The 72,089-nt window shown below is 50.4% G+C and overlaps 1 protein-coding gene across 1 annotated transcript; it reads left to right on the top strand.

The window, feature by feature from the left end:
• The first annotated feature begins 24,703 nt into the window (after positions 1-24,703).
• LOC131293130 (zinc finger protein 853) lies at positions 24,704-70,786 on the top strand. Its single transcript, XM_058321207.1, has 5 exons — positions 24,704-24,794; positions 24,951-25,022; positions 31,080-31,111; positions 68,750-68,986; positions 69,080-70,786. Exons 1-5 carry the CDS (start codon positions 24,704-24,706, stop codon positions 70,784-70,786), a joined length of 2,139 nt encoding a protein of 712 aa, XP_058177190.1.
• The last annotated feature ends 1,303 nt before the right edge of the window (positions 70,787-72,089 follow it).

Genomic DNA, 72,089 nt, shown 5'->3' with positions numbered 1-72,089 from the left:
GGCGGCGATAAACCACCGGTGAACGTTTGTTGCGCACAATTTGGCGGACCACAAAACCGAATCGAGCCTCGAAACCGGGGCCCGCGATCGATGCCGCAATTACGAGCGAAACGATTTTCGATGGGTTTGATTTTTAACTGCTCGTAAAACATCAATCCGGTTGCGATGGTTTTGGTTATGTTCTTGGTCGGTCTGCCTGTTACACTTTACACATTCACACGATGGACACGATCAGTTCCGCGGTGGGGTCGCCGGGTGAAGGATGCGATAAGCGTCAAGTAATGGATCGTGTTTTGCGTCTGAGAGTCGGAGTGGGCAGTGGTTGGCGAAGCAGTTCTACGTCTATCTACTATGACACAAAATGGACGCATCTGCTGACGCAGAAAGTGGCATAATCGGAGTCTTGAAAGGAAGCCGTTGGCGCCACGACGAAGTTGGTGGAGCTGGCAAAATCTCATGAAAAATTGTCATAATTTTTAACTCTTTAGCAAACGCCCTTATCGTACAGCATAAGAACTCGAGGAAGAGGGAGGAGTAGCTAAATTCTGGGTCGCCTTCAAATGTGAACGATAATCATAAGTATCTACAAACAATTGCAAACAACAACTGACACTTCATACAGAGGTTGTGTTTTGTTACTCCAAACTACCACATAATTAGTTAATCAAATACTTTCGCAAAAATGATTTGCCTGAGTGCGAACATTTGCGAGACGTCTGCGTTACGGTCCTGCCATTCCTAATGTGTGCAAATAAGCTCCCACCTCCATTCAGCCCCGAGCAGTGTTGGGCAATTATCATCGGCCTCCAGGAGTGGGAGCCTCATTTCAATTAGGATCCCTGACACCTTCCGTCGACGCCATTTTGGTAGTTCCTTCGGACGTGGTTCGCTGACGGTTGCATCTGAGTCTGAGGGCTGCCAAAATCTGCCTGAGAGGTAAACATCCCTCAACACCTGCCAAATTTTTGTTCGACCTCCCGAAGGTACCGTAGTATAATCATATGCTCGAGCGAACTCCGAGTTGCGTTTGCGTGTACAGCGACCACTAAGATGCCGACGACCAAGACGACGACGATGATGACGACGACGACTCCTCCTCCTCATTGGCATGAGCGCGCTGGGTTAGAAATATGCGTTTCTTTTTCCTCCCAAAGTTCCCTTTTTGGCACCCACCCCAAATATGCTCGGCTCCACGCCACGCCGGGGGGTTGTTTGGCTGCCGTCCGCACGGGGAGGCCCGCTGGTTTGTGCTTTTTTTTGTTGTTGTTCAGTTGGTACGTAGTTTTTTTGGCACAAATTATCATGCCTAGCATGATGTGATGCGATGCGGTGCTCTTCGCGTGCAGTCCAAAAACACGCCTACAGTTTCGCTCCTTCACGGTTGGAAGCGTTCCCTGATGGATCTCCCTCTGCTCCTTCCCGTCGACATCTCGGGCGTGAGGGGAGGGAGCATCTTGCTAATATCAGGACCCCCTGCACGTTCTGGTGGCGCGTAAATACCAAATGGGAGAAGACCAAGTGAAACAACCTACATGCCACCACATTACGAGACGATCTAAATCCCGCTCGGCAACAGCGTGGGGGAACTCTCGCGGCACTGTTTAGGCGAAGGGGCAGCGGTGGTACGAATAGACATTCTTCATGATCACCTGCTCCACTTTGGATCAGTGGGAAGTATTCGTGGGATCGTTCGCGTGGGGCGTTCGGTGGGTGGTATCGCGCTGGAGCTAAAACAAATATTTAATTCACACGAGTACGAGCCACGCCGAAGTGAGGTTGGGGGTTGGAGGACCAACCGGTCCAAGGCGGTACACCGTTCCATTGACGATCACCTGATCGATGTCTGATACTCGGATCATCAGACGCTCCTAAAAAAATTCCAACTCGACTTTTGCCTTCCACCGGGAGAGACTATCGCCGGAATTCCTGGTCTCCGGGGAGGATTCCTGCCCTGGAATGGGGAACGGATAGCGGTGGGCCAGTTCTCGGGGTCTGCGGAATGTTACCACCTGCCAAACGCCAACGCTGGTTGTGCCCTTCGATCACTCATATCACAACATGTCTCATTTTTCCGATTATGTGTCCGCATTGCCTTTTCTCCGGTCGGTTTTCTTCCCCTCCATCTGCTCCCTAATCTAATCGGATAGACGGAAGACTACCTGTCCATAGTCAATCAACGGCAGCTAAAACCCCCCCGAAGCCAGTGGACTCGAAAACGCGACCTGTCGTCATGCCTCCGGTCAGACGTGTGTCGGGCATCGCTTCTCGTCCTTCTCGTGGACCACAAATTAGCGCGTACCCTCAGCTGCCGGGAGGGGTTTCGCTGAAGTCGAGCCTCGCATTTCGTGTGTAACACTTTCCCCGAACTCCCGTGCCAGCCTCTGGCGGGGTTCAGGATGGGGTGACAGGAGATCACGGTAGCAGGTTGCATGCCGTGACGGGTATCACGCGTGGATCGGGGCTGCCGTGATCGGTAAGATCCAGTGAAGTCCGCGGCGAGCCACAAAAAATATCCATACCTCCAGGTCGCCTAAGAGGACTATTAAAATGATAAATTTGACAGATCGAGGTCTCCTAGGGCTCATGGAGTAAAACAAAAAACAAAGTAAAGTATAGAGCATGGGAAAAGAGATGTACGGGAATGCCGGAGCACAGGTGGGTTGCGGTCCGTATAGTAACCAGATGAGGCACTCCATCCATGGGGATATAAGGGGTATAATTTTTGCAATTTCTTTGAGTCGTGAAACATTCCTGTCAAAACGAGCTAATATGGGCGCATTATTTGGAGCTACAGTTTGACCGTCGTACGAATGGAGGTATTCAAGTAGAACCCATTTCTGCTTGCTAAACAAAATACCGAACGTAACCCTGAAAATATACGTTCGTTTAAGCCCAAATGTGTTCTTCAACCTCACCGCCTCAAGACAAAATATCAAAGTCTCCGATCTGGTCCATAGAAATAGACCCCCAATCCAGTAGCTGCTGGACATTTTCTTTTGTGCACCGTGCGGTAATAAGGTGCAACTAATCTATCTATGTCAGCTAGTCACGAAACGGCGTCCAGATCGGGTTGCGGTATGTGAGAGCCCGGCATTAGTCCCCCGAAAAAAAGGAAAAGATTTTGGGGCTACAACTCTTTGCAAGATCTGGTAGCGTGAGGCTGAGGTTACCCATGCTGCCATATGCTTACACAAGTGGGCACTATCCCTTTTCATCCGAGGCTTCAAAGCGCACGTGAGACAAGGTTACTTCCACAGACGCGAAGCTTCGAGGGTTTCCCCCAAATGAGTTAGGGACCCGTCCCGATCGTTGATCGTTTCACTCGATCTCATTAAGCGTCGGCAGGCAAGTTGCCTGGGACGGCGGTGAGGGAGTGGACACTGGTTCCACCGGCAAACGATTGATCATTTTGGCGAGTTCTTTCCAGCGCGGCTACCAGGCCGCCCGAAGAGGTTAAGTGCTTTTGTTTGATTAATAACGATAATGACATACACCGGCTTTCACGCCGGGACGGCAAGCTTAACCTCTGGTCGGCAAGTCGGTGAAACACTTGTTGGGGGCTGTAAAAGATCACGCCGGTACACATGTGAATAGCTTTAATACCACATTCATCCGCAGTGTTCTACTGTTCGCACGTCAACGTCATTAGCGTGCCGCTTGGAAGCAATGCTTGGAGTTCCTTCGGGGGCTGGTACCTGCCCTGCCGTCTGAAACCGATGTAGAACTCGGGTTCAGTGAGGTTTCGAATGGCCTTCATCCGAACCTGGTCATAACTCGATATCGATTCCAAGCGCTAGATTATCCACCTACTTCGTTAATGGCGTTGGAGGTTACTGTTGTTACCTCCAAGTAGGGGGGGGGACTAATTAGACCAACCTGCCAGAGGTCCTTCGCACCGCAGGTTTCCGAAAAGGATACAAATTGTCTTTCCGCTAAACCGTGAGTAAAAAATGACTTTCCGAAAACACACATTACTAACATCCGAATCCGCGGGTGGTGAACTTCAAGAACTGCGTCGCCAACAGCTAATCCTCAAGTAACCCCCCCCCCCCAAATAAGAAGAACTCCTTTCAACTCCAACGCTACATCTGGGGCGGACTTTGAGCTAGCAGCAACGACAGCCACGGGGAGCCAGCGAACACCAGATTGTGGGCAGATAAGCGCCCGACTCTTCCGTAGCCTCCCGAGCGGAGTTCGATATCGGTACGATATTTTCGGTTGGCAGGGACTTTATTTTTATTTATGTTTTCCATCTCAACTACCTCCTGCCCCGAGACCGGGCCGATGGAAGCTTCCAAGACCGCCGGAGGAAGCAGCAAAAGGTATAAAAACGCACATGCTGAAGAGCGCCAGAAATTGGAGGAGTTCCCATGGACACGGGCTTCCAATCTTGCGGGCGGGATTCGTATCGCTCCGGATCGCAGTCAGGAATGAAGAAGTTATGTTTTTGTAGCTTATCCGAAACTATAAAATATATACGAGCAGGCACATACACACACACACACACGCGCGCGCGCGCGAGGCGATGATGCGGAATGAGAACGGAAGAGCGCGGAGTTGGAGTTGTCTTTTCGGCGATCGACCACACCGGGGGGGATTTCTCGTTGGGCCGGAAAATAACTCCACCCCGGCTTGGTTCCATTTCCTCCGCTCTGTGCACATACACACGGGCGCACACGTTACAGCAGGTCCCATTCTGTCGTTTTATTTGTTGTCCATGCTTCATTTTTCGGCATTCGTTGCCTTCTTGGCTTTCTCGGAGGGGGCGCTGAAGTTAAAATTTAATTTCTTGATTATTTGCTCCGTTTCCTTGGTTTGGTCCGTGTGTGTGTGTGTTTGTGTTATGGTTGGAGTGTTTCTCGAGATCAGAAAATCTACCCCAACGAGATGCAGCGGCGCACCGGTCGGTAGGAGGAACGTTTTATGAGACATTCTTCACCCCCGAATACTGGAAGTCCCAGGACAGCCACGCGGGCAGGTTGGAAGATCCGAGGGAACAGAAGCATGGGAGGGCATCGAAAAGTTGCTCCCAATGAAGCGATGCTTATCTTGATCGCTACAAAAGCGGGTATAAAATACGATCGGGCCGTTCGATCGGGCGGATTCGATTGGATATTTTGTTAGCCGAATTTTAATGTCATTTCCTGTCCGCCCGGGGTTCACCGGTGAGGCTCCCGCGAGCCGGTGGTGCTTCCAAGCGCCCGGTTTCCCAGAGTATATTAGCGCCATCGTTTCGATCAACGCCGATGAGACCCGGTTTAGTGGGACCGGTATCAATCTTTGGCGACATTGATGGGAGGCAAACCCCGCACGAGAGAGGTATTCGCACACAGCCTCCAGCCTGCCGTTTAATGGGGTCCGTTTGGGTCGTGGCGACGGTGATGTCTTAATTCAATTAATTGACAAAAGTGTCGAAATGCGCCCTGGCTTTGCTGGCGCCCTCCCCTCCGATCGGAGTTGTATAAGCCCGTCCAATTCTTTTGCTTTCGTTCGCTTCGAGCTGCTATCAAATGCCCTCTCGCAAGTGCTGGGAAACTGGCGATGCGATCTTTATGTGCCGTTCGAGCCAATCGACGTGTCAATTATTGCGTACATTTGGCGATTAGCAGCGACGGCGTTCGACGGCGATCGGCCAGATTGACACTTTCTTTCGGCCGGGCCGTTTACGACGTCGGTCCGCACGATTAAGAGCCCCCCGATCTCACGCGCCCGGCCGGCGGATTACGCGCCGATGAAGGTATCGAATGCAAAGTGCGTGGGAAAAGTGCACTCCGATCGCAGTTTCAACCGGCGAAGGAACGGAGAATTGGGCAACGGAGTTATCTGGAAGGATTGAAGAATGGCGAAAGATACCTTAAGAAACACTCGGATAAAGCAACGGCGAGCTAATTTAACCGCGTGTGTCCCGTGGGTCGCATCTCCACTGGGCCACTTTCTTCGCGCCGCGCCGCGACTTAAAAGTTCATCGTTAAACAATTAAATACATGCGCATTGCCGCTGCGGGAAAACCTTCAGATGAGGGGGGTTTACTCCTTCCACCGGTATTTTAATACCTCTTACCAGTTCGCCGCATGAACTATGGTGACTATTCCCACCGAACTCCACGCGAGGACCCAACCCCGCACGGGTATTTGTGTGTTTTCGGCTGTTGTTTTGGGGTCGACCAAAAGAATTGGACACTCGTGGTTGCAAAAACCCAAAAACAAAGCAAAACCCAAAACCTCCCCAAAATCTCCCAAAAATGCCATGTAAAATAAAACAACCTCCGGTCTTGCAAAACACCAACAAACTCCCCACCAGGGGAGATAATACAAAACAAAACCAAAAAAAACAAACCTGACGAATAAAAAGACCTTCCCATTCGGGGTGGGTTGCTGGTGGGTATCTCCTCCGAAGGTGCTGCGTCGAAGGAAAAGATCCCGCCAGGGTCCGCAGAGTAGTTCCCACGTCGCGTCGGTGCGCAATCGGCAATCTTGCAAAAGAGCTTTCTTTCGCGGTCGCGCACTAATTTTACACGATCCTTATCCGCGCATGCGCAAAAAGGTGGAGAGGTCGGTCCATCCATCCATCCATCCATCCGTTCGTACCGACCGAATTGTTGAAGATCGACGCGCGAGGAAGACTTTTCAGATCCTCCAAAGTCGTCGTCACTTACCAAACCAAAATACAAAACACACCGAAAACCGACGCAAGGGGGAACGAAAAGGAGTCAGCGAATGGTTCCTGGACCCCACCGTCCGGGTCGAGTTTTTAACGGTGCCGTGCTTCAAGAGTAAGTGCTTTCGAAAGCGCAAGAAAAAAACAGGGTTAACAAAAACTTGCGAAATAAAAATCTCACCCCATCCCGATCGGCGCGTTGCGTTTGAAATCCCTCCGGAGAAAGATCCGGCCGGAAAACAAGGAAGGAAAACACCACCAGAGGAGTCATCCCGCGAGCGCATGCATTTGATATGATGGGCTCTTGAAAGGTTCTCTCACGAGAAAAGGAGGTCCTCCGAGCAGGCGATATCTCGCCGCCGAACGGTGCATTGCATGGCACACTGCGAACAACGAGGACGACGCAACAAGTGCAACATAACACGTCGTTCGCTTGTCGTTCACACCACCTCCTACGTCACCACCATTCGCTTTCCGTCGATTGTTCGCCGGTTTTGAGGCCAATTTTGGAATTGGCCCTGCCAATCGCTGGCTGACTGGACATTTTTTCGTTGCGTTCGAGGTGCAGGGCGTAGGAGCAAGGTACAGCGGACGGTGATGGCCTTTTTTATATGCTCTTCACCTTTATCAGTCTCCTTATGCTGGCTGGATCAGCCGACGGTAAAGGCGAAGTTCCACGCACGCAAAACCAATGCTGTGTGGGGTAAGAGCCGACCCTTACGAAACGGTACCGTTTGATGGTGCTGATTTCGTGTGAGGCAGGAGCAAAGTGTGCAAATACAAACCCCTCAGTTGTGCAAGTGATGAGGAATCGATGAGGTTTCAAAGTTCGACAGCTTCTACGCATCCATGCCGGCCTTCGGCACTTGACCTCTGGGTGAAGCAAACCACGATCCGGCTCCTTTGCTCTCTCTCTCTTTCTTTGTAAAAGGATGGCGGCGCTTTGCCGCAGCTCGGAGGGCTCGATATAAAGGCACTTGATTGAAGTTTCTCCCAGTTCCTTCGATCCGTTCCTCCGAACAGCCGCTTTTTGAGCTTTTGTGTGGGTCCCTCGCTGATGAAGATAACGCCAGTCGAAACACCCGCAATGACCCACCCAACATCGTCGGGTGCGCGGAGAAGGGAGAAGAGTGTCCTCGACACCATCATCATCATCATCTCTGGCGAGAGTACGCTGCGTTCAAGACAAGCTAAACCGTCGGGTGTCAAGTGCGGTGCCGAAATTGTGGGTGAAAGCTTGACGGCAATGAGAAGTGTGGTGCATTAAACTTACATTCATCACCCTGCGTCGTCATCGGAAGGCATTCCCAAAAGGAAACCCGAAAACAAACCCCACCCTAAAGAAGGGAACTTGGGGTACTAAAACCACACCAAATCAAACGGAGCCATCGACGAGCTGTCGGTTCGTGGAAGGGAAAACCCCCTCCGCGTCGGTGCAACAGTTTGGCGTTTGGGTTGTTTATAGGCTCATCAAAACGGAAGATGTCCAGAAGTGGTGGCGAAGGCCCAAAATTCCTCGATTCTCGTTCTCGGCAAACGAAGGACTCGGCTTTGGGAGTTCTCGAGCAGCGAAAAAGGCCCCGGAAGCGAGATAACCGACCCGGGTCCAGTTTTATGCTCACTTTTTTGACCCCCGGGTACAAGAACGATAAACTTACAGACAGACCGCCATTAAATTGTGCTTTGGGCTTAGTTTTTGGAGTTCCAAATAGTTTAATACGCATCCCAAGAGTTCAGGGATCATATGACGGTGTGGAGTATAGATCGAAGATGTCTAAACCTTTTTGTGCTCAGTTTTATTTTCTTCTTTTATTGCCCTAAAGCTAATTATTATTATTCTCTTATTTCTTTCAGGTACGTGTCCAACTCGAAGTTCGTCTCTTAAGATATCAATCCAATCCAACGAATGGAGGATGCAAGTCTTCAACTAAACTATCCAATAAGAACAAATTACCCTCACATCAAACAGCGCAGTTCAAACGCCACCATACCATGGACTTGATGATGAGCCTCTAGCATCTCGAATGACTAATTCAATTCACTCCCCTCCACGCCGCGGGTGATCTGCGCGCGGAAATATCATCGACCATCGGCCTTATCGGTTAATTGATATTAATATGATCGCTTCGCCGGGCAGCAAATCTCAGCCTCAGCTCGGTCTAGCTGTGCACGACAGCTTTCAGATTTCAATTGACATATTCTACCGTACCTAAGGGCTTCCACCGGAGGGTGTGCCGCGCTCCGCGACTTTTTGATGTCTTCAATGGTGATGGGAGAACTAACCGCTGCACGGAAGCACCACCATCAATTGAGTTCTCCATTGCTATCAATTAACCTTCCTTCTTGGGCGATTCTTCTTAATGCATCCGCGCTGGGCCTCCTCCACCGAGAGTGCGGGTGGGTAACTTCGTCAGGCCTGCCAGGCAATTCGTCGACCAACATCAATTCCGAGTTGGTCGTTTAGTTAACGCCGCATCCGACGGGTTGGGGGTGTGTGTACGTGTGCCCATGTTTGTGCGCCGGATCACATGTCTCCCTTTCCCACCGAACTCAGTTTCCCAGCTGTGTCTCCAACGATCCTCCACGGTCTACCACATGTGTGCTGGCGACAAACCCTACCCTCATGCTCTGCTCCACTACGCAGTCGCCCCTAGCGAAGCGTGTGATTTGAAAATAAGCATAAACCTTATGACATAAACGGTCATAATGTGGCGCACGGTGTTGAACGGGGGAGGAGTGTGATTATGGACGACTTTTGTGCGACATCTGCGATTGACGCGAAGTGTACGGCGTTGGTAACACCCGCAACAATCAAGTCTCAAGTGAAACTTTCATGCCCGGAGTTCCCGCTCGACGCAAGATTGGCATTTATATCACATCTGCCATGAGAAGTTGATGCTCGTTGACCACACGCTCAATTAGTTCGTCGTAAAACATGACGTTTATGTTTTGATTTACTTCCAGCTCTCACCACCGATTCGGGGTGGTTGTTCATTGGATTAGGCATTACTTGCTTCGACCATTTTCGCGCAAAGTCAGTTCTATGTTTGAGCAAAGCACCGAATAATCCACATCAAACCCGGTCCACTAGGGAGGTAGGATTCTCCGAGCTCCAGCTCCTTCCAACGCTCGTAACTCGATCGTCGCGAGCAAAACGACCACGACGACCGATGACGTTGGCCAGCAGCTCGCAGCAAAGAGTTCCCACGTCGCGCACACAACCGTCGCGGAATGGCGATGATTTGAGGCGCACGGACGTACATAAATATTTATACACTACAGCGCTCGGGTCGCAAACATTTTTACTACAAACGGACAAACGCACAACTTAACGAATTGATGTGGACTCGCAGGGGTGGGGATGCTGAGTTGTAGGTGGCAAGAGCAAATAGGACAGGACAGGAAACGAATGGACGGAGGGAAACAAAACTTGATTCTTGATCTCCGATCGAAATCAGAAGACACCGTCTGTATGGGGGATGGAATGTGGAGAGCAACGCGCTGTGTCTCTTCCCCGTAGCCGGTGAACTCAAGATCCAGAGATGCCACTCTCACTATCTTGCGCGGGAATTCCGCACCGAAATGCTTTCTCACCCGCACAACTTCAACATAAGGATTCCTTCCCGAACAGCTACCAGGTAGCAACGAAACGTGGAGAGGAATTTGTGGAGTGTGGAGTGGTTTTTCGGACGGCGGACTTGGTTCTGTTTGGATAGTAGGAGTATATGCTATATCGTTCCATCGACGGTTCACGTCCACGGCATATCCAAACTACCCTTCGCGGAAACCACAAACATCGGTTGATCGGTGCGCTAAATACTTTTCCGCCGAAAGCAACGGCAACGGAAGAAGAAAACAGCGATCCACTGGAACCGGACCGCTCCGAACGCTCTTCCTCGGGAGATGCTCAGCCCTTTCGAGGAATCACAAAACCACAAACCCGGACCTCGCCATGCCCCCGCTTTTACGTTCCAATGCCCTCGGCCGGGTTCGGTGCCTGTAGAATGGAGCCTCGAACCACCCTCGCTCGCTCGGTGTCGGTGGCTCACCTTCACTGAATTCGGTTCTATACCCCTGAGCTGAAGAGCATAGGTTCTTCGGTCCGTCTGTCTGTCTATGTTCTCTTCCTCTTTGGCCGTTGTCATTCCCATCGGGACGGTTGAGATTTTCTGCCCGTCGTCACACGACGCAAGTTTTTATTCCCGCGTTTCGGGTTAGGTTTCCGACGGTTCGGCCGCTCGCCGAGACAACGAGATGCCTTTAGTACTTCAGCTTCCAAGACGACGCGGTGGGCTTTTCTGCGGGGCTCGATCGTTCGTTATCCCTCGAAGCATTCCATGGCCACATACCTGCTGCTCCACGGCCTGCCTAGCTACACCCGCCGGAGCTTCTCTAGCAGACAGGCGAGTTGGTTTGTTTTGTTATTATGCCACCCGCATAAGAAGCCCTACAGTTCTTCCCGTAACCGAGAGAGGCGACGGGTGGAAGCCAAGAACCACGAGAAGTCTCATATTACCCCGTTTAGCTCACGGTTCGGCGTTTCCCCTTTCGTTCACTTGGGGGCGTCTGAATCCCACCCGCGCACCCCGCCTTCCCTCGCCGGGCCTACGTACCGGCATTGTCCGGAACCCGCCGAATGTGTCCGCCGGTATGAGATGGTCATTGCCGGACCGGTCGGGCGGGAGTGGAATTTTATACACTTGAACATCCCCCAACAACATCAACAATAACAACGATAATAACATCAACAGCAGCATAACAATCATCATCATCAACTTCGCGTCTTACGGCGTCCGTCGTCGTTGTCGAGACGTTGTCGTCGTCTTCGTCGTCAGCATCAGCAGCAGCAGCATCCAAAGTGGTCCGAAAGCTTCAATGGCAACCTTCCCGCACTGAGAGCCCCCAGCATAGGCAGTTACACGCCGACGCCACCACCACCATCACCATGCGACGTCTTCCTTCCCTCCCTCCTCATCCTCGAACGAGGCTCCGCGGAACGATTCATTTGAAACGAATTCAAATGAATATTAATTCTGATTTTCCCAAATTGGAGGAGGATTTCATTAGGTCCGATTCTTTCGGATCGCTTTCGGGTCGGTTTAGTTCGTGTGTTTTTTTTTTTTGTGTACGCTGTCTGCCCTCTTCACATCGGCAGCTCCTTTCGGTCTGCTTTTGTTTCTTGTTAGTTCGTTGTTTTGCTTCTCGTATCTTCTTAGCCTGTTAGTGAACCGTTTAAGAGCTGAATGTGGCGATCCAACTCAAGCCGACCGTTTCGTCCCATGGGAAAGGGATCTAGTTTAAATCTCAGTTCTACGCTGTGATATTCCGTTTTATTCTGCGACCCTTTTTCTGAGGAAGAATTGTAAGCGATTTTCGGACTTTATATTTTCCCCGATCCTTTCATTGGAACAATTCGGAAGAAATATGTAAACCGCTGTTTAAACTTGCCTGGAATTCCCGGTGGCGGGAACGGGAAAAAGTAGCCCGGTTTCGACAAAATATCCAGCGGGAACGATCTTATTCGTCCGATCTGTCAAAGTGAAGCTTTGTTTACGTTTTAGTTTGTTTACGTGATCTAAATTGGCGGCAGGTAAAAGTGGAATTGTGAGTCATTATCAAATATAAAGTTTATGAATGGTGTTGTTGAGTTCCTCCTCCAAAATTTTGCGTCGAAGACTACTCGCATTTTGGTTTCTCTCCAACAACATCGGCCGCATCCATATACGTTGCCCATACCGACGTTGTTGTAGCAAGCGAATGAAACTTTTCATGAAACGTTTCAATTAAGCAAATGCGTCCGTTCCCGCCGGGTCGTAGTTTCGCGTTTTTTAAACATAGCGGGAACGAAATCCGTTTTTTTCATATGGAGTTTCCCGTCGTCCAGCGGGATTCCCGCTGGACGGCGGGAATATTCGTGCGAATACCGGTGTGTCTAGCCGTCGCTTAAGAATAGACGATAAACATTTGCTGAATGTGTAAATCTACAAGCTCGAGAAATTGTCTGCACCCGTCCCGTGTGTCCACTCTTCACTAGGACACATTTTGAAAACAACCGGTGTTGTTGCCGACTGCAAAGCGTGAGCATCAACCTCTTGCTCTCGTTGGTGACGTGTGTTCATTTACCTCATTTCCTCGTCTATGGCGGTCGCTGTGGCTTTTATCGGAATGCTACCTCTGATGCTGCTGCTGTTGCTGCTGCTGGTGATGATCCTCGGGCTGTAATTTATGTAAATGATATCTTTACCCCTCGATAACCCGCATCGTCCGACACGACCGAATCGAACAGTAGTCTTTGTCGCCGGGTGGAGATCCGCACCGGATACGCCGGGCCATCCCCGCCATCGTCTGTGGTTGCTCCTCTAATCTCAACGAAGACATGGAAGAGAAGCAGAAGGAGTGAAAGAGAAGTGTGCTGCAGCGACGTCTTGAGCTACACCAAGCCATGCTCCTAGGGCTATCACGATCCGATCCGATCCGTTGCCCAACGAACACGTGTGGCCCTCGAAGACCAGGTGTTGTCCAACCGATTGGGATCGACTCCGCACGTAACTCCGAAGGAGTCGGGACAGCTTTTGTGCAGGTGCTGATTGGTTAATTAATCCCAACACCTTGGACGTACTTCCTCGCAGAGTATGGGGCTTGGATGTATGATTACTCAAATCATGAGTTTCGCATTGCTTAAGCGCTCTACTATGGCGCTTTCCTTTGCACTAATGAAGGCGTCAACTCGTATGGGTTTGGTTCACGAACGCACTTCAAGGCCACCCGTTCCCGTTAGTCCCGTGGAATATTAAAATCTCTCCCTTGTGGCTTTCAGGTGCGGTTCTAGGCCCGGTGGTAAGATTTAAATTCGGCCACAATTTATGCAACCCGCGATCGTTAACCACGTTTAGGTGGCCACTACTAGGAAGTTATCGGCAGCAGAAACACCGACGGTACATGCCACAGTTCCGTTTGCCAGCGAAGGTGCGTCCACCAGGTCCGATATACATCTTGGTTGTTGGCCATCGCGTGACGAACGCATCGAACTCGCGCTTCCACGAGGGCGTGTGATTTGGCGTGCGTTCAGATCGTTAAACGCGTTCGGTGAAGGGCAAAAGGATGATTCCATGCCCGGCACCGAGGGACCGTGGCCGGTTTTTGGCGGCAGAGGACTGTCATATGAAGTGTTTTACGATATGTGGGAGAGTGCGATATTTGTTTGCGAGGACAACTCAAACTCGGAATGTTTGTATGAATCTTTGCAACATAAATAAACATCTATCAAACACACACTCATACACACCCCTGGCCATAGGCAGGCATGCTCCCCACTGATGTACCCAAATCATAAATCATTAAACCAAACGCACCAGAATCGATCGAACAAGAATCAATTCCAGCTTGCAGTAATTTAATATCTTACCCAATTCGTGTTTCATTTTGCTTCCATCGGAATACTTTTGAACACCACAAACCGGAACGCGTATCGTCAACCACCATCGCCATCGCCATCATCATCATAATCATCTCTTATTTTATGACCCAATCGAAACAGATGGACATCAGATGGCAGTGGTCGATACTGGAAATTTTACAAATTACTTCCACCACCCGCAGAACGGTTCAAACCGTCCGTTGGAGGCGACACAAGATTCTCCTCCTCCACTCTGTGGCCGGATGGTCGAGGACGGCAGAAACAATTAAAAAACAAACCCCCCCACCCCTCCGACCACACTTCCGTACCGATAGAAAACGGTTGAGGAAGAGGAAAAAACCAACAAATCAAATTTGGATTGCAAACCAGCCAAGCGGCGGAAGTTTTCAAGCCATAAGATGCAAACGCGATCGTAGTGATTTTGTAGGTGGATTGGATGGCTAATTTTCGGGCTAATTCTTCCACCCCTTACCAGCACCACCACCCGCACACGGTCCAGTTCAGTTCAGTCACGGTGTGAGACGCCGGACCTGAAGACGGTCTCTCATTCGCGCCAAGGTTTCGCCACGAACTAATGATTTGATTGCGATCGAGAATAGTTTAGTAGGAGGCTATGGACGGGCTGGGAATGACGGAGATCAATTTGTTTGTGGAGTTGGTTTTCGTGCCGTTTTGTTTCACTGCTAGCTGCCAAGGACAAGTGCTGTTTGAAGGCTTCAAAGTGGACAGGAGCACCAACGGCAGCATACACATGTGTCAGTCGATTTCAATCTGTTGTTACGCATGACGTTGCTCGACGACGAAGTTCGATCAGTGGTGGCGGTTTTGCGCTACATCGTTTTGATTAATTTCATCTGCATGTTTTAACCGAATGGCGGTTTGAACTGACTCTTCCTTTGCCACAACCAAACAAACAAACGCTTCCGAAAGATTGATGATCAGCGGGGATAATAAATTCATAACTTCTCAACATTGTTCTACATACCGACCGGTGCAATTAATTACAATCAATACAACGATCGTTAAGGACGATGACGGTCCGGAATCGGACGGTTGATGATTCATCGCGATAAGATCGGACAAAATCGATTGCCGAAAAATCGATTTTTCAAAACCTTTTAAGAGGCGTTACCGCATGGCTGGGAAATCGAAGAAAAGAGAGAGAGAAAGACATTTTGTTTTACAACATTATCAGTAGCATGAAAATGGAAAAAAGCGCAAGCTGTTTTCTTACCTCTCCGGTTGGGTTACATTTGCGAGATGTATTTGGTTTTGTTTTGTTTTTTTAAATCGTCTCATAACGTCTCGATTGTTGGCGATTGTTTAACCAGTCGTAAAGGGCGTTCTCGTACCACGTTGGGTGGAGGTGGAGGCGACGGCTACCTGTGCTAACAATAAGGTCGGTACCTTGGAGTGGCTGGCAGGCCATCGCTTTTGCCGAAGAAAAAGCCAGCCAGTCAGCCGACATTCAAGCATACACTCAATTAATTAGGAGACGGCGAAACCGCGCGATACTTTCGAAGACGACGACGACGGAAGGGTTTCGCAAGTGAACGGAAAAGGGTCCCGGGCGGTGGCGGTGAGGCACACATGGAGGAAGCGAACACAAAAATGGATCGTTTTGAGGTTGGGCAAACGGCGAGGATCAACTCTCGTTTCTTGCGGCCCGACGCCGCCGAGGTGAACAAAAACACACCGGCACAGAAACCGGCCACCGTCAGGTTGATGCCGACAATGATGTCGATGCGGAAAAAGATAGGAAAAGAGCGAGGGGTGGAAGTGCACACACACATACACGCACACATCGTGCGACGCGCGGGGTCGAGAATATATAAAATTAATTGTTTTCGGTTTAATTATTTTGGGATCGTTCTCTTCGCGCTGCCTTCCGGGGACCCCAAAGGAAAAGCACTAGCATACCTTGCTGCTTCGTTTGCTTCTTGTTCTCGGGCACGGAGCATCAACCGAACACGGTTGCCGACAAACGATGGGCCCGCGCAAAACAGATCCCAACCCATTTGCCATTCGCCATTTGTTCGCCCTCGTTCCGGCGAGTTCTTTGCAAAAAAGTAATGAAAGTAGCGTAGAGGAGGGAGGAAAGCGAGAGAGGGGGGGGGAGGGTTGGTTGCAGAAAAGCACGCGGTTGCAGGTGCGGGAGGACAGGACCTCGCGAATGAAGAAGTCGTCGTCGCATCGCGTCGTTTTGCCATCAAAATGATGCCGCATTCGGTTCAAAGGAGGCAAAGCAAGATGCAGAATGTGTCGAAGAAGGGCCGGGATAGACGCAGGGCTACGAAAGATGGGGGAGGCGATGAGATTTCACGTAAATCGGCAAAGAATGTGGCCGTCGATTTTCGGGCTACCCTTCCCCCTCCCTGCAAGAACGGAGATATCATTAAAGCGGACAGCAACATATGGTGGTGGATGTCGAATCGATTTGCTGGCCGACGAAGGAAAACGTTTTGACAGACGAAGGGGAGGGGAAGGGGGGGGGGGAATTGGGCTGGAAGGTTGTGGGTGTGACGATGACGATGTTGATGTTGATGCGGTGTTGTTGCGACCTCTTCGTGAGAGTCACATTTTCCCCCCACCGGTCGAAACATTTACCCCTCCTTGGATTCGGTGTTTCCTTCGGGGTTTTCCTTTTCTACTCCCGCGGACGGTTCCCGAACGGTGTTTGTTTGTCCAAATACCGCAAATGTCCAGCCGAAATGGAATGGGAGATTGCATCGCTGGGTGTTGAAAGACCATCGCCAACCCTTTTGCTCCTGCCTTCCCGGCTGGAGAGGGCGAATGTTTTTCTTTTAAATAGTTGCCCAAGCGTCTCATTCTCAGACAGTTCTTTATTTTTCAACACTCCTCGCACAAAACATGTGGTGGAGGAATTCTTGAGGGCGTTTTTTTCATTATCATCATCTTCCGCCGAAGCCACGGGGAAGAGGGTGGGAGCGAGGGAATCCACCCGAAAGGCAACAAATCAAAACGGAAGATAAAATCGAGATGTTTAATGATGCGCATGCGAATCGTTGGGGAAATGGGCTGGAAGCGAAAGGGGTGGTGAGAAGCGAATAATTGGTGCATATATTTTCCAAACGTTCACCAGTACGACGGTTTTCCGTTAATCCTGATGCGCATCTGTGGGGGTTTAAAAGATAGGCTGCCCCAAACGGAGGCATTTAAAGATCTTGTTCAAAACAAACGAAGACGAACGAAACTAAGTTAAAGTTGATCCTCACAACGACCATAATTTACGTACAGAAAAATCTGCACACCACGACGTTAAGTGACGACTTTCAAAAAATCAGGAACAGTGTCAAGTGCCATTGCAAAATATTCGGCACTTCGTATTTTAGGCTCGGCTGCAGAAATCGTTCGGTTTCGCTTTATCCGATAATCCCTAAGTGGTCGAGATCGACGACACAAATCCCTTTCCACGCTCGATCGGCACACGTGCTTACGAATCAAACCCGGAAAGTAAACGGTCGATCATCATCATCATCATCATCATCTTCCACCCCTGGAGTGATGATCATCTTTACCGCATCTTTACCTTCACGAGCGGCTTACCGAATTTTTCCTTGAAGACGCCGCCATCCCGAAAGCCCCCACGATGCCGAAAAAGTGGGTAAAACTTTCAAATCAATTTTCGCTTACCCAACGGCGGGAAAACGTTTATCATCGCGTAAATCGCCACTTCGCGATCGCCCTCTCTCTCCCTCTGCCCCGTACCTCCTCCGGGCGGCTGTCGGCAATTAATCAGTGCAGCCAAATCTTGTGTTGCAGTAGGAGCCCTCTGGTCGAAGTTCAACCTCCCCGGTCTCCTCCTTCCTCGTGGGTGCGATCGGTACCGATTGTGGAGGCGCTGGATTTGTTGAACCGTCTTCGGCAGGGAGTGACCCCAGCGTGAAATTTCTCCACCCGGCATATGGGTGGTTGCGCAACCGAAGCAAATGGACCTCGGCCAAAGAATAATGAAAATAAATAAAACAAATTAACGCACACCAAACGGGCGGCCCGAAAGGGTGGATAATCAAAGCAAGATGCTGCGCGGCAGATTTCGCCACCGGATGGGTGGGAGGAGGGGGGGGGGGAGTGTTTGCGCATTTGATCGATCGATCGTCGGGAGCTGCACACGAACTTCGCCGCGAAATGTTAATTGGTTTCGAATTTCCCGTCCACACACTCTCTCGAGGGGTGAGACTTTTGTTTTGTTTGGAGGATGTCATTCACTCCAAAAAAGTTCAAAGGAGAAGACAAAATCTTCATACACCTGATGGAAGGATAAACAAGCTGCAATCCGCGGAGAAAACCCACATCTCTCCTGTTTTGCTCGCTGTCACCGAATTGTGGCATGCATTTCCAAAGTGTCCGTCTGCAGTGATCGATTTCGGGAGGACGAAATTAATTGGCGACTTGGTGGAAGGCTTCAAACATAAATAGTTTCCCAGCCGGCGAAGGATACGACCGTTTTAATGCTTTAACGAAGCAAATTTTTAACTTCTGACAGTCATCTAAATAATTGATACCCGTGCATTAACTGTCCTGGCCGCAAGGAGAACGGAACTTTACTACCAAAACGGTCCCCGATGCACGCTGCGGGAGCATTCAATTTTTACGAGCCCCGCTTAATTATCCTTCGGTCCCATCATTTTCGAGCGGGATCTCTGCTCGGGCCGAAGAATTCACCGATCGTTAGCGCGAAAGGACGGACGGACGCACACCGATAATGCACCGCCCGAAGAAAAAGTCCACTCCCAGAAGCGTGGAGCGTCTTCTGGATGGCTTCCAATTAATTAAGCAACAATTTTCGGAAGCGTTCGTTCGCCTTCGTTTTCTTTACGAAACCACACAATGGGAAGCTGTCATACCCGGGGGGGGCGGGAGACAAGAAAGTCCGCTGCATTGATCCGAGCGGAGGACATATAACAACGGGATAGTGCACCGGGGGTTGCTTTTCCCTCAATTTCATTCATCGACGGGGAATCGGGGTTCGTGATCGCGTGAGAAAAAGCCACAACCAGCAGCGGGGAACCTTTGGGAGAGAGTCAGATTCAACTTGACAGGAAATTTGGTCGCTTGTAGGAAGAGAGTCGTCGACGTGGTGTAGATTCCTGCTGAGGAAACTTTACTTCCCATTAAGCTCACCCATCCTGCCGAAGGGGTTTTAAATTCCCTGCGAACGACTGGCTGCTGTTAATTAAACGGAAATGAAGTTATAGTCGCCTTCTTTTTTCCACACCCTGTTTTCCTTCTTCCCGCCTTCCTTCTTCGTCGACAGCTTATCAAACGAGGGAGCAAACGACATCGGAAATCAATAAAACTTAGCATACAGACTCGAAAACAGCCCCACAAGAGACTCGGGAGGTTGGTACGAGACGAATAATAATGCATAGCCGCCGACCGGCGTTGTCGTTGTCGGAGGAGGAAATGTCCACCCGCCAAGACGGCTACAACGTCGTCCACGTCGTGGAAGACGACGCACAAGACCCGCGAGCCTCGGACCGAACCGCCGCTGGAGCCTAATTAATTCACGACGCTAATTTTAACCTTACCTTCGGTCCCGCGATCGCGATCTCGATCACGGTCAAAACCCTTTCGTCTGCACACGACGTCGACGTCGGTGAGGGTGCTCTGCTGAACTTGTTTTTTCCGCGTCCACCGGTTCAGATTTGATTTTCGTTCGTTCCCATCGATCGATCGAAGCAAGAGGACGCACGCGCGCGCGCGCGCTCGCACACCTAATCGTGAATCGGCGGGCGAAGGTGAAGAAAACGGTACGATCCTCCCGGTCGGGTGCGCCGGGGCGGATGCTGAATGAATTCGAACCGCAAAGGGCCATGTCGGGGCTGCCCTTCGATTATTAATGAGGCGAACGGACACAACCCGGTCCCGAAGCATCGGCAGGTGCGACCGGGCTCATAAATATGTTTCAATTGAATTATTTACAATCGCTTGCGTTCGGAAAACGAGCAACCTGAAAACACATCTCCCCTCGGACTGGGTATTCGACGTGTTTTAGGTTTTTTAAATTTATGAACCATTTTGTTAACATTGAGGTTATTTTGTGAGTTATTTTATTGCCTTGGTTTATGACAGATCATTTTTGTGATGTTCCATTTAACGCAGACTTAAAATTAATTAATATTGAGAAACATTTATCGATTGATTTCAATTCTCCTACTTCGTTTGTAAACTGCTTTTGTCTCAAGGATCTCTCGTTGTGCCTTGCAAAACCGTTTCATCATCCTTTTTCGAGCGAGGCATTAATGGAAAGACTTCTTCTTGCGGCTCTATAAAACGACATCCAAAACCGTCGCTAAACGCGTCTTGGTGACAGATCAGCGGCAAGAAGTAATAAAAGAGCTAAAAAGATCTCGATCTCCCCTCCTCCCCTCTCCTCTCCGCTTGATCTTGCCACACGACAGAGACCATCGAAGCATCATCCCTCCGCGCCAGTACTTAGTCTCGCCCCGTAGCATTTCCGCGAAATTCAAACCGAATGTGTCATTATCTGTCAACTTCCTTTCCGTCGACTCCTCCCACAGTCGCTGTTCCTTCGCGCGCGTCGCAACGGGAAACGAGAAATAAAAGAACGCAGGAGGGAAAAAAAACCGGTCAACCACATTGTGCGTGTGTGCGGAAAAGCGGTTTCCATGCGTTCGAGAGGAGGGCGCGCGCACCGCGTCTTTTTCGTCGAGCGTCGAAGCGCGGGAGGAGGAACACTCAACAATGTTGTGCCTCCGTCGAAGGGTCCGAAGGGTCCTCCGGCAATCAGCAGAAGCGGCATCCACCTCCCACCCGCCCCGTACCTCTTCGCGACCACCCCCTTACTCAACACGACAGCCAGTTGGGCCAACTGATCATCCTCTCTGACAGGTCCGCGGGGTCCGCGATATCTTTAACATCCGTTGCCGCGAGCGATATCGGAGTCCGGGGAGGGGCGGGAAGGAACCCGTCAATGGTCTTAAACCTGGTTCACCTCGCTCCAACCTCCTTCAACTCCACCACCAGCAAACCGAGATCGAATCGGATCAACCTTTGGGGGTGGAAAGGGGGAAGATTGAGTGGAGGACAAGGTGTACCTCCCGGCATGGCGAACTTTCATCACTCGAATGGCCGATTCCACGCCGATCCATCCATCCGTGGCGATCGAATCCCGAAGGCCCGAGCTTTCCTGCGTTTCCTTTTGGGCGGGTAATGAAAATGTGACTAATTGATTTGTACGTTCGTGTGAATGCTCCTCCGTCGCGGTCTTCATCATTTTCACGCAACTCTGCGGAGCCATCGTGGGTGTGTGTGTGTGTGCGTGAGTGGTTGTGCGTAGTGATTGCGATCGCGACGTCGACGACGACGACGATCGAAGCCCTTCCCAATCGAATACGATACGCGCCTTGGCGTTGGGTAAGATGGATCCGAACGTTTAACGACAATCAAGAAAACGTTTGCGCGCCCGGCTTTGGCTTTGATCTGGCGGGTTTTGGGATGATAAAACTCCTGGCCCACGGAGTTCGTAGTTCGTGGAAGCTATTTTCTAGGGTGGCCCGACGTGATTCAATAAAATTGATGGGCTTGTTGTAGAATGTCGAAGGTAATGGTTTCCCGGTCCAAACAAAACAGGTAAACTTTATACCATTTTTAACCTTCAGTTCCGAAACTCATCCGTAAGCAAGGGAATGCAGATATAAATGTCTACCTTGTTAACACTGTAATGAAGTCTAATCGATCGATATTTCCTGTCTAATAAAAAGCCATCCTCCTATATTGATTGAGTTGTTGAACCGATTAGCATAAACTAGTTTGCAACAAGCACGTCATAATTCAATTGGAAAGTTTCGCATTACTGATTCCGATTCGATAATTTTCAACCATTCCCCTTCCATTTGATTCATCGCGATGCCATTAAATTGCACATAATATTTCTTGCCCACATATGCGCGCTCGAGACAAACATCATCGGGCACGCTTTGTCCGTGTGTCATCGCATCAATCTCGGTCCGCTGCTCGGAAGAAGGTGATTCATGGTCGCGGCCCAGCGGGAGAGCGACCATTCTTCGGATGGTGCGCATTCGCGCCGTCCACCAGAGTACTGTGACTCATCTTCACGCTGGCATGTGTTCACCTGACTACGGATCTAAGATCTTGAGGCCATTTTTAATGCTTAGCGGAAAGTAATTGGAAAACCGTCCAACGATGGGTCAGGTTGTTTAAAACGGTACTGGCGTTGGGTATAAAGACCTTGTAAATAGGCGATAGGTTTAGCGAAAATTGATAAATCGATCGATCCGAACTTGGATCGCGTTGGAAACATCCACCACTCTTTGTTTGCTGATGCTCGATGTTTGTTGTCCTTTTGGTTCCATCAATTTAAACCTCATCAGGTTCATGCTCTCTATAGGCGAAGGTTTCTGCCGTCTATAGGTGGACACACATCTCACACCATCGGTAAAGTTACGAAACGTTGGCGACCTTACAATAGGCGACCCGAGGGACACACGCGATCACAAGGGACTGATACCGGAGTCTACCTTTTCGGTGAGACCACAGTTCAGTTCGGTCGTTGTAGAGCATCGGAGAGGGATGGAAGGATGTAGTTCTAGTGTATCTCCGAGGTGTCGCAAGATCTAGATGTGAGCGTTCGAACTCTGTTTGTGGTGGCAGTCTGTCTTAAAGGGTGCTTGATGGAGCAAAAAACCCATTGCAACTCCATTTCTCACATGCAAGATTCAGCTACACGCCCTTTGTAGATGATCCGCGAGTTTCGCCAAAGTTCTGGCAAGTACCATACCTTCAACATGCCCTCCAGATGTGACCCTCGGAGCAGCAGAACTAAGTCTGAGTTGGTTGGTCGAGCCCTCGAGCATAAGAAACTCATGAAAAACAAATTCCAATAGCCGCGCATACATTGATGCATAGAGTACCTAACCTTCCGAAACGCGAGCATATGAGCCTGAGCCACCGCGCAAAAGCCGCGAGGGGGACAAAAGTGGAACCTGCACATACAAGGGAAGTAGGATCGCTCCTAAAAAGCAACGTTGTGTTGGGTCTTGCCTTCGGAAAACAAGAACCGATCTGCAATGCAGCGCAGAACAGCGGACGTGAGACCGCGGGCTCACCGTGGTGACGGTTTCGCAACCTTCCAGACGAAGACGTCGATTGTCGTCGTGCTCGGTTCTTCGTAGGCGACAGTTACCTTTTTTTTTTGTTTTATTCTCCACCCTACGACGCTTGGTTCACTCTTTTATGGGCCTCCAGTACCTCCAACTCCACCCGCCGGAGGAATTCATGCACGAAACGCAACGAATCCGCCACATGTGTTCGGTGTCTGCGCGAGAACTTCTTGTGCTGTTGGCGAAGGTGGCGTTGGAGGAGGATGCAATCTCCACCTGCAGGGTTGCCTTCTTTGCGTCCGTTAGTAGGAATGCACTTGCCACTTGGAAGCTGGAACGCGATCCGCTTACGGAAGGCACCGCACGCACAGAAGCCTGCTTGCCTCAAGGGAGGACCACCGCTCACTCCCTACCATGTCCTCTTCTATCTCTTACGGTCAGTAGCAACGAATCGAGGCAGTAGCCATCGATGGTATCAATTGCTGATCGCTTGCGGCGATGGCTTGCAGCAGCAGCACCGCACGACCGGAGTGTGCACCAGCATCATCACCAACATCATCATCATCATCATCATCATCCACGTAGCCACGATTGTGGGTGAAGAAGAGGCCTCTGTTTCCCAACCCTACAACACCCATCCTTCGAGGCAGACAAACAGGTTTATTAGCTTGCCGAGAGTCGCCGTTGTCGCGCCGGACGCTAAAAAGAGGCTTGTTGCAAGTGGTTCAAGCTCTCGCGCACAAGAAGATCGTGCCCGATTTGCTAGCTTTTCTTTCACCTCGCTCCCTCCCGGGAGGCCCTGCTCCGTTCGCCTCAAGACATTGGTCTCGAACGGTTAGCGATTAGTTGGCAGGTTGGAAATTAATATGAAATGGTGTGTAGACGTGCGCAATGCCATCGCGTCCTCGCGTCTTTCCCCTTTCGGTCTGGCTCTTCTTCTGGCCCCGGGGTGGAGTGCAGCATCCAGCATGATGCTCCAGCCCTTTGCCCCACGCCACTTCTTCTGCCGTTAAAAAGATGCAGGTGGCGCACGCACATCCGCTTCGCGTCTTCGCAACTCCAGACGGTAGAAAAAAGGGTGAATGAAAATCCTGCTTGTAGGGGACGGTCGGTGGGGTAGGGTGGAGAGTCGGCTAAGGGGCAGATCGAGTGCATTTACGATTGCGTGCGTCGCTTCGAGTGCGGAGTGGCGAACCGTGCACCACATCCTGCGAGCCTGCAGTCGTCTTGGTCGTAATGACGGGAAAGGTATTCGCGGTGGTGATGGTGGTGGTGGTGTTGTGGGAGTGTCACCCAACCCTAACCGAGATGGAGCTCACCATCTTTATGGCTTTATACCGCGAACCGGCGAAGGAATTGGTGTAGATGTTTATAACCAAATCGGTATGGTAATTGTCGAGCCATTTGCCGACCGACGTCGACGAGCCACGATGACATTCGAACGATTAGTCGACTCTTGAGACTTACAAGTCTGTGTGTCTAGAGGCTCGGCGGTGGCAGAATGTAGCCATCGATGTATGCAATGCCGAAACCGCATGCTCGTGATCAGGTGTGCCCCATGATTCTGGCTTACCACGGATCGTTACCCGATAATGAACCGCTCGAAACACAAAGTATCTGCGATCGAACGTTGGTAAACGGACAGGATGTTCCACGAGCCACCGCTCGATTGCCGCTCGTTAGTTTTATGCAGCTCTAGGAGTTAAGGAGAATGTAATTATATTAACAGCCTCAACTAATCTTCTGTATTTCTCTCTGCTCCCTTCCAGGTATGTTCCAGTTCCAGCATTGGGACAAGTGTCTGCGGGAAAGCCAATCTTACCATTGCGATGAGTACTCGCGTAAGTTATACTACTTTATTCCTAGAACACGCCAGGACTTCGCTTAATCGGGGCCAATAAAACCGCCTCGGGGAAGGCTAATTTTCCAACCACGAGCCCACGAATCGATTCCACGCTCGCGGACTCAATGATTCCCGGTGTCAAAAGACTCATAACTTGGGCGGCTTTACGGCTAACCCCTAGAGGAGCAAACACTTCCTCCAGAAATAAGAAAAAGACAGCCTAAGTCCCGGATAGATCGCTGAGATCGCAATGTAAACTACTCCCCCGTAATAAAACGGCTCCGGAATGACTACATTAAACGCGTCACTTGAGGCTAATGTCCCCAAGGGAGGGAGGAGAGAGGGGGGACAAAAAGTGCAGCATTAGTGTCTACCAGGTGCAGGTGGGAAGGTAGAAGGAGACGTAGGGGATCATTTCTTCTTTCCTACCCTCGAACTCGAGAGCGCCGCCTTTACGAGCCCAAGGGTGTCTAAGTAAAATCGTGAATAAAACGAGTAAATTGAATTGAATGACATTATTAGCCGCGATGTTGCGCCGGAGATGGCCACGAGGGCCAGGAATTCAGCGGTGGGTTTCTCCTGTGTGTCCGCCGTGGCAAAGAGTGTGCGAAAGAGCGAGGACGACGACGTCGACGACGCTGGCTTTGGTTTACACTTTTCTCCAGAGTGCATTTGGCGTTTGTCGGTTTGTCTGATGCCCTGAACCAGTTTTCTCATCTCATCGCACTACTTTATCGCAAATCCCTTCATTCCCGCTTCGTCTCCCCGTTCTTCCGCCCTTACTGTGGATGGCGGGATCGAGGAAAGGGGGGGTTGAAAAGCGAGCGCTAATTTAACGGATGTTGACAGTTGAAATCAGATTAATTTATTGATGCCCCCTCTCTGAGGCCCTCGGGGGGTGTGTGTGTGTGTGCGCGCGCAATCGGCCTTTTCGTTCGGCTGTCGTCGCCTGGTGGCTGGTGACGGATTTTTTCACCCTCCGCTACCCCTCCGTTTCCACCCGGTTCGCGCAACCCGGGAAGCGAAGAGAAGGGAGCGCTTTCGAAGGGCGCCTCGTCCACCGCAAGCCACGTAATCGAAATGATACGCTTGAAAACGGCGCAGTTTTGCATTTTCGGACGCCTTCGGAAGGAGGGGCGGGAAGAAGTGTGTACCCTCCATCAGGTGCAGGTTGTTGTCGGGTTGTGAAAAATGGTTACCTTCCAGCCCTCGGCCTGGCATCCTGTGCTTATCCGGTTTTTGGTCAGCGCGAAACAAATCTCTGCCCTTTGTCGAACGACGGCTTACTGGCCGCAGGTACCGCAGGATAAGGACCGATTGGCTCAGGGGGGGAAGAAAAAGCGCCGTGTGAAATAGTCCAATAAATAAAAGTGAGCTTAATCCATACAAATGTCGGTCCGGGGCTCCGGTTTTGTGGAACCCATTTCGCCGCACTTGCTCGAAATAATTGGAAGCGAATTGTGATAAAATTGAATTGAATGTTATTTTAGCATATTTATCACACTCGACACTGCCATAGTCAAATGGCGCCCCCGAAACGAAACGCTTTTATGTACCGGCGCCAAAAACGCCGTCGACGCAGTGCGTAGAAATCGTTTTCCACAGAACGGCTTGCTCCCTTCGTTTTTTGGCTTGGCGTTTGGCAAAAATCTCGCCGGTCCGTTAACCGGTCGATTACCGATGACAGGCACGTCCCGGTAGTTGTCTGCATTGATCTCGGCGTTCGTTACATCACGCTCGGGCCGGATATCCTTCAGAGTGTCCTCCACGCCGAGTGGAAATGGTCACAGACCCGCATCGAACGACGTTACGAATGGGTTGACGTTCAGTGTCGACGGGGAGGAAATCCCACGCATCTTCTTTCGGGGGTTCTGTTAACACTAGATCCGCTGCGAAGGCGATGTATTCTGGGCGCGTATCTGTATCTATCTGGAAGGCGAACGCTTGGATGGGGCAAGGAACTCCAAGACGCTCGGTTGTCAGTGTGGAGTAATTGTTTTTACTACTTCTTCTCCGTGAACGGCGTCGAAGTTTCTGATCTTTGTCTCTCCCTCTATCTATCTCTGCAGCGTCTCACAAATCGTCAGCAATCGGCGGGCCTTAGATGAATCCTTTTCGAGGTCGAGGTCCTCCCTCGATTTCCCTTCCACTAACACCCGGAGACATGCCGAACTAAAGGGGGGGGGAAAAGGCGAACAGCGAATAAAACCATCGAACGATTTTCGAAAATTCGCATCACGAAACAGACCAACATTCTCTGTTTGCAGATGTGTTTGCTGGCTTGCCTTCAACCGAGAATCCTTTTATTGTTTCATAGTTTCTCCCACTCCCCAACACCCCTCGTTTGTCCCCTTGTGGGGTGGATGGTGGGCGTTTGGCTGATGCTTAATTTGAATTTATTATCCAACCAATAGTCATCATCGTCACCGGCAGCGATGCGGCATGACTCGTGGCAACCGGCAACGCTATAACCCTATCGCCTCGTGCCTCCCAACTCCCTTATCCATGGAGACACCAACACGGCAGTCCCCCCGAATGTTCCGTTGGAAGGGACCGCTTTTTTCTTTACATATTTTTTCGATTTCTTTCCCGCAAGTCTGGTTGAATCCGTAGCTCATTTCATAGTTGTCACATGGTTTGCTCGGTTGAATATGGAAATGGGGTGGGGTAGGAGGGCGTTGTGCGGCAAAGGATTACATCGAGGAGCGTGTGAGAAAAAGAAAGGTCACCGTCGTCATCGACACCGGCATACAGTTCGTGTTCAAGTGGAAAACATCGGGGCGGATGCTGGTCATCGCATCGATGGGGGAAACGCGGGTTGTGGGTGGTTCAATCCGTTGCCATTCCATTCATCGATACCGCAGTGTCATCGCACAGGCTCCCCCCGTCCAGTCCCCCTCGACTTTGCCAAACCCTTGCCCCACGCAACCCCATCGACCCCAACTTTTTTTTTTCTTCCATATTTCTTCGCCAACATCTTGACGTTCCATCGAGAGCACGTGTTTTTCGGGGTGGCCGCGTTGCGTACGGCGCGTGTGGAGCTCGGGCGGCGGCGATGGCGACGACGTGTGATGAAAACCGAAACGAATTGTTATTCGGCGCAGAAACAGCATCGCCATGAACCGTCGGACGGGGTCGGGGTTGTCGAAGGAAGAGAGAGAGAGACAGGGATACAACAATTGACAGATGCTTAGTATCACTTTATGGTTGCGTGCGTATCTTTCTAAGGGTGTGTGTGTGTGTGTCTATGCTAGCGATTATATGAGCGAACATAAATCAGACGGAAAAAGGGGGCTGATGAGATAAACGAGCTTGGGTGAGGAATGTGAATTTATCAAATTAAATTCTTTAACTTTTCCTGCGAAGCAAGATTGGTTTATGAGTGCTTAAAACAATTATCCACGAGGAAGAATTTAAAACCATTTGCATACGCTGATTAATGTATTTTTTAATTTATTTAAAACAAGAAGCGTGTGATATATTTTTCCCACATCGGCGCGCTACCGCTGAACTCAATCCACTCATGCCAGACAGGTTGGCTTATTTTTTGCGATGACGTCGAACGCTCAAGCCTCAAGCGCACAACGGAGGCTTCGTCGAAGTAAAAAGCTTCCCATCCCCATCCGGTGACGCATTCGCAGTCTCGGACCATCACCCACTACAAACCGCAAGCTTCATCTTATCTTTCAAGCTCGCTTCCTGCTCCGTTGCTTCCACTCACAAAGACACACACGCGCGCAAGAAACACTAGCAGGAAACCCTTTTTGTAGGCTACCACGAGGTCGTTCTGCGCGCCTAAGATTAACCGTTTCGATGTCGTAAAACTGTTTTCAGCTTTCTTTCCCACAGACACCGGCACCGGGGGCTTCGCCTGAAGAAGCAGCCCGATGGTTGATGGGGCCCGATGGTGGCCTGTGGTTTATGGGGCTGGGAATGAAAAATAGGATCTGCTTTTCGGGGGTGCCTGGTTCGTCCGCCTTCGTCCCTCGGTTTGTGGGATTTATGGAGAACCTTTCGCAAGCCATTCCTTCCACAAGCCGGACGGAGCGGGGTGGTGGCGCTGTTGGTTGGTTTTAGTTTTACTCAGTTGTGTGTGTGTTTTGTTTTTTTACTGCAATAATCCTCTTCACTCTCGCGGGGATGCGGATGGGAAAAACTAAATTCCCGACCGGCTGGAGGCGAATATCTTATCGCTAAGTGGAACTTTCGTTTTACGAAAACGAAACACGTTCGCCGAAGAAAACAACACATTTTCGAAAGGGACCAAATTGAATCGGAGCCAGAATAGGGGAAGAAAGGCTAACCGCACGGTCACAAAATCGCGTCACCACCGCGTGGATAGCGGACGATAGTGCGTGCGAGCTAATGAAATTAGTCAAAAACGTTTTGGGTGGTATTTTTGACGTTGACCGCCAGCAGGGTGTCCGGTGGCGAAACCGTTGGTTCCAGGACGTGTGGATGATATTTTTAGGAACAAAAACAAATTTAAACGCGACGTAGTTTCGTACGAAAATATAACACTTTACAGTGGCGGAAGACCCGCCACGGAACGGGCTGCAATTAAGCCACCATAAAGCCGTGCAATTATGATACTAAAACTAACCATCAACACCTTCCCCGAGAGCCACAAATTATAGTTGTGTGGCTCCGAAGCGGGCCTTCCCGAGTAGCGGAAAAGAAGTAAAATAAACTAGCCAATCCGCGTGACGGAACCGAGCAGCCGCACCACCTTCGCAAGCCCGATGGAAATCATCGCGAAAATTATTCTTCCATTGTAGCGGGCCACAACATCTCGTGCTGCCTTCACTTGCGCCGGGCCCGGGCTTAATGTTCCATACGCCACACACTTGTCTCGGACGGTGTGTTGAATGTTCACTGAAGACTTTTGCTCGTCTCTTCCGAGGTCTCGTTTTTCTTCCTTTACTGAAACCACTGTTTTTTGCGCCACTTTTTGCTGAGTTTTGGCAAAGCCTCTTGCCCGTCGCCGTCGTCGTCGATCAAAGAACCAGCAAACGACCGCGAACGACCCATTCACTCATCATATGGTTGAGTTCTTCCTTACGTCGAACTCCTAGAGACTCCCTCGTGGGGTTAGGTTTTTGTTTCCTTTTTTTTTTGTTGTTTGCGTTGGCCGGAGTGCGGTTTTCGGTTCATTAATTCCATCCAGTCTCCTCTCGTTGAATTCCCTTCTGCCACGTAGCTTCTTGAGGAGGGGGCTCGGTGGGGGTGGGGGGTGGAAGTCTTACAAATTCGCCTCTATTATAAACACGTCCACCGACACGACAACGACGTCTCGTAGTGGGAGTAGTGGGAAAAATATTCAATCGTTGAAAGGAGAGGCGAAACACAAAAACCTACCGCTGAACGAGCATCGTTCGCATAAAAAGCATAACTTGACGATGCTCCCTGTATGCGCGAACGAAGAGGGTAGGAGTAAGGGCACCCTCTACAAACATTAAGAACCCGAACCAGAAGCCCAAAAAACGATCGCCCGCGTGAGGGGGAAAGCAAAACAAACCACTTAACGAGTCACCAGAGACGCAACTAGCGATTGGCGAAATAAGCCTAATAATAATGCAAAAACGGCAGCAAAAAATGTACAACCGTCTTTCGCATCTCCGGCAGCCAGCATCCTTCTTGAAAACCCCGGCAGCACAGTTCTTGTGCCAACGATTTTGGCCCCCTTAACGTGTACGGCACGTAAGTACCAGAACTCGAGCACCCGTGCAAGCCCAGTGTGGAAAAACAAGCCCAGCAAAACCTAAAACATACGGCACAACAGATGGTAGATTTATGTTGCGATACACTTGCTCTTGCCGTCGCCGCGGTGTGTGTATGTGTGTATGTGGTGTTTTATTTTATATTTTTAATCCATCCACGAGTTGAGGGCAAGTGAGTAAGGGACCAAAAAAAGGTTTAAGCATAAAATTATGGTTTGCGTAAATAATTTCGTCTGAAGAGCAGCATCCCAAACGACGACCCAAACTGTCCGGCGTGCGTTACACTGTGTTTGTAATTCTAATACTGTTCTCTCAAGCTCTTATATATATTTTAGGTATCGTCTTTGTAAGTGTTATTGCGCTGAAGGTACGTTACCAACAGCCGATTAAGCATTACTTCCTGCGGACTTTAATCCATTGCGATCGCCCTAGACCTTCGCTAATCCCCAGCTTTGGCTCAGATTGTTCTATCGCGCGCTGTACGAGGCGTTTCACACCGATTATGGATGATAGAACGACGAACCTCAGCACCGCGAGATCATAATCGATCCGATGATTTGGTGTGGAGTGTAAAACAAATAAAACCTCGCTAAAAACCCGAACGCGAGCAAGCCGCTGGGTCTCGAGCCCATATCGAGCGACAAAACCGCATCCATAAAATGGCCAGATACCCACCCGGGTGACCACAGATCATGTCCGGCCCCCTCCCCGAGCTCGTTGTGGTGTCGTATGAAAATGGCAATAAAACGTGGGTCAGTTTTTCACTCCAACGAGTGGGGGTAGGTAGGACCTGTTTTGCCCGGTACCGAGGAGAGGGTGGGCTCCCTTTTTCGCACCCACCCCCTCCATTTCCTTAAGGAAAAAAATAACATACATTTTTTTATCCCATTCACGCTCGATTCGTCAGCCGTTTTTTGATCGCCGCGCAGCTAATCAAACATTCGTACGACCTTGTCAACCCTGCGGAGCACGATCGCGCGGGCAGCTGCAAGCTATGGCGAAGGGTTGCAAAGGGAACGAGGGGATGAGGGTTGGGAGGGAGGGAGGGATAGATGGAAACAGATCGACAGGTGAAACAAAACTGTCGTGCTCGAAACGCCGAGGGTCGTTCCTTGAGTGAATTGATCGAACACATCCAAAAACGTACACACACACACACACGGTGGCGGGAGGGAAAAGGACGGTCGGTTCCGTTTCTGTTTCGTGTCGCTAACTGTCGCGTGTATGTTGGTGGCCAACCTGCGGTTTCGAGGTTTCCGAGCCTAGGATTGTTGTTGAGCGCAAGCGGCGGCGGCCAAACAACCCGATCCGATCGAGCGCGCCGCCGAAAGAATGACAAAAGGGGACCTTAATTGGACAGGTGTGTGTGTAGGGGGGATGAACGGGGAACGGGGACCGCCCAGTGGTAAAATCATTCGCGTATGCGCACGCGCCCGTATGCGCGCTAATGAGTGGCCTTTTATTGGCCCACGGCGCGATAGAATTCCGGCAGAAAAAAAATGGTTGGAAAAAGGGGGGTGGGTAGGATTGTGGGGTTGTTTCAACGGAGTGATCTACGGCCACGGGGGTGGTCTGGGTTGCGCCCGCGGGGGGTTTGGTGAGTCGCTTGTATTTTTCGCTTTATTTGACCAGATTGCATGCTGCCGCTCGCTTGGTTGCGCCAAATTTATAACTATTATCATATTATTGTTGCACGATTCCTCCCGCAAGGCGACCTCCCGAAGACAAACCATCACAACGGCATGGTGCATTGCATTGTGTGTGTGCGTGCGAAAACATAATCGAACGACGCCGAGGCTCGAGGCGAAGAGGCACGCTGAGCTTCCCTTGTACCGTTTTTTCTCGTCTCGACGATTTTCGTGTTGTTTTATTTTGCACCCCACCCCCGCCGCTCTTTTCCTTCCACGAGCGGAAAAAATGCCGAAAAACCTGAAAACTAGACGCACGCCATTTTTGACCCCAATTTGTGTCGCTCGCGCGTCAAAGCGCCGCAGCGCAACCTGTTCAACCCCTCGGGAAGCCTTTTCCTAGCGCTCGCAATCGGAGAGGGATGCCCGCCGGAGAGGAAAGAAACCCAAAAATGCTATACTCCTTCGCTATACGAAATTCGTAGATACACACATCAATCTATTGTTGACACCCGCGGACAAACACCGGAGAGCGAGAGGGAACCATGAGGGTTGCGTTTGGGGCGGCGGAAAACAACGAAAAGGAAAGCGCCTCAGCCGCGGGCCGACTTGATGTTCCTTTTTTCACACCGGGCTCGGCTCGAGGGGATTGAAGCGTGTTCTTTTTTTTGTTATTTGGTATCTTTCCTTTTATTATTATTTTGAAGGATTAATAAATTCAATACACCTTCACTCGCGGCGGCTTCGTCCGGGTTGATCGACGTGCCTATGGCCGGTGGCAGTTTTTTTTTTGTGCGTATGCCGTTGTGTGATGCTGGTGGGTCAGTCTTGCCTTCCGCCCCTCCCCGAGCCCTCTTTCGTGATGTCCATCGACGAACGGTCAATCTCTTTCTTAGAGAAACCAAAACAACAGGTGTTTGATTAATCGAAGATAAAAAGGAACGCCAGTGGAACAACAACAAGCCGAGCCGACTTCGAAGCGACGTTCATCAGAGTGGGCCTCCTCCTGCTTCTTCCTCTTCCGCTGCTCTTTCTACCCTGCTCTATTGCTTTCCGCCTCTCTTTCACCTAACGAACGCCACAGCAACAGGTTGCGGGTGGATGTCTTGTTTCGCGGTCATTCTCCCAGCCCGACCGCGACCGAAAAACCTGCTGCCGGACCCGGGAGCGAAACCAGTTCGGAGGGAGAGAAAGGCGCAGATGAAGATGATGGTTAGTTTATGCCCTGGCCGCTGCCACCGCCACCGCCACCGCAACCGTTGTCGCCATCCTCATCATCATCATCATCGTCTTCGCATTGTCCTCGTCGTCGTCCGATGCCGTTTTCCTTTTGCTCTTCGATTCGTAAACGCTTTGTTTACAAACCGGGATACAGTTGTACCGACGAATTGTCCATGCTTTTACTACACACACACACACACTCATGCACAGCATCATCTTCTTTTTGTTCGAACGGTCCACTTGTGATGCTGCCCGAACCAGCATCGGTGCCATCATAAAAGCTTACATAAACCCAACCGCACCGAAACCCGGGGGGAGGTTCGTCGCTTGATCACGGATGGGTGAAGTCTTTCGATTTTGATTTCAACTCCCGCATCGTCGTGGAGAAGCTTCATCGCCTGCGCACCGGTATGTTTGCGTCCACGCCGGTGCAATAAAGCGCTCTAACAATTTCATTAGCCTACATCGATTTGCCATTTTTCGAAATGAAGATTTCTAATTTAACATTTTACAATTTAGTGTGGCAGCACATAAATGGTAGCGCTGTACGAAGTGTCACGGCTTTCCGGTAAATTTCCAACTTTTTTGCAGCTTTCAAACCCCGTTGAAACTTCTGTCGAAAGCAGCTAGTATTATATAAAAATGGGGGACGAAGGGTTGGAAATATCGAATTTCACACCTTCCTATTGTCGAGCCGAGATTGCTCCTTTTATGCTCGTTTGCGTCGCTCGTGCTTGTCGCAAAAGCGTTAGAGGACCCACACCAAACAAAAAAAAACGCATAATAAGACAATTCGAAATTAACTAGTCCGAAAACGGAGAACCTGTTAGCTTGTTTGCCATAAAAGGCCCTACACATTCGCTCCGTTCGCTTCTCCGCAGGATCGGTTTTAGGTTCGGCCTAAGGCAGGCAAAAACAACACTTCAGTGCAGAAGAGTTGCTGCGCTCTTTCGTGTGTGCGTGCGCAAGGAATGAAAACGGGGGAGGACTTGACAAAACACAACCGTGGTAACCGCCTGGAGCCCAAGCAGGCGAGTAATATTATTAATATATCATTATTATTGGGTCGAGCCAGCGCTTCGTCAATCGGTTTTTTCGTTTTATTTTGCTTTTGGCACAAAGAAATCTATCGCAGCGGTTTCCAAATGGGGGGCGGAAAACACTCGAGTTGGGGGTGTAAAAACTCGACGCCGCAACTCGCGAGGAATCGCCGAAGGGGAGGTAAGGCTTTCGAAGGCTCACAGTGGCACAACCCAACAAGGCCTTCTTGGCTGGACTAGCGGCCAAGAGAACGCGGGAGGTTCGATGCCATAGATGGATTGTTGATTTTTTTTCCTACTCCACACCTCTCCTTGGCCTCTCCACATCCAATGCCTCTTCCTATCGGACGGATTTGACTTGAGATCGCACAGTTCATGGTCCTGCGTTTCAACTGTTTAGCTTTTTATTCCCTACTCCACCGGGGGTGCTTATTGGTGTGCTTAGTTCATTCCTCCTACACTCTCGTCACCAATCCTCAACAACCAACCCCCTCAGCCATCCCTTGCGTCCTCACGGACCATCATCAACACCCGCACACCAGCCACAGGCCGCCGGGCCTTATCCCGATGGCATCTTCCCCCCCCCCCCCCCCCACCCAAGTGGATAATGCTCATCTTCTTCTTTTGCTTTACCGTCCCACTTTTCCACCATGCCGCACCCCCGCCCCACCTCCTAGGCACCGGGAAGCCCCGCGTAGACAGGTTCGCTTCGTATCATCGCTCAGCTTGGCTCATCACATTCTTCATTCTTCGTACATAATGGTACGGGTTTAATTTTTTTGTCAGTGTGTCCTCCTATAGCCGGTGGATGGTAGTGTTTTCTTCTTTCCTGTTTCATTTTTCTTGCGTTTTTCTTCGCGTTCTCCTCCACAGTTTTCAAATATATTTTCCCCTTTTATTTTATTACACCCTCGCATAGGCAACGCCGCACACCCGGTTTTCTTTCATCCTTTCGTCTTAACCTTCGGCACAAAACGAAACTAGCCGCGGAAAGATCTTTCAGGCTCATAAGAAGAGTTGGAATGCCGAGGCTTCAAATCGTTCTTTTATTGGTGATCATTCGATGTTTTTTCGTTATTGACTTTTTTGTTTTTAAGGTTTCTTTGGCTCCATGAAGTTTATGAACTTTCAAGGATTGAATGCGGCAAGGACTTTTTAGGTTAAGGTTGAACTGTTCGAAGCTTCAAACAAAATGAAAAAAAATGTGTGATCGAATTTAAATGCGGTTTTACTTTTTCTCATCTCTTTTTTTCGAAACAAGCATCATGCCCATGAACATAAACTTCTCAAAACCAACACTGTAAAAGAATGAAGTATTACGTAGTTGTTTTTAAACACATTTCGAGAGTGTTTTTTCTCTGCTGCACTTGTTGCTGAGCAAACGTGCTGTTTATTCAAACTATTGTTTTTCTTTTCTGTTTCTCCTCCTCCGATTGACGCAATAGCAACATCAGAAGCGGGAAGATGCTGTTGAGTATACGTATCGTGAACAGGTGAATGGAAGTAAAAGTAAGAGCAAACAGAAAACCACAAAAACAGGGCTCCTTCGGGAAGGCGTTCCTAGTAGGAGATTTGATATAATAAAAATCATAAACTAGCAAACGAAAATAAGGAACATTGTTTTAAACTCCTTCGATAAAACGTACCATATTCGTGTCTTCTGAAGGTAAAAATGGTTCGTGAATTGTACCTGTTTCACAACTATGTACAGACAAAACAAACTAAACCAAAGAAGCAATGCGAGTTCTTATGCTCTACTCCTGTTTTTGCCTGGTTTCTGTTCGTTTTTTGTTTACGGAGATGATCATGACGGTGAGCTAAGAAACGGTGTTCTTCGGCGCTAGGACAGCTCCGTTCTCTGAGCTTGAACCTCAATCTAGCATCCATTCTTTCACGTGTTCTCACCCTTCTTTCTTCGGTTTAGCGCACCGTGTGGAGGATACTTTCGTTGTTTATTGTTGTTTTATCGTTTTGTTTCCACTTCAGTTTGCTTGCTTTCCGTTTTGAAACGGAGACAGCAGCATCGCTGACCAACAGTTTTGGTTGTACCTGCCCCATGTAACCCTTTCGGAAAAATGATGACGCGTTTTCTTCCTCTCCCTCTCCCTCACTCGTATCGCATATCGCATGTCGCCCCCGCGGTCAACTCAGAAGGTTCGTCGTCTATCCTGAGTCTCCCATTCCCAGAGACAAACAAATGCTCGATGATGGATGAAGAATGGAACGGGACACAAGTGTATGTATGAATATGGGGAGGGGGGTTGGGTGGTCGATTGCCTAGGTAGCATCTGGTTTTCAAGCGCATCTGTCCGCTGGGCAGCAAGAAAAAGCATTATAAAAGATGAGAAGCCACAGCACGGGAAGGCCCCCGAAGGTGGATTAGCATATTTATTGCGTTTTAATAAAAATTTATGTTTCAGATAATCATTGGGACAGATTCCTGCAGTCGCGATCGCCCCAACCAATTCCCTCTGTGTCGCCCCCGCTGACTCACTCCATCCGGTTCTCGAGAGCAGCTCGTACGCATGCCACATCCCGGGACCCTTCTTAACGGACCTAGGTTTTGCGGTCGAGTACATGGTCCTTTCTTTTATTAATTACATGGGCATTTAATTTATGTGCCGTCCGGGTCAAACGACTGTGAATGTTTTTCTTCCGGCCTGGTTTATCCGATTCTCCCCGCCTTGGTGAGGGTGGCCCTTCAACCCTTGCAACCCTCCCGGTCAATGGACAAGGGAAGAAATTCATCATAGTCTTCCTCTGCGCAGCGAAGGTCAGCCTCTAGTGTGTTGGCACATTGGCAATATGGTTGAGAGCCAGCATCCACCCACCACCGGGCCACGGTTGTGCAATAAACTGGTGTCCGTCCGACGCGGGCCAAAGACCTGCTTCACGATACCTGCCGTTTAAAGACCTTACGTTATCGGGCTTCCCCGCTGCGATAGGAAAAATGTGACGTTTGTCACCGGTTTTGACAAACGTAGCATGATCGCACAAGGTGCACAAACACACACACCGACACACACACACAAACACAAGCAGGCACATAAAGTAGTAGGAGAGTTTATCCTCAACGAATTCCAACAACACATTCGCCTCGGGCCATGGATAATCGGAATCGTTTCGGTGGGAGATGGAAAAGAAGAGAAAAAAACATTAAAAGCCCAGCACGGGAATCCCAGTTTTCCATTCACAAATTTCGACCCCGCGGAGGGAATCAGAGTTCGCGAGGACTTTGTGTACCGCATTGCAAAAGGTTGCGCGGAAAGAAAGAAAGAAGAAAACGACGGGAGATGGAAAGAAACGGAGATGAAAACCTGCACAAAAAAAAGCAGCAGAAACAACCTCCGAAGCCTCGGGAAGGTTTCGCCAACGGGTTTCGCTTTGCGCGCCGAAATTTGATTAGTTAAACTTGTCAAAACTGTAATACTCTACCTTTCAATCATTTGATCGATAACTTTCCAGCACTAATTTCGCTCCCTTCACCTCCCGTTCGCCTCACCCGTGGGCCTTTTTCCTCACCTTCGTCTGCTTTGTGTGGGCTAATTTTTCCTTCCACTTTCTCGCCCGCAAGAGTGGGTGATCTGCTTTGGTGCTTCTGAATCATTTTTCGAACGCGCTCGGTGTTGGTGCGGCAAAGGAAATAGTTCAACCGTTGGTCGCGACGCTTGTTTGGAGTTTATGTTGCTTTATTTTTTGCTCACTCACCTTTTCTTGTTCATGTTTCTCTGTGTGGAAGATGGCAACCCGGTCTGTGGTTGAATGTGTTGTGGTTGTTGTTGTCTTTTTTTTTCTTTTTTTCCTTTTTTTTGTTAGGAAAATTATTTCCCAGCCCACCCAAACGACCTCCGCCCCTCCCGTCCGTCCCGCGTGCAACGTCCCGTCCTAGGGAAATGATCGTTTTCGGGGATCTCGACAGGGCTGTCGGGGTGGAGTGGGTTATGGTGGCGTAAGTAAATTAATTTTTCATCAGCTACGCTCATCTCGACTCGCCCATTCGTTGCTGCCGGTGGTGCTACGATTGATTGTGGTGGCCTCGAACAATCGCTCGGTTTATATTTGTTGCGGTCCAATGTTGCTGATGATCGTTGGCTGCTTCTTTGCTTTCCTTTCAAGCAGAAGGGTACGTCCTTCGGGGGTGGCTTGGGGTTTGCGCGTGTGGAGTGAAGTTCATACATGGACCATAAGTAGATCTGCTACTTCGCTCCCCCTAGCCTCCTCCTCCGTTCCATACCGTAGCGAAACATAATACTCTTCGACCGTGCACCGTAAAATAGATCACTAATCGGCCTCCAGCATCCTTTCGCCCGGCAAGATGGCATCAGATTGTTGTGGACCGGCCAGTTTTGGAGATCGGCTACACATATGGAATTGAATTATTATTACTTCTGTTTTCTGTTTTTGGAGGCATTCGGGAAAAGCTTCTTGTAAAGCTTTCCGCCGAATCAAATAAAAACCTTTAAAAATGATCATCGTCTGCACAAGCCAACACACTTCCACACAAAACGATACACTCACCACGCCACACGGAAATTCCCTTCGTTACGAAATCGAGAGTGAAGGGGGTGGATGTTTTCGGAAGCCCAACCGAAACGGCCCAAAATGGAGAAAAATGGAGCAAAAATCAATCAAAAAATCAATTCACCACCTCCGGTACGGCGATTGGCGTGCTCTGCGCAGACCGTTTTGGCTGCCCGCCCACCTTCGCGATTTCCACCTTCGCCACATGATTCACCGGGTTCGATTTAAACGATTTTTTATTAACCTCTACCCATTGCTATTCCGTAATCGGGCCGAAGTTTAACTCCCAGTCGGTTTCTTTGGATTTTGTTTCTATTTATTTGGGGCTAGGTGTTTGATTCAAAATCAATCTGAAATTGCAATCAAAAGCAAACAACAGTTTGCCAGCCGATTACCGAGACCTAACCATTTCAATTTGGCTGGGAAATTTACTGGTGCCCCTTTCGATCGGTTTGCAAAAATCGACAAGATAAAGGTCGTTAGCTACCTATTTTTTCCCCGTTCAGGAAGCTTTAGAGCACTCGTTCAAGCGCTTGATGGCTCTTCAATGCTGCTTCTGCTAACACCCGGAAATCTAATGCTCTTCTCGGCGAAGAAAAAAAAAACCACCCCTTGGGCTGTCCACCAACCACTTTCCGTGGTTCTCGGGGGAGTACGTGCGTCTCGGGCCATGTACGGTGGTATATTCTTTCGACCTTCTTTCGCGCGTTTTACACTCGGTCGAGCCTCTCGATCTGAAGGTACGAAAGAAGGGGAAAAAAAAGATCTAACATCGTCGACAAATTGTAATGACGGTGGCGCAGAAGCTGCGGGCTTCAGAACACCCCACCAACCCCTTGTACGTCGCAAACGTGACGATCGCCCGGAGTGGCGCGCGAACGGTCAGGCGAGCGAGAAAAATGACCAGATACAAATCATCGTTCGCCTCGCGTTTATTGCCGGTTTCGATATTTCCGCATGTGGTCAGATTTTCGCGCCATGTGTGCGTGTGTGTGTGTGCCTAGTTGTGCGTGGTTTTTCTCGCCACCACTGTCCGGCCGGGGCCCGGGTTCTTATTATTAGCGAATTAGAAATGAATTTGCTGCGAATGAACGTTTTCGCTGGCGTCAGCAGTGCCATTGAAATTAACTGCCTCGTCTCTTCGAGCTGGGGGGCCGTTGGTGGCATGATTCTTGCTACCATTTTTTTCTAACTCTTCTTTTTCCATTCTTCACCGGACCAAACCCCACCGCCCGTTCTAGGGTAGGTTGTGTCCTTCGCACAGAAGCGAATCGCTCCCACAACATGCAAGTCAACGACGGCCATCGATTGGAAACAACAAAGTTTCCGATTGGATTTATGGCCAATTATCGGGTTTGGGAAGCAGCTGTTCACTCAAATTGAACTGCACGCAAAGCAAAAGGGATTTATGGAGCGTTCGATTAACACGCCGTAGCCCTTAGACGATGTTGTGGGAAAAATCACAAACACACAAAATAAAAACAAAACTTAAATATTTGAAAACGAATCTTTTGCAGAAGATTCTCCGTTTGTCGGACGAGCGGACCTCGGGTCTGCTTTCGAAACGTCCTATTAATCATCCTAAAAGCTCACCCAGATAAAACGAAAAAACCATCCACACCCCGAGCTGCTTTTCTCACGGATGAACTAAAAGTTTATATCCTGCGGCAATTAATCTTCGGGCCGAAAAATGTGGGTCAGGAAGCCATTGAAGCTGTCAGCGGCTATAGCTTCATTTTTCATTTAGGTAGCAAGAATCGTTTGACTACGTTTTTGTCTCTTCTCCACTGTGACATTTAAGCATCGTGTTGACAACATTTAAAAATATAAGTTTGTCGAGCTGCAAGCTTCCGCCCTCTGGAGGAAAAGCTCGTTTTTCTACCGCCGTCGGAGCCAAAGTGCTTCCTCCCCCCAGTCACTAATTTCCAATGAGTCATTAAATCGGGGCCACAGTTCGGGAAATGGTGCAAAATTGGAGCAAAATGGTCTTTCCGGCCCTTCTCGGTGCCCGCCCACACACCCTCTCGATTTTGGGCGGTGAATAACTCATACCCCGATTGCCCCACGACGGCTAGGAAGGGCTCCGTTTCAGTCGCGTCGGTTAAATTTTAACCTATCTCGGGTGGTTTAGTTTTTCGCCTGTTTTCGCTTCTCCCCAGTTAAATTTTCATTTCGTTTCCTTCCACGTGCTTTCCTATTTTGGCTGCCAACGAACAGCCCCAAAAGACGCTCTTCCCAGCTGAAGGAAATGGAGAAAAAATAACCTCAAGCCGGCGAGTGAAGCCCGCAGGTGATGAATCTCAATATAGCGTGAAATTTTTAATACTTCCCTTACGCGCCGGGCGCACGAGAGCAATAAGCTGTACGGTGGAGTGGCCATAATTTGCCGCTGCCTGCCGGCCTCACGCTGCATCAAATCGGCTGCCCGAAAAGGCGGCGACGATGGACACCGCGAACAGAAAACACATCACCGGGGAGCACAAAACAAAAAAGTAAAAGAAAATACACCTATCCACCCACGAAACAACAAAGCGAAAACGAAACGAACAAGAGCAACTAGCCCATAAGAAGACGCTAGTAGTGAAGAATTAGGAATGGGTGGAAAAAGTAAAGCGTTTTCTGTGTGCCCACGGGGTGGCGTTAGTTTTTTTGCTCTCCGAAAATTTCCGTTTCGTTGGACGGAAAACGAAATAATCGATTTTGGTGAGATGGGTGGCGAGGGGAGGGGAGGGTTTTGGGCGATGGCATGGCAGGTAGGAAGGCCCCCGAAATGGAGCCTCATCGTCGTCGATGATGACGACAGCGACAAGCGAGAGACGATGGCCACGATGCCGCTAATAGAGGAAATCATTAAAATTAGATAAATAATTCAAGAAAACAAAACAACAAAAAATCGCGCTCGGAACCGGCGAACCGTGCGGTGTTGGTGGGCAAGGGGGGGAAGAAATATGTAGCAACAAACCACATCACACAGAAAAGAACGCGAGTGAAGGCGGAATGGGGAGGAACTGTGGCGAGTTAACAATTAAGAAGAAAACGCCGCGACGCGTCCGGTGGAGGAGGAATCTTTGTCGACAGAAATGTTGTGGTATTTTATAATCCTTCGCATCCTCACACGAGCGCGCTCTCAGGAATCGAGGTTCCCTGTCCACCCACTGCCAACGCACCGCTCGTTCCACCCGCGTGGCAATCGGGCAGCATAAAACGGAAGCGATCGAACGAACGGGCGAGGGGTTTGGTCGGGAACTCATAGGCGGCGGTGGCGGAGGTCATAAAACTGTCCCATACAGGAAGCAGCACACACGACGGCCACAAACGGCGTGCCAAGTCGTACGCCGCGAAACAAAACTCTCGAGAGAAAAACGAAAAAGATAAAAAAGGTAGTAGTAATGTTTCCCCATGTGAAGCCGACGCGTCGCGTCCATCAAACCGCGAAGGGAGGCTTGGGACCGTGAGGAGAGGGACATATTCCATACATTCACACATGCCACACACACACACACCACATATGGGGCGAATTTCATGGCCCTAATTTAACAAGTAGTTATATAAATATATTTTTTAATTACATTTAATATCGCATGCTCAGGTGCAGTAAACACTGGATCGGCCTGGCTACCGGAGCGCCATTACCGGACTCGTCGCCTCGGCGGGGAGAGGGGTTTGCGGGTGCTGGCGACGCTATATGGCCTCGTTTTTTTTTCTTTTTTGAGGTTCGCGTAAAGCCTCCTCACCTCCCAGGTGCTTGGACGCTCTCGGGGGAGGCCAGAGTTTCCGTTTGTTTGCCCGCCTTTGTGGGAGTGGAGCTTTGCGTGATCTCGTTCTAAAGAACGTCGATGTAGAATGGGTTGTTACTTTTGTATTTTTTATTTTTTTCGTGTATGCATTTTACTTTCCTTCGATTCGGTTGATTTGTGTAGGACGAGTGTGCGTGAATACACGCACACACATCTGCACGATGGCTGACGGCTAAGAGCCCGAAACAGGAGAAGGACGGCATTCCGGTTCGGGAAAACTATGCCTGCTATTTCCTGTTCCAATGGCCAACGGCATTATGATGCATTCCTTCCTGCGCTCGCTCGTTGTGCAAGTGAGAAAGTCGTCCAGGAGGCTGATAAAGTTTCGTCTCTCGATGGCTGACAAAAGAAAACAGTTGAATCTTACGAAAAGAAAAAGGATCTTCTACAAAAAAATACATTGATCAACTCAATTTATCAGAAACTAAACCTCTTTAACTAAAATTGTGAGAAAAAAAGTTAAACCTTTCTAGCAAAGCAAATATATGGTTTCTTTAAAACTTTATTTTCAAAGCGAACTCAAAACACTATCATAAAATGTCGTGACAAACTCATTAGCCTTCAAATGCATCGGATGAAGTCGTACGGTACCTAAATGAAAGCTATTTCCTCATAATCTCCCGCGCAATAAATTCCCTGGAGGATTTGAAGTAAAACAAAATCGTCCCCTTCAAAGTTGCCACCAGCGTTTCAGACGAATGCTGATTACAATATCTTTAAAGCGCACTCAAAGATGCCGGCGATGCATCGGACCTTTCCATCCCTCGGTGCCGTTAGTTTTCCGGAGACAAAGTAGAATTCCACTGCTTTTATCGGACAAAAAGCTTTTTTTTCAGCACCGTTTCCCAAGCCAGGCTCCGCCACCTTCGAGTAACAGGTCAGCTGTCCGCCACCTCGCTCCTCCAGCACACGTTGACGTTAATAGTTTCAAGTATTAGATTTAATTGCACTTGACACCTGGTGTGACAGATGTGATTGCGTCGGTCCGGTTCGTGCGCCGACCCCCGGAAAGATTTCCGGATGCCCAAGACGTCCCCAACCATGGGCACCGACACGCACTCGGAAGGTGTTCCGCCCTTATGGTAATAAAGAGAACTCTGGAGAAGACTCACCGGCTCCAATCAAGCGCAACAGACTCGTGGGATCTAATGAGATGTGATGGAGCTGAAGGGGAGGAGGTGGTTATTCAAAGACACACACACACGTGCACACACCTGTCACCCTAAAAGATTGGCAAACGTGTCGTGCTCGGAAAATCCCCCCCCCCTCCAAGGTGTGGTGGACGGGTTGGGAGGCCTCTCGACAAACCGGCAAAGAGTTCGAGTCAATGATTTATGGTCGAGGGATGGCAATAAATTTCAAATTTTTTCGTCCCATCCGCCCCAATCGTCGCTGTCGTCCTCTTCAGTGGTTCTGTGACGTCGGTGAGCGTCGATCGCGGTGGACACTAAGTAGCCGACCGCCTTCCACGACCGGCCCAGTGCCGGGAGAAGGGGTAGATTTTTCCCACCGGACCAAAAGCGGGAGGGCACATCCTCGAGAGTTAATCGTTCGGGCGGGGGACGCACATTAAATCTATGTCACACGGCACGCCAACAAGCAACCACGACACGGTGAGAACGCTCGGGGGATGCTGTCGGGTTTTCGGGCCTTTCGGGGGTTTGTCGGAATTGGGTGGTGAAAGTTTCCCGCCGTCGGACTTTTTATCCGTTTGTTTCTTGGTTTGGTTGATTCGTTTTTTTTTAGTTTGGTTGAGTTGCGAACCACTTCTTGGAGGAGGTTCGCTTGGGCGCGAGCTTTTCTGTCGCAGACGGAAAGGAAACTATCATTCGATGAGATTGGCCACTTCCCGGAACCATTTGACACGTTATATGGTGGGACTGCCTATTTTTTTTCCCTCTCCCCACACGGCCGTTATCGAGTGGAGGAAGAAAAAAAAAGCACAGGGAGTTGAGGTCGCTTGACCCCGCTCATTATCGCCATCCGCCGAGCCGGTACAAAGCGTTGGCCGACACTCGGGACGAACGCTCCGGGTTGGTATGGTAAACGGCACTTTTCGTGAAAAATCTTTCACCATCAGCCGGGCGCGTCTGTGTTTATCGCTCAATACTGGCGTCTTCCGCCCGGCGGGTCACAATTCAATCGCGCCCCAATCGCGAGACTGTACCCCCCCCCCACCTTTTCCCTCTCTTCCATGCTCTTCTACGCCTCGGTTTAATAATATCGCGATGACTTAAGGTACCGAAGGAAGGAAAGCAACTCCCGAAAAAAAAACACACACACACCGATTTGTGGTTGAAAAAACAATTTCCGCTTCCTGATCAGCTGCTGCTGCTGCAATCGCACGATCACATGATCATCATCAGCGTCAGCCAAAAACGGTTCGGTTAATGCAGGTTACGTTCGACCCGTACGTCCAAAATCAACACCGGCCATCTTGAGATCCATCTCGACGCCCGCCCTCGGGCTCACTAATCGCAGGTGGTGCCGAGACCGGTCCGATCATCACCCAAATATTGGCACCATGGCGTGCGTGCAGGACTCACGGGGAGTGCGCGCCGTTGTTGGGGTTTTTGGGTTGGGTTGCGTTGGAGCTGACCCCTCCGGAGGCGGATGTTGCGGTTACGCGGTTACGCAAGGTTTCCCTGCTGCGTGCGATTGTTTTTCGTTCGGGACGGTCCAATCTAACCTTCTTTTTTCAGCTTCATCCATCGTCATCGCCTCCCGTTGGGTCGAGCAATCGAGCGATGGAGCGTCTCATCTCGTGACTCATGAACGGTACGACTCCCCGGATTGGTGTTTGCATTTGTTCCTCTCCACCTCTTCCGTGCACACCATAATTTTGTGCCATTTTTATCAAACTGTTAAACAATGCAGCTGGTAACACCTCCACCTGATGGGGAGGTGAGTCGTGAGTTTTACACTTCATTCAAGAAAGATGGTGAAGAGCAGCAAAACCTCTCCTGCTTATGAAACGTCGACCAGGGTACACGGGGTTACGACGAAGGGATGGGAAAAAAGATGTGCGCGCGTTATGAGTTCACTTAAAATAATCGATCGAAAAAATCAAGGTCCGGATAAATCGATCGATCGAGTCCGATTACACATCGCCCAAAACCCAAACCCCGGCCGACCTGCGCTTCGAACGCCATCTGTTGCCCCGTGATGTGATGTGATTTTTTCCCTCGGAAAACATTCAATCATCGCTGGCTTCCCCCTCTTTTGCCGCTGGAGGGGTCACCAGCGCGTGGCGTTGGGAGGGCAGGCCCCGGACGATGGTGTCTGCTCGCCTTTCCCCGTGCGCTCCCAAACAATTACTGTTCGTTGTTGGTGTTGCTGTTTGGGGTTTACACTTTTTTCCTTCATCACATTTTCATTAAATTATTGCAATCGAATCACAACATTTTTCGATCAAGCAATGAGATGTACGCCCCAAAGCGCAACATCTAACCACCAATCCTCCCTCCGTCGTCCCTCTCACCCCTTGCCCGGCCTCGGATGCCGCGCGGTTGGGTTCCGAAATAATTTTTTGATCGTCCAATTACGTCGATTATCGGCGCCAATTATCGCGGGTGGTGGTAGTACGGTTGGTAATGGTTTATAGAATTACATAAAAAAAAGTAACACCCTGTAACGTGGCTGATCGAAATTTGTTTGCCTGAAGGGAGCGTACGGGAGAGCAGGGGGTGAAGAGTCGGATCCGAACGGATTGCATTGCGAGTGCCTGCCCGGTGACAGATGTTTAGGATGGGCATGATGGAAGAGGACATCGGTCGTTTCTTTTTCGTTCTCCTCTCCTTGAACATGTCTCGACGTCAAACTGATCGCCGGACGGACGTTTGAAATGAGCGACAGGTGCCTGTGTCGAAGGACTGAAGCGTCGCTCGTGTTCTAAACGTCATAGATTCCAAAGGCCTAACCTCAAACGGTGGAAAATAAGACAAGGCTTCGATCGATGCATGCGAGCGGGACCTTTTGGCGGGAACTTATTATATCATCCTCCAACCAGCTTGGGTCGACTTTGCGACCGATCCTTCCACCGGCGAGACTTCCTCGTTTTGATTAGATTCTAAAATCGCAACCCACACGAAGGTTGGCCACCTTCGCCACTGGAATAAAAAGACGGTACGCGTTCGCGTGTAAACCGCACCGGAATAAATGAATGCATAAACAATCGATGCGCGCACAAACCTTTCTTATACGTGGCCCTCCTGCGATGGTTGGTTCTGCAGTAGAAAACAGTCTGTGTGTCGGTAGCAAAGAAATAGTTGAAATTCCAACGCAAAACATTCGCGCAGGCCGGATGGGTAAATATTTTGAAAGAGGATTGAGTTCTGTGTTTCCCCCCCAAACGCCCAGGATAATATTTCTTCCTTTGTGACTTCAAAGAAAACCCGCCCGATTGACCCACAGATTCTCGATCGATCAATTGTTTTCTTATTTTGTGCCATTAACAGCATAACTCAAATCGGGTAGAAAATGTTCGGACGCTTTTGTGCGGCGGGCGGAGTCTTGCAAGACAAAAACGTCCGAGCTCCGACTTCGGATGCCTTAAGGTTGGGACCTCGAAGAAAAAAGAGAGGCATTCAACAGCTTCAGGCCGCCAAACCGTCCGTCAAAAAACCCGCTTTTGTTGTCCGGCGCGTCATCCGCGCGTCCACCGTGGTCAAACAACAGAAATAAAAACCGCCTTGGACTCCCCGAAAAAACACCCCTGTTCGAATTGCATTCTGGCGACCGGTATTCTGCCCTTTTGCCGCTTCTGCCTCTCACGGTCGCGCGAGGATACAGCGACGAAATCCTTGCGTTTGCGCAAGAATTCGGATTCGCATTCGCGGTTCGATGGCAAACCATTTCTCAACCGGTCGGTCATCAATCAGCCTCGGATTCGCACCCCGGCAGCGGGCGATTGTTGTTGTCCCGAGCCCTTGAGCTGCCTGCCGACTCCGCTCGCACTCAATACCATCCTCCTCCGACAACTACCTTCACCTGTACGCCTCATGGGGCTTTTTTCGCACGCTTCACACCGTACAGCCTCCTCGGAGATGGGTTTCAATAATGTCGCAGTAAGGAATGGCGGGGACCACGAGAGGGGAGAGACAAACGTCGCTCGCCTCGAAAGTGACGAACAAAAAGCCCCACGAGATCCTCCCACCGAGGCATGCAAAAGCTGAGAGCCTGCGCCTGCTGCCGTCGCGGAATCGATTTCAAATAAAGTGGGAAGCCACCATGAGACAGCAAGTGGCCGGTTGCGATGCATTACGTGGCGATGCATGCCGCCTGCACCTTTGACAAAAGGGATAAAGCCGTCGACTACCGGTAGCCCTACGCCGTCTCGGTCGTCAGAGTTGAAGAGTCACCATGTTTCGCAAACTTCCGTCGATCGTCGTCTTCTGCAGCGGCTACTGAGTTTCAACAATTCAAACATTCATTTACTGGACGCGCACCCAGTCTCCTGCAGCACTTGAAGAGAAACGCTTTGAGGAGCACCTTCTTCTGAGTAGGAAGCACCCTCCCGAAAGCCAAACAGTCCAACTAATCAAAGCCGTTTAGAAAGGTGGCGCTTCTTCGGCGCTACGAGATGGCGGCAACCGGCTACCGCAAAATGGCAAACATGCTTCTGCAAACACAAAACCAAACAGTCCCCGCACGCTGTACCCCGAAATGGCTGCCTTCCGAAAGAGTGGCGGGTGTGGCTTCCGGGAACATACAGCCCACCACACAAACACACATTCACGCTCAAGTTTGGAACTCACCACCTAATCGACTCCAAACGGGGCGAGGTGTTGATTTGATGTTGGAGTTCGCCGCGACTTCCATATCTGCCAGCATCGACAAAATAAATAGCAGCCGAATATAGGGTGGCAGTAGGAGAGGAGCGAAAAAAAACTCCTCCACGCCATCGAACGTGTTTGGCTAGTGATAAGAACGCTTATCATATTGCAAATAAAATACACGCCGCTGGACATCGGCCGTTCATCATGGGGTGCGATTTTTATGCGCACTGCACCTACATATCGGGAAGCGTTCGATTACGAAATGGCGCCAAGTTACACCCGTGAAGTCCGAAACCGCATGCACCACCTGATGGGGGACGCTGCAAAGTGGGATCTCCGCACCTTTTTTGGGGGAATGAGGGCACAAGTTTAAAGGGGAGCTCAATCCATAGCATCACCACGCCTTGAATGATGGTTCTTGTAAGCTTTCCAACGCCCTCTAAGCATTCTACAAACGAGCGGCCAATTTGTAGTCCCTCCTGATAGCGCGCGGTAGTTAAACACCTATCCAGTTGCTGCGGTGTGTGTAACCCGGGTGCTCAATCAACGTAATTACCATATCATCCATAATCTCACTATCCCATTCCACGCTAAATCTCACCGGTAACGCTTAAAGATTGCCGCGCGGGAAACGCAGATCCCTCAGCGATGCCTTCGAACATAGTGCAAGTTTCTTGCAGCAAACCGCAAGCGCGGACCGCAAAGCGCCCGATCAGTCCCTTCCAAACCCCGGGACCTTCGGAAGCGTGAAGAAATTTGCGGCAACCGTTCGCCGCGGCTAATCATCGCATTACTCTTGCCCGGCATCCACCACACAGAGGTACCACCTTTTCTGGTACGGTACGCGTCCGGTTCGCGCCTCCATCGTTGGTCTCGCAAAGTGAAGCCTATTTCCTCGCCTCGGGTCTTCGGTTGATGCGGCCGGATTCTGCAGATTGGCGCTACTCGATAAGCATGTACTCGGCAGCTTGCAAAAGCCTGCCCTTGGACCGGGTGGAATTAAGGGCCACTCGAACCATGGGCTGCGAAAGGTGGCAGCGAAGGTTAAAAGTTGGCAGAACTTATGCGCTCCCGAGCGTTTGGCTTGTGTGACGTTGCGGAAGCCCTGTCCGTTCGGGTCAATTGTAACAAATAGTAGCAAATTGAGCGGATTGCGGGACTTATTCAAAGGAGTACCTAATTTGACTTATTTACCCTCGGGAGATGTAAAACTTGAGGCATTCCAGAAACGACCTTCGGGAGAAATAGGTGAAAAATTATTCATCACTTTAATGGAACTTTCTTTCATCCTTTCTTTCCAGGTGAGTCGCGGTATCCAGAATTGAATGGACTAAATCAAAAAGGCATCACAACGACGCTCCTAGTTGATTTCAGTAAGTCCTGAACTTCAGAATCCCTCCAAACTTAAAGGTATTTGGACGCTAACTCTATTCCAAACGATCGACAAACCTGTTTTAAAAGTCCACTGTGCCAAACACAGACCCCTTAGAGCTTCCACTGTTTGCGTTCTTCTGAAAATCTTAAGCAAACACCAGCCACCAGAGTCCATAACCACCACAAACCACCGGCTTCAGGCAAAAAGTACCCGGCTCACCAACGAGATATTTATCAATTTTCACGCCATCTGAAGCAATCCGGCGCGATTCGTTCGTGCTTTGGCGACGGATTACAAAAAGCTCCGGCAACACCTAGGCACCAACCCCGCCTTCCGCCCCGAACCGAGCCAATGGACGGTAGTTAATTAATGTACATTAAATAATCGATAATTGATTGTGTACCTTTTTCGGGCGCACATACGCCGGGGCGCCAGTTTGCCTAGCGCTCATGAGTTGGTGGTCTCGGTCTCGGTGGCCAAGCAGACGGCGAGTTTGTGAGCTGAGCCGAATCGAAGCGGGCCGTGTGTCACCACACTTATCTCGTCGTTGTCGTTAAAATTTATGTCCCACACGACGCGACCACGACACGATGGTCGGCTTGCCAGCAGAAGCAGCATCCACAGGCAGAAGCTTGACCGTTCGTTGCACACGACGCCACACATTGTTACGTCCATCATGGGACCCGCGGGTGCGGATTTGCCGGGCTTAGGCCGAACTAGGAATCCGAAGATATGCGGGATCCTTGCGGGCGGTTTCTCGCCGGTTTCTTCGGCGGATCCCTGACGGGGTACCGTTTCCACCGCAAGCAGCACTTGATTACCGGCCCGGCGATTATTCGCTTATGGCGGTATTTGGATAATTATCTCTCCCTTTCGCTCGCCGCTGTCTAAACACCGCGGACTCGCGGTATCCTGCGAGGAAGCTCGCCACGGATGTGGCCATAATTAGCGAAACGGCCAACCGGGGGCCGCCAAGACTTCAAAAAGCCGTTGGGGTTCACGGGCGGCAATAAACTCCCTGCCCTAGCGCACGCGTTCCCGCTTTGCATGCCGGGAGCCTCCACGCAGCACCACGTCCTCAGAGTCCGACGGTGGTTATCTATTCCTAGTGGTGGGTTGGAAATTCCGCACAAATCCATCCATCAATGTATCTCCCTCTCCCCTGTTGGCTCATCTGCCCCCCAGGGAAGCTGACGAAGGGTAGCCGGATGAAATTCCACCCGCAGGAAATTTGTCTTCCACACACACACACACACATGCACCGCACCGGACCGGTTCGGAGCAGGTGAGTTAATTAACTTATAAACCGACGCCATCGCGTGAGCCATCCGAGAGGCTTCTGGTGGTGTTTGGAAAAATCCCCCCAGGTTTCCCGGGACCCGGGATGCCATTGTGGTCCTCGCCACCCCGCCGTTGCCCGTTTACATTGTGTTTGTGCAACCGCGCGGCGATGGTGAATGAAAATTCGGGAGCCCCCGGGAGCCGAGGAGCCCGTCGAGGAACCGAACAATAAAACCCGCCAACACACAATGCCGCAAAACCAATCGGATGTGTTATGCGGGGTGCACAGGGCGGGAGGGAACACTCCTCAGATTACGGCAACCCGCGTTCGCGTACCCATTTTGAAAGCATCCTTTCACCCGGCGAGCATCCGGAGCAAATCGATCCAACGATGGATGGACAAAAATCATACAATTAATCAAATCCGTACTTAATTACAGGCGCGCAACCGAACGGGGTAATCACCGCGCAAAAAGAAGGTACCCGGGGGTCGGTTGGGGAGCTCATTTGCGCCCGGATTCAAAACCCCGTTGGGAGGGGGGAAGTCGGGCCTCTCGCCCGCGGGGAGGCTGGCCACGCCATCGCGCCGTCATGGTCATTTGCCTTCCGGTTCGCGCGGTTACGACGTAACGCGCGAGCGGATTATGTGGACCAACGCTCACCAGGATCGCGTCGGGGTCCAACGCCATTGTTCACCGCAAGGAGGAGGCGATTACCGGCCCCATCGGGGGGATGTAAGCGCACCCGGTCGCGTTTTCCCGCTACCAGCAAACGGGCGGATTTTTCGATCAACATCGATCATATTGTGACGCGGCGTGCTGGCTCCATGAGGTGCCTTTGTTTGGGGCCAACGAAGTCATCCAAATCAAGCGTCGATTATCAATCATGGCAGGTGCGAGGTGCGGGCGAACGGGTGGGACATCGTGTGGAAAAGCACGTGCTCGCACGGGGGAAAGGCTAATGGCGTACAGCATGGGGAGAAAAACAGCTCAACTCCTAGCTCCCGACGACGACGACGACGACTCCCCCTTCGGCTTTGGCCCGAGGTGGTAGAAGAAATTATCGTATTTAAACGTCAAATGATTAATTTGACCAAGGTGTTGACCACCACCGCCACCACCATTGGCAGCCATTGCCTTCATCATCATCAACATCATCGCCGAGGTTCAATCAGTCAAAATCGGGTGGTTGCGCCTAGGTTTAGACGTGGCACTCCACTTCTCGCCGCTAACGCGTTAACGAATGAGCATTGCCATTTCCCGCCCCGCACCTTCCCTCGATTGTTCGGAGGATAAGACACTCGCACACATGTACACAAACTCCCAAATACTCCTCGCTAGTCGTCGCTCATCAGTCCACAAAACCGCCATCCGGAGGATTAGCGGGGCCTTTATGATGACGCTAATTTGGCTGTAAGCTTTTATAATCCGCTCGTAAACCGGGCTCAGCTGAACCGCGCACTCTCCGATGCGTTCATTGTCCCCCTTGGTTCCTCCCTCCCTCCCTCCCTGCATTTGGGGTCATTTGAGCGGATATTTCTCATCCCATTGCGGGGGGTTCCATCTTAGAAGGGGGCGCTTTTCGGAGTTTCTGAGGGCCGAAAGGGTCGTCAAGTTGCGTGGTGATTACTGCCAGGTCCCCCCCATCTTGGAACCCTTCTCTTCAGCCAGGGCCAGAGGTTCAGAAGAGGTCCCGCAAAGGTCCCCCGGGGGTCCTCGGACTAAGCCGCTCGTACCTGAACCTAACAGGTGTAAATCCTGTGACCCTTGCCCGAGCATCGGTTCGAACTCGTAACGAATCGAAGCCGCGGAGCGAACCCACTACGGTGTGGTGGCCTTCGGACGGCAAATAAGTTGTCGAAAATGTTGTATTTCGTCTCGTCGCTCGCCGCTGTTTCGGTTTCCTCGTGGTTTTGGATTCGCGCAACTGCAACACTCGAATGTTGTTGTGTGCAATCAACCCAAAACCCAACCCCTTCTTCGAGTCGAGGAGCGATCGGATCGATTGGAAGGCGAAAAAACCACTTGCCCCCTTTGCTGGAATGGTGATTTCGTCCGGATCACAATGTATCATCGATCAATCATCACGGTGGAAGAGGCGTGTAGCGAAATCCGTCGCCAGGGACGCTGACTTCAAATTCATTTAGACGTTTGTTGGGGTGGCGAAACGTCAATCCGTGTCGATAAAAAAAAAAACATGCAACTAAGTTAATACAACTGGAAAGGTCTGAAATCCGATGTGCTGGATTATTGGACGATGTTTCCCGAGGGTCAGGGACATTTTGGACAAAAAATTCGTTAGAAAGTTGACAAAATTTGACATTAGGCAAGAAGGCCAAACACAAACGTCATCATTTTACCACATAATGTCATAACCGTACATCAATCGAGATGCGTTCTACTTTTGCTCGTGGGTTGGAAAATGAAACAAATAAAGGAAAGCGTAACTTTTCTGCCTACCCACCTACAACCCCCCGATTGCCTTCGGTAATGTTCTGTCCAAAACATTTGCGATTTCTATTTGCCATTACTGATCGTTTATACAAATATGTTCTCGTCGCAAACGATCGTCTTCTGCCGTTTTTTCCGGCGCTCGATGCGGGTGCAGTTTGCAATTGCACTTCACCACACAAAATCCATTAGCGCAGACGTGCTTCACTACATCCACCCACCCCACCTCCCATTCTCGGCTGCCGGGTTTTCCGGTACAAACACCATCGGATCGGGTTCGATTTTCCTTCCCCTTCGCAGCCCTTTGTTTGATTTTACCCTCCCACCCCGTCCTTGTCCGTTTGTTTCCACGACAAAATTCTTCTCCGATGTAAATCACGCTGGCGCACAGGCGTCTCGTGCTAGGTAAATATGCACATGGTACCACTGCATCCCCTGGCGACACAAGATCCACCTCCATCTACAATAAATACACACACACACACAAAGAGAGACAAACTCCCAACAATTCCATCTTTTTCCTGCCCAGCTTGCCAATTATTAAAATACCATTGACGATGAGATGGCGTGCCCCTTTTTGCTTACATGAATCTCTTCGCCTGTTTACATGTGTGTGTCTGCATCGTCTAATGGGTGTCGTGTGTGGTGTGTGGCTGCACCTGATCAGTGCAATCTGCACTTCTCGTGCAAGTAGGGGCTTGACTCAATCTTGTGTGTTTTTGTTCCTCTCATTTCGTTGAGCTTGCTCAGCTCGAAACTGCATCCAATGCAACCTTCTCGGCAGCTCCTAGTCAATGGTATTGTGCGGTCGTTTTTGTTGTCTTTAATCCTCCCCCTCATGTGTCTTCTAGTGTTCCGTTTTGTTCCACCGCTAATGCAATAGCGTCTCGGTGCAATCGCTTACGAGACTCGCGTCTTTTGCGCAGCGAAACGTTGGAAAAAGCCGTGGAAAAGTAAAAACCCAAATCGACACGCGATAAAGGGATGGTGAGACAAGTTTGTGGTGGTGGTGGTGTCGTTGACAAAACAATAATAAATTTGCATGCATTTTAGTTGGGCCCGTCGCACCCGCATGCTCTCCCGTTCCCGCAATCAATCGCTGCTTGTCGATGCAATAGAGAACCGATAGCAAAGGGACGCCCCACCACAGGATTAGCGACTTTCGAGCCGGGTTAAAGAAAGTGCATCGGGCGTATTTATTTGGCGCTGTGAGCAGCAGTGTTTTCGCGTGCCACCTCCCATTTTTCACGGACGATGGAAACCGACGCCCGGAATGCCTTTCTAAAACGTTATCCTCGATCGGGTGGGAAGAAATGCTACTTATTAATACTAATCCACCTGGAGGGGTGGCTTTACTTTGTCCTTATCGGCGCTGATTAGTCGCGACATGGGTTGGAAAATCGCGCTAAACACTAATTGTGGGAAAATGTTTATCGTGGGATTAAATGAATATAAATATTTTCTTGTCCCTTTTTTGCTGGTTCTTGGTCTTAAGATAGGTAAAAGTTGGTCAGCCAACAGGTCGACCGCGGGATAGTTAATTTATTGAGGTATTAATCCATTGTACTGGCGTTCCTCGGTCTGCGAAGTCAAACCTTAAACTTCGTCCACTACCCTAAAGATTTCTTCCCTCACCGATGGTTTTGTTTTGTCCGCTTTTGCTTCACCTTAGTTTTTGCAAATATAAACCAGTCCAATGTGGGACCGCCCTAGCATCGTCGGACAAAATCCCGTTGCACTCCCTCCTGTCTCCATCAAGCAGACGAGATTCTTCGAGGCCAGAATGTGTCGCGCGAAGCTGCCCACAAGATTAACGATCTTCCATTAGATTTATTGGCATTAATCGGTTCCGATAATGGTTAAATTTAGACAGCTTCTCCGCGCAAACGATTTGCGGTACCTTTCAGGCGTACAACGCCAGGTTGATGGAGGAGGGTTGGCGTGGTTGGTGGCGCGCGGGTGGCGATTGAATTCCAAATTCCAGCCAGCCACTCCACCGAAACCCGTCGCAACGGTGCATACCCGGCTTTTCCTACGCGTGGTTTTTCAATGTGTCCCGCGATGGAGGAGAGTTTGTTGACTTATTTGGAGGTGTTGAACATATTTAGCATTTGTGTTGTGCTATTTTCTCTCCCGCGACACTCTGTCACATAGCATCGGGTCGTCTTTTCCGTCCGCTCCCACCTTCGAATGCAAATAATTCCGGCCCCGGAGACAGTTTGTCGCTGAACCATCCACGTCGTCGTCGTCGTCGTCGGCCTAAGTGTGACTTGTTGCCATTTCTTTTTCGTTTTTCTTCCTCTTAAGGTACTTCAAAAATTCCACCCATCCGAGTGAGTAGAGGCGTTAATAAAAAAAAGCAACACCCTTCTATCGATCGCGTTTACCAGGCGTGTTCGAGCGTCGATTGTTCGCTTCTTTGTCGCGCGAGCGACGATCTGCGAATTTCTCCCTGGTTGCCCGCAGCAGACTGAAGTACTGATCCATGGTATGTGCATCCCCCGAATGGGAACTACACTACACCCGGCCCGAGCTCGGCTTTAAATTAATTAAGTTCTATTAATAATTAAACCGGCTTGCACCAGGAGTCGGTGGGGGAGGTGAGGCGGTGAGGCTCCACGGAAGGTGGCGAAGCAAGCGGACACATCTCCAAGACACTCTCGCCTTGTGCGCGGGCACGTTGTAGGACGTTTGTCAAAGTCCATCCGAGGAGGCCGGCGGAGAGTCAGACTGAACCCGGGCTCGATGGCGATGTTGTTGTCGTCGTCTGCTAGAATCAATTCACCACGATCGAGTCTTGATTCCGATCGAACCCGACCCGCCCGGAAGGAGGGCGTAATGTATGATATTTAGCGCAGCTAATGACGAGCATCCGTTGCTGACGGAGGAGAAACGGCAGATGTAGAGAGCACAGGTGCAGGTGCTTAAGGAACCGATGTCCGCAGGGAAGGCCACACACGGTAGATCATTACAATTCTCGGTTCTACCGAGACAATTAGAAGAGACGTGCATTGTCCTCCCGGTAGGAGTCGCGTCCAGGGAATTCCACAAGACGCTGGTAAATGGCAGCAAAACCATCCGGAACTATAATTAGTCCTCAATGGCATACTCTGGCCGTGCATAATTATGTCCACGTAAAGGCAAGGCAATGACATTTTGCCAGTGACGCTCCTTCCCTCCCCGTTTTGGAGCACGCACTCCGCAGTAATCTCTCGCCATATCGCAGACGTCTGACATGGCCTCACTACAGCGTCACCAAAATCGCAAAGAATGGATCCCACGAATCCGATCCTGCCGTCGCAGATTGTAGACTCTGTGCGGAGTAGGTTGAGGTGTATGGTAAAGACATTCATCTTTTGCGCTGGCGACAACGCCGCGTTGAGAACGAAGTGCGCCGCCTAAACAAAGGAGCGAGAACGTATTCTCCACCCGCAACGAAAAATGCAACGGAGATGCATCCAACGTCGAAGTCTGCAGCCATGGGTGGAGTATGTGTATTTCATGTGCACAGTGTTTTTTCCCTCGTCTGTCTTTACGTCTTCCCTCCTTTCGACGACAGCACAAAGGACACCGAAGACGCAGACATTGGAGGAGCGGTTGACACAAGGCACGGCTACAGCGTTCGCCTCTGGACCGGAGTGCAGTTTTATAATAAAGCATAATTTGTACCACCGTGAAGGTGCACCTGTTTTAACTCTTTGCGAGACTCCTTCCGATGGCAAAACCCACTCGGCCCGGGTCTCAAGATATCGAGCCAGCATTACAAGGCCTTCCGACGTCGTTCGTTGGTGGACGGGATTTTTCACTCCCTCCTCCGAGATGCACCACTTGCTTTGTCTTTTCGACTCTTCTACTGGGTTTATCGTTTGCAAAAGGCCGTATCCTCCGTCTGGCCGGATAGCCAGCTCTGAAATGCACTTTTGCTTTTCGTGCTTCGTCTGATTTCCAGTTCTTGGGATACATTGGGGACAGATTGTCTGTAAGATGGGTCTTCCTGGTCTTGTCGTTCTGTTTCTTCTTTAGCCGTTTCCAGCAAAATTCTGATTATGAGACATTGAATGAAGCAGAAGATCGTTCCAAATGTGTGTGTTCTAATTCTTGCAATGTTAGACATATCATAATCATATGTCAATATGACACCACCAGAGTCCACGGCCCGACTCCTGCTAAAGGTTCCCCAAAAGTTTGGTGGCGTACACGAAGCACAGCAAGTCCCGCCTGATGCCACCCGGAGCCGATCCGTTCCGAATCTTTAGCGTTTGCAAATCGCACACGGAAAAAACGGTCTGCTGATTCCAACCATCATTCTCGTGTGCCGGCATTCCACCGACGCGCGAACACAAAGCACAAGTATGCGCCAGTGCGGAATTCGTTTCTTCTGTCCCCGAATGGAGGCGGGAGATCGTGACTGAAGCAGGGAAGGCACACTGGGGTGGAAGGGGGCAAGATCGACCATAGATGATCGTCGCTTGCGCGTGAATCATCGTGACTCATCATCGTCTCCCGAGCGCCTTCAACCCGAACGCGCCGGACACCATGTTTGAACCTTCATGTTTTGCTCGCAAACTGCTGACGGAGGAAAGACAAGTAAAACTTCACGACTTCGTGAAGAACCGGTCGGAGGATCCTTGCGTGGCGTGGGCGGAAGGAGCGGGATGTGTGAGAGAAATTGACTTGCCAGAATTAATCTACGTCACCGGGAGGTTGACTTTTCGGTGGGAAAAGCATCCCGAACGATCCGCATACTCCCGCATAACCGCATTCGCAGACGGACCTCCACCGATCGTGCGCATCTGTGTACGGACCCTTCTTGGCCGCTTCGGGGTCTTGTCGTGCTGTCAGGACACCGATTCCCCTGTGCCCCGATTAACTCTCCCCCACTCCCCACTGCTGCTGTTCGGATCCCGACTGGTGAAGACGTAAATTGAATCTAGCGTGCATACTAATTGCACTTGCCACATGAATAATCTCATCTCGTCATTAATTAATTTCGAACACGCAGAACGCACTCGCTTACCCTGCCAGTATCACCATCCCTCCCCTCCCCCGCTTCCCTCAAACTTCCAACTGGCAACAGCTGGCGTGGAGGAGGCAGGAATTCGGCGTTTTCCTTCTCGGCAAAACCCCTAGTTTGCGCCGCTCAACACTGTAATGGAACATTTCCTCCCGTCCCGCGGGCGAAGATTAGCAGATAAGACCTTTTCCTCATCCGGCATCCGCGACGGGACGATCGCACGCGGACGACTTGATGATCAATTAAGCCCGGGTAACCGAGCTGCTGCCGAGGGAAATTAAGTCTTTTGACATTTGAAACATCCACCGGGACCGAGCGAGCGAGCGAGCAAGAGCGCGCGGACACATTTGGAAATGAGGCTGGCTGGCACCCACCACCCCCGGGGAAAGGAAAATTTGTCGTGCGTGTGCGTGTGTGTGTGTGTGTGTGGGTTGGGTTTTCTTTTCGTTCCGTTTTCCTCCCATTGAGACGATGGGACAACAAGGCTCATCTAGCCGCTCGGCTTCGGAGCAGTTCGCGGATGGTTAAGCCCATGCGAAAGGTGGTAGTTTGTGGCTTCACGCTCGAAAGGACACGAAACACAAGAAGGAAAACCCCGTGGCACCGTGGCGTGGCCGTGCGGCTTCGCGAGCAGATGTTTAGTGGCTTGTTAAAGACGATCACGGCCGATCGCGGCCACCAACCTTCTCGCAGACGCCGGCTGCTGGCGCCATCGCTCAGATGCGCAAATAATAAATATAATCAGCGCCCTAACCATACGGTGCGCCAGCCGGCGAGCGAAGAAAACGGGGCTAATGTTTGTCACCCTCGGCGGCAAGGTGAGAACTGTAACGCAAAAGGGGGTTTTCCGCGTCTTCTCGATGCATTCGATCGTTTTTCGATCGTGCCCAAAGCAACCCCGTGATGATAAAGGGTGCCCCTCGACGTCCATTAGGGATGCGTTCTGGTCGTGGGTACGCGGAAGTAACGATGGTGATTAACGAATCGTGACCACTCGCTTCTGCAATCGAGCTGAGGGTGTTGGGCCTTGGCATCGGCGGCGCAAACCAATGACGAGGTAAAAGGTGATCCCAAGATCGTGCGAGATCGTTTCGGACGACACTTTGTTGGTCGTAAAACTGACACTTATGATATGTAATTACCTTCGTTATATGTTCATGTTTTTTTTACTAGAACTTGTCTGCAACACATTCTGCTCAAATTTTGAAGGTTTTTTTAATGTCTCTAAACTTATATTCAAAATGGGTTCTTGTTTCTTAAACTTGTTCTATCATTTTTTATTAATTTTAGTTTCTTTCATTTGTACTTCGTTTCGTTCTGATAAATTGCCAAAAGAGAAACAAAACCCCCACGGTAGCTGGCGAGTTCTTTGGCAACGCGCCTACCGTCCTACTCGGTCGGCCCCTTCCCGTTCCACTCGTGCAGCAGCAACGCCCCCTTGCTCCACTTCCGGTGCTCCGCCCCATTTTTCGTTTCGCATTTCGGTACCAACCACCTACTTATTTCTTTTGTTCTTTTTTTTACTTTCCACTCCACTTCCACCCTGACCTGTGTTTCGTCTGGTTGCCTGTGGATGTAGGATTTTTCGCCCGGGATTTTAGTGTTGTGCATGGAGTGTACGTGTTTTTTTGTTTTGACTCCCTTGGACACTTTTTTCGCCACTACCCGCCGGTTTTCCTAGAGGCCGCCGCAGACGCTGAGCGCCGATTGCCCGACTTTTGACGCCAGGCGAAACTGAGCGACTTTGGGGGGTGGTAGGGAAATGGAAGAAAAACAAAACACACTACATCACGCGGCAGTTTCGTCCGCATGCGGAGATGGAGCTGAAATTGAAAAGAAAAACAAAAGGATCAAAGCAGGGCAGTGGAAGGAAAAGAAGAGAAGACAACAGAGGAGACACGAGCAAAAAAAAAACGATAGCCCACAACGACGATGCACAAGGCCACACAGGCCAGGTCCACGTATGTACGTGCATCGCGGGGTGGTGAAGACAGGGGGCGCCCGGACCGGAGGATGACAAGAAGCAAATATTTTTATTTATTGTTTTATGTTTTATGCTTTTATCTTTCGTTGCTGCTGCTGCTGCTGCTTGTGGGGTTTGTGTCTGATGGGACGCCCTTTCCCCAAAAGGGATTGAAGGGGGAAGGAGAGGTGAGGTGCACCTACAGGAGCAACGTCCTGTCGCACTTCTTCTGCGCGTCCCCCGCCCAAAAGTAAACCCTGTAACAATCGTCGGTCGAGTTATTTCAACTCTTTCGCATTCGAACCACCCTTACGTTTTCCACTCCCCTGTCTTCGGGGTGGCATTCGCGAACGTGTGTGTACGTGGTGTGAGCGTGTGTACCAAGGACCGAGGACATGGGCTACAGCCCTTTTTCCCCCCTCACCACGAACCGTTGTGCTTTGCTGAAATCATCTTCTCTTATTGATCATATTGTCTGCAATGCGCTGCTGGTGCAATTTTCGCGTCCATCCATGTGTGTGTGTTTCGGTGCTGGCCAGGGTCGGGATTTTGGCTCCCCCTCTACTCGCGGCACTTTATGCTACTTTTATTACACTTCGCCCGGGCAAAATTTGGCCAAATCCCGTGCTGCTAACCACCTTTTATATCCTTGGAGTGACAATTGGTTGAGTCGAACGCACGAACGAACGAACCAAAAAAAAACGATTTGTACCAGCGTTCCGTGTTTGTATGTGTGTCACGACGATTGTAAAGAAATAAAAAAATCGAGCATAAGATGCCCCGCACGAAGATTCTCCCTCCCCCAGAGCCTCGAGGACACCCTCGCGAGCCGTTCCCAAGCACGAACGAATCGTGATTTTATTATTTACATCGCGAATTGTTCGGCGTTTGCAGCCGCATATCAACATATGCTCACCAGTCTGCAGTGGCCGTGGTGTACTGACACACACACACCAGTAGTGGATATATATGCCTTTGAATGGGTGCTTGCGGTGGCAATGATGGCGAATTTATTTTCAATAAATTTTACAACCCCTCGGTAGGATTTTATATCGCTAACAAATCAGCCGATGAATAATTTACCCAGTCTCCCTCTCTCTCCCTCTTTCTCTCTCTCTCTGCTATTGTACGATCAAAGGCGGTGGAACAGTAAATTTTGATGACTTTCGCAGTCTAAACTGTCGGGAGGATTCTCTCCCTTGATCGGTGAATGCAGCAAAACGACAAAAGACCGTTCAAGGAAAATTGTCGTTTTTGAGAAATAAAATCCAGATTACTCAAGTATCCAACCCGAAGAAATGAGTTGCACAGTCAATATTCCTCATTTGGACAAAAAACACTCCCAAGTGCAATAAATGGACATGAAAACACCCGTTTTTGAAATGCAGGTCGAGTAACCGTGGCCAATGGGATTCGTTGCGGCAAGCGGATAAACAACCGTAAGGAGAATTGTCGCACAGTTGATTGGGATTTTCATCAGTCATAAACATTGATTGAATCCTTAAGGTTCTGCGTTGTGACCGTTATCGTAAAATGCGGCATCATGGGACGCGGATGGATTGGAGCGTAACGGCATCCTCTGCGATTTCTTTCGCTTCATGGACGATTAATTTAGTCCCAGCTCGAGTAAGTGGCCACGGGATGCAACCGAAACGCGCACTAGTGCGGAAAATATGTTTACAGGCATTTCGTTTGTTCGTTGTCGAGAACAATTTATTGACTTCTCGCCCGAGATCAACGCCTCTGCGGCTGCGAAAATGCTGCAGCCGGTCGCAGACAGAGAGTCACTAATCAAATTTAGCGCTCGCCTGCGCTGGCGTTTTATTAATTAAATCTTCTGCTATCGTTGCATCGTGATGCCTGGGGAGTGAAAATTTCCCCCCCAAACGGCGGGGAGAAAGCCTTGCCGGTGCCGTTAGAAGTTCGGGCTGAAGTAGTAGATCACATTTTCGGCCCGAAACGGTTGCGCATAAATCAAATTCCGTCCTTGTCGACAGTCCACCGGGGCGAACCCGAGGCTGACTGCTTTATGACAAGGACGCTCTCGAGATGAGTTTGGGCCGGTTTGACAAAAAAAAAGGAAAACTTTCTAGGTGCCACCGGGCAGCGAGTGGAAAACGGCGAAAAATCTCGTTCGGCCAACTCGGTCCACAACGATCACCCTTTCTCTCGTGCTTTCCCGTCCCTAGACCGCCTCCCAACAACGTCGCACCGGCTGCTAAGGCCACATTTGGTGCCAAAAACTAGCCTGGCGAAAGCGAAAGCAATAAAATTAAAAATATATCGTCCTTAACATTCAACTTTGGCTGTCAACAGAACAACCGTCCTCCGGACCGTTGTCCCGCGGCACTTGTCTTGGTCATCCAGTAAACGAATCTTTTCGGTCGGATCTCATTTACTCACTCACTCACTCGCTCATGGATTATCTCGCCGCTCGCCCCATGTGGGTTTGGTCGATAGTCATTAAATGGAGGCGCATGGTCACCCACGGAAATGTTCGCCCATTCCCACTACAACGATGATGAAGATGGTCGTATTTATGTGTACAAAAGCGTGGAGGAGAAATAAAACACCTCCTCCTTTTGTCCAATAAAATTATAAAAACTGTTCCCACAAGCCGCCCAAACTTGGACGGATGGATGTTTCAAGGCAAGACGAAATGGATGTTTTTCTTTTAATTCTTCTCCACCACAACGGCTCATGTTACGAAATGGAACTTTGCAATTCGTTTGTCGTGTGAAATCCTTTCTTTCTTCCCATTCTTCATCGCTCGAGCTCAAGTTCACTGTTTGTAGTATCAAGATCGAAGCAAAAGCTCTGAGAATATCAGCATGATAGAATGAAAAAAAGCATACTAATAACTCTGGAGAAAAGAAGTGGTTAATTTTTGCCACCCATCGCCATCATCGTAATCATCTTGTTCGAACTTGAGGTCAGGGGCAACGCGCCAATGGCTCGCCGGCTCGCCCGGGACGCAATAAATCAAAATGCAAATGGTCCCCCGGGAATGATAAATCTCGACCGAACCACGTCGCGCCCCGCTTCCGATTCCCGGTTTTCATCCGTTTCCAAGTTGGTGGAAAACCCCTTTTAACTTGTGGAGAAAGAATCTTCAATATTCAAAGGTTTTCTGCTTGCAGTGGGTTTTTCTCGCCACCGAAAATAGACCGTTTTTGTCCGAAATGTTTTACAACCAGCTCCGGTTTCCCTGCTGATAGTTGCTGTTTCGATTATAATTTTCCACCGAGCAGGAAAAAATCTCGGTTGCGTTGCGCTTCGTTTTGTATCGAGAAAAACACAACGCAAGAAATGTTTCGGTCACTTTTGCTCCATTCTCATTTTTCTTCTCCAGCTTCCGGTTCGAGCTTCCTGTCGTTTTGTTACTGGTGTTGGGGTTTTGATTTTTCCAGACCATAATGCTATTATACACAAAGCAGCCCCGAACCCTAATTCATTCGTTACTGTTCTTGCTTTCTTCACTTCACATTTTCCGTAACACAAACGGACAGCAGTAGTCGACCGGAACGATTTTCCAGTACCCTATTTTTTCACACAAACACACTGCATGGCCTTTGGATCAAGATGGTCAAACATTCTTTTTTTATCATGCTTCTCTTGTAGTACAAGAAGGAAAGGAGATATCCTCTCGCCAACGCCAATCTCCGAAACACATTACGGTATTGTGTGACGTTTGTTTTTATTTTTTTCCGCACATTTTCCCACTTCCTGACAAACGCGGGTTTCTTGTTGGGTTCCCTGGGAGCTTTCTATACTATCCTTTTCCTGGAAAGTGCTTCTTGTTCCCCCATTTGGCAATGTGACAAATGCAAATGTGAGCAAATTTCTTGGCAAACCTTTCAGCGGGTTCTGAATCCTGTTTGAAAGGAGCTTTTTGTGAAACCTTTCTTGATGAAATTAAATAAAATCATTATAAAATTGTATGTTCTACATGAGAATGGAAATATTTCTTCGAAAAAAAATCCGGTTTGGAACGTTAAAAATGGAAAACTCATTAATAAAAATCAAAACAAAAATCTATCCTTAATAAAGTACCGCATTGACACGAGCAACCGTCCTTCCTCTGTTCTCCCCCGTGCTCCACCATTCCGAATGGGGCCACTTGCACCTTTTCACTCAATTTGCCAATCGCTCAAAAAACCCGGTATGCCCTCCGCAGTCATTATTCATCCCGGAGTTCATCCACGGAGACACAATCAAGATCGATGCAGATTTTCCAGGTCGGGTGCGAGGACGGGGCAAAGGGTCGGGGTCGACCAGCATGCACCAGCACCAACGTCATCGTGCAAAAACGCATCAGCATACATCATCCTCATTCGTGGCGATGCGCTCGTTCGGGAAAGGAGCAGTAAAAAGGAAAAATTACTTTGTGCTCCCTCCCCCCGGAAAGATAAACTGTCGCGAGCGCGGGGGTGTTGTTGGGGTGTCCAGCGTGTCGGGTGTTTGTGTGCGTGTGTAACAGTGGGCCGAAAAATATTACGCCCGAGAAGAAGGAAGAAAGCACCCTTCCAACCCTCCCCCACCCATCGTCCCCGTTTTGGGTCGTTTATCAAAAAGCATTATAATTTCCAGTTGCTGGTTGGTGGAAGAGGTGAGTGTGAGGGGTAAGGGAGAAGCATTGACAGCATCCAACACGAACGGAGTTCCGCTGCGTTGCCGCAAGGGTCCGCTACCAGGAGGGCACCACTTCTGTGCCGGCGTAACGTAACGTAACGTACGAACGTGTAATTATCTCCGGTGGTTCGTTCGCAACGTTCGTCCCCCCAGTCCCATCGCCCCGTCCCGACCGAGGCCCCGGAGGGATGGGTACACCACATCAACCTGTCGCGCCCGGTTCGATTGGCAACCCACGAAAGCGGGGAAGCACAACCTCGACGCCGCCGGAGACAATGCGCCTTCGAAGTGGTTGGCCACTTTATCAACGCCAGCATCGACAGCATCGAATTTGTATGCTTCGTGCAAGGCCTCGGCCGCATCCCTTTCCTCGGCTCTTCCCCAGCTCGGCCGGCGGACACCATTGCGTTTTATTATTATTTTTGGGGCTTTTGAACTCGCAGCATCGCATTTCGTGGCCTCTTCGGCGCTGGTAGCGCCCAACGATGATCACGCACCTTTTATGTACCCGCGGGCTGTTTTTGCCCATCCTCCCACATACACACACACACACGCGCGCTCTTGGGTGCGGCTACCACCACAGCGATCCACCGGCAGACACCCACCCAGATTCCAGAAGCCACGAAAGAGCGTGGAACGCAAGAAAGGAAGGCGGAGTGCGCCGTTCGCTTGGGCTGAAGGATGAAAAATGGAGGACTCCCGAGTGGAGATGTGGCAGAAGAAAATGATCGACACCCGGAGGGACCGCGCGGCCTTCATTTTTTCCCGCACGCCCAAAACAGTAGACGGCGACGCCAGTCCTTTTGTGCCTCCTCGACATCTGCACTTTTCTTGTATCGGCTGTTTTTCCCTGTTTTTTGTTTTGTTTCGTCGCTCAAAACATTTTATCGGGTATTCACCCAATCCCGGCGTCGTCTTCGGGAGGGTGGTTGATAATTCCCTCCCCCTCCCCACCCGGAAAACAACGTACCCATCGCGTGTGAGTGAAAGGCACTTGTAAGAGTGATCGCGCGCAAGCAAATTATCGACCCGAACCCGATCGTTTGCGCCAAAAGCGAAAAAAAAGGATCCGAAGACACCGACCGGATTGGGGCGAATATTCTCAAACCGCGCCCGGGTCCAGCGGTAATGATCCTTGAAGTGGTTTCGAAAATATTTGCTGGGAGAATTTCCCAATCACTCGATCGATTGATTGTTTGAACGGCGTCCGGTGGTTGTTGTTGTTGCTGATGGTGTCGGGTGCGACTTCTTCGGCACCGGCGCCCAAATTATGCTGCCGAACTCGAGAACCCGTTGGCAAAGTGGGGTGAGGGGGAAGGCCAGCAAAGAAGCGCGGGGGAACCGCTTAAGCCTTCGAGTGTCAAGTGCAATCGAAGGCAGCGGACGAAGCGCCAACGCAGCAACATATTGCCACGATAAAGCTTCTTACGATAATATTTGACTTCGAAACATTCGTAAATCATTAGGGGTAAGGGGGGGGGGGGGGGGATGAAGAAGGTGTTGATGTTGATGGAGAGGCTCCGGGGCAAATGGGTTTTTAAAGGTTGTACGTCTACCTGTTTGACGAAGAGGAAGCGGCACTCGGTCTGGGTCGAATCGATGGGAAACCATTTTCTAGTTATGTGGGAGTACACCTCCGTGTCGGTCTTCGACGACGTGTAGCGCATCTTTCTTCAGCCCCACCACCACCACCACCACCACCGTGGGCACATTAAACACGGCATCATACGAAACATTAGAGTGCCATCGAGATAAATGCACATGGCGGGAGACGGGTTGTTTGCGTTGGGAGATTTATTTGACTGACTGACTCCGAACGTTGTTTGAACGGCGCGCCGTGGTTTGTGTTGGGTGCAAATTTGTGAAACGTGACTCTGCATTAAGCCGTCCTTGCCGGTGTTTTGCTAATGATCAGGTGTTTCGCATGTTTTCCGGCAAGTGTACTTTGTTGCTTCTTTTCGATTGCTGGATAATGGGAACTCAAACATGTATTATACCGTAGTGCTTTGAAAAGCCTTTGATCCGCAATGTGGCAATCACTGAGCTAGAAGCTTTCAAATCAATATGTTTATTTTTTGAGTTCACCTGAAATGTAACCAATTTTAAAAAGCATACAAAAATGATATGGGAAAAATTCTTTGCCGGTCTAGGAAGAACAGTGCTATTTTATTGGAATAAACGGGACCCCTTTTGGACCAAAACGAGTTCCCCTTCGGTATTTCCCAAAACCACCATCACCTTACCACTGTGATAAACACCAGGGAAAAACTTCATCCGAAATCATTGAAATCATAAATCGAATAATCCAAAGTCTATAGCCACCCTCATTCGAATCGCCGACCAATAAGGAGCCACCGACAGCCGATTGGAAATCCCAACGGACTCCGGAGCTCCCGAGGCCGATATAAATCTGGCAACGTTAACTGATTCCACCGTTTATCGTAAGCCGTAAGGTTTTCGGCTGCCAGAAGAAAAGAGATGCGTTTTCTCACTTAATTAACCGGTTTGTCCACCCCCCCCGCTGGCCGCATCGACGAACCGCCTTTTATCATGCGACGCCATGTCAAGTGTTCGCGTCCCGCCTGTCGCCGCTCCTTCCGCGTTGGTGGGACGTAATTAAAAATGCGCCGCCATCGCCGCCGACAGCCGATGATTGAAGCGACCACACTCGCGCCGTTACCGAAACAACGACGACCTCAAACCCCGTGCAGGGAGAATATCTTAATTATTTAAATTCCCACCATTAAAATATTGGCCTAATTCTCTAATTTACCACCCTGCTCGACAAACACCGGGCACAAGGGGGAAAGCTGGTGTTCGGGATCGGAAACAGAATCGATCGGGCCTGGAGAAGAAGCTTGAAACATTTCGGTCGGCTGGTGTAGAAAGTGTTCGATAATGGCGTTGCTTTCCTCGTTCATTCAATCATCGAGAGATTTCTTTATGTCTCACACACACACATACACACCTGTCTTCCGGAGGAACCGTTCGGTCCGTTTGAGCGATGCCGAACATAGGTTCAATTTGGGTTTTTTTATGAGTCCTTAATTTGTCCTCCCCCCCGGGTCCCCAAAGTCGCCGTGGTGAATCTCTTCACAACGAAACAATCAACCTAATGAGAATGTTCGATCTAATCTGGTCGCCATTGACCGGACATCCTTTCGGTTGCTGCCACAACCGCGGGCCCGAATAATGATGCTCGTTCGGGCGGACATTTATCGACATCGTCGATTTCCCGCCCGAACGCGACGTATCGAATGCTGGGTTTACTAATCCGTTCGCTTGTGCCGTGTTTCTCTTCCGCAGATCGATGCCCTTGATTTTCACTTGATCCACCGGCGCTGCAGCAGAACGACAGACCTAATGACTATGGCGGATGGCAGTTATGACCCAATGGGGCACATCCAAACGGGTCGTCCACACGCGTACTACCTGTGCCAGGCGGCAGCGGTCGCGCTGGAGCAGCAGCAGCAGCAGGAGCAGCACCATCACCGCCATCATCACCAACAGCAGCAGCAGCAGCAGCAACAGCAGCAGGAACACGCGGAGCAGGTAGATTCACAACCTCAGCAATCGGAGCAGCAGCAGCAGCTGGAGCGACGAGAGCAGGCCGATACGCCTCCGTCGACCGATCAGTCGAACCCGGTCCGGTCGCGCCCATCCTCGGACGATGGACACGAGAACAACAACAACCTGCCCGCGGCCGCCAACAACAATCTGTTCTGCTCGGAGCAGAAGAAGCACAAGCGGAAACGGCTGTCGGCGGTGCTGGACAAGCTGCACAACGGCGGCACGGTGGTCAACCACAACAACAACAATGTCGGCGAGGGTCAGCCGTTTAAGGTCAAGTGTGGCGATTCGCGCTCGAGCGCCGAAGACTCCGCCGAGGACTCGGTGTTTCCGTACTCCGCTAGTCCGCGCATCAGCGTCAGCCCGTTGCGCCTGTCCGAGGTCGATGAGAATGTGCCACAGCAGATGACGAAGAAGGTGCAGCGCGCCCAGCACCAGGCGCTGCCGGTGGGCGGCCACGACCAGCAGCTTCCGTCACCTTCGCAGCAGCATCAGGCCAAGCTGAATGCGCTCCAGCAGGCGATGGTGCCACTGCAGCCCTCCCACAACAAGCAGGACGATTCGCAGAGCATGTACAAGCAGCTGCAGTATTTCAACCCGCTGGCCCTGTTCAACTACCTGCCCGAGCCGACGAAGCTCCTCTACCAGGAGTTTGCCGCCCGCCAGCGAAGCCATTCCGACTCCGACCTCCAGCAGCAGCAGCAACTGGAGCAGCAGAAGCTGCAGCAGCTGGACCAGCGGAGTCTTCAGTCACCGACGCAGGCCGGGCCGAAGAAGAAACGGGCCAGCCATGGGAGCGCGGGAACCGGCGGCCGGGGTTCGCAGAAGCGTCCTCAGGCGGCAAGCAGACGGAACAGCAATGCGAGTAGCAGCAGCGGAAGTGCCCCACTCGACCCGCAGGAACATCCGCTCGATCTGTCCATGAAGTCGACCGGCAGCGGCAGCCGGCCCTCGCTGCACGCCGAGTCGCCGACTCTCCTGACGACTGTGATCAAGGAGGAGCCCGTGATCAAGGACGAGTCTCCTCCGCCGCCCCCCATGCCCGGCTCCCCGTTCCCATCGGGAATGATCGTCAAACGCGAGCACTTCCCCGAGCTGCGCCAATCGCCCGCCTTCGAGCATCTCACCAACGGTGCCGGCCTGTCGGTGGTTCCGTCGATGACCGGCCCGGGTGGCTTCAACCTGAACGTGTCGCCCGTCGTCGAGGCCATGCCACCCGGGTCCGACGTGGCTTACATGTGTCCCGTGTGCGGGCAGCTGTTCTCCCTGCAAGACCGACTCGCGAAGCATATGGCGTCCCGGCACAAGAGCCGCACCGGTGCCACCGACATCACCAAGTCGTACATGTGCGAGGTGTGCCAGCGGTCGTTCGCCCGCTCGGACATGCTGACGCGCCACATGCGCCTCCACACCGGCGTTAAGCCGTACTCGTGCAAGGTGTGCGGGCAGATCTTCTCGCGATCGGACCATCTCTCCACGCACCAGCGGACGCACACCGGCGAGAAGCCGTACAAGTGTCCGCAGTGCCCGTACGCCGCCTGCCGCCGGGACATGATCACGCGGCATATGCGCACCCACACCCGGCACGAAATACAGCGCGGTGGCGGCGGTGGTGGTGGTGGATCGAACGGTGGCAGTACCAGCCCACTGATGGACCAGAAGTCACTCCTGCTACCGCTGGTGAACCTCAGCACGGGCCGGGGCCTCAAGAAGGAGGGTGCGTTCGGAGGTGTCAGCGCCAACTACGCCCTGGAAGCGACGACTGAATCGTAGGCCCGAGCCGAGCGTCCAGTCCACCCCAGGTGGCCCGGCCAGCGCGGGTTTCGCGTGCATTCCTGAAGACTTTCATTTGATTTCAGCTTCAACACAAGGCTCACTTTGATTTAACGTTTGCTTAACACACAAAAATGGTAGTTCCTGGTAGTAGACGCGTGTTTTCAACATACTATTTAGTTCGTTTTTACTTTACGATTTGTGTATTTGTGCGTGCGTGCGTGTGTCGTTGCCTGGAGGAGGAAGGAGTGGACCAGAAACCTCAGCCCAACTAGACTAGAGCTAGGCATTTTGCGAGTCGGCAAATAGATATTAGGTGCCAGATGGGGCCATCCAAAACCATGGAGTAACTAGTTTAGTATACGGTATACTGAAACCTGTAGGTTCCATATGTAAGCCGGGACGGGTTCGGTCACCAGTGTTGTGCCGGTGTGTGTGCGGAAATCTCGATGGTTGTGATTATTTTGTGTCTCCCCAACAAGTGCACAACATCGGTGACCAGAACCGAAGCCGTTCCCAGTTTTAAGTCAACACAAGAGGAGGACTTCCTGAAAGAACCGTGGAGGCGTAGGAGCGTGTGTGCGAGTTACGTTTTGCATTTTAACTTACGCGTGCTAGTCTGTAGAGATTTCAATGGAGGGACTCGCCGACTCGGTGAGCCCGAACGGTCCTTGACTCTTTTCACCTTCTCCCCCCGTTCGTAACGCAAGAGGTGTACCGTACGGCTTCGCCATACATTCCCCGGGACTGTGTTTTATTCCTCACCACGAAGGTGCAAACATCAACGGTTTCAAAGCTAGAATAGACAGCGATTGAACGATTTCAAACTGACCGTGTTAGTGGATAACGCATATACATCCGTAGCTCATGGGAGTTTAAAAACTAACATAACCTGACAAACACACAACAGTAGAACAGATGAACATGAGTAGGACGAGAAAGTAGCAATGAGTACGCCTTACCAAACCGTGTGCCTTAATTCGGTGGAAACTTCACGTACAGACTCTCACTTACACACCTAGAGCAGAGACAGTTAGAACTAGGAAATCCAACACCAAGCACAATAGTGCAGCATCCTGGAAAAAAAGCCGGAGAAAATTGTAGAATCCGTAGAGTGTAGTCCAAATTTTTACACCCGACAAACAAAGATGGTAGATGGGATAGAACTTTATGAAACACACACAACACCATTAGATTAGGATCGGAACCGAAAAGCAAACACACCACAAACAAAAAAGCACCAGATACGAGCGGATATCGACTCGCCCGGAAGTCTTTCCTCCCGACAAAGGAAAAAGCTAAC

This window comes from Anopheles ziemanni, chromosome 2 (assembly GCF_943734765.1).
Source record: "Anopheles ziemanni chromosome 2, idAnoZiCoDA_A2_x.2, whole genome shotgun sequence".
Classification (NCBI taxonomy): Eukaryota; Metazoa; Arthropoda; class Insecta; order Diptera; family Culicidae; genus Anopheles; species Anopheles ziemanni.
Note: the sequence above shows the minus strand (reverse complement) of the source record. Positions and strands in the feature narration are given on the sequence as shown.

Coding starts and splice junctions, on each gene's coding strand:
- LOC131293130 (XM_058321207.1), top strand. CDS start 24,704: ATGCCGAAACCGCATGCTCGTGATCAGGTGTGCCCCATGATTCTGGCT. Junction 24,795..24,950: donor TGAACCGCTCGAAACACAAA/GTATCTGCGATC, acceptor GCTCCCTTCCAG/GTATGTTCCAGTTCCAGCAT. Junction 25,023..31,079: donor CCATTGCGATGAGTACTCGC/GTAAGTTATACT, acceptor TATATATTTTAG/GTATCGTCTTTGTAAGTGTT.